The sequence below is a fragment of the Oncorhynchus nerka genome, linkage group LG18, assembly GCF_034236695.1.
Source record: "Oncorhynchus nerka isolate Pitt River linkage group LG18, Oner_Uvic_2.0, whole genome shotgun sequence".
Classification (NCBI taxonomy): Eukaryota; Metazoa; Chordata; class Actinopteri; order Salmoniformes; family Salmonidae; genus Oncorhynchus; species Oncorhynchus nerka.
In genome coordinates, this window is record NC_088413.1 from 16,838,976 (window position 1) to 16,911,064 (window position 72,089).

The 72,089-nt window shown below is 42.7% G+C and overlaps 2 protein-coding genes across 3 annotated transcripts; both read left to right on the forward strand.

The window, feature by feature from the left end:
- Positions 1-7,573: 7,573 nt before the first annotated feature.
- LOC135561770 (CD209 antigen-like) lies at positions 7,574-21,342 on the forward strand. 2 transcript variants are annotated; one of them, XM_065003588.1, is made up of 7 exons: positions 7,574-7,708; positions 7,878-8,078; positions 8,237-8,338; positions 9,942-10,853; positions 15,164-15,288; positions 15,491-15,615; positions 20,610-21,342. In XM_065003588.1, exons 2-7 carry the CDS (start codon positions 8,000-8,002, stop codon positions 20,761-20,763), a joined length of 1,497 nt encoding a protein of 498 aa, XP_064859660.1. In that variant the 5' UTR covers positions 7,574-7,708; positions 7,878-7,999; the 3' UTR covers positions 20,764-21,342. The 2 variants fall into 2 exon arrangements, with proteins under 2 accessions (XP_064859660.1, XP_064859659.1); XM_065003587.1 differs by having other exon boundaries at positions 7,985-8,078.
- Positions 21,343-29,611: 8,269 nt separating this feature from the next.
- LOC135561772 (prostaglandin reductase 1-like) lies at positions 29,612-42,299 on the forward strand. The gene is given in 11 exon segments (XM_065003590.1): positions 29,612-29,858; positions 31,615-31,709; positions 31,712-31,767; positions 35,183-35,286; positions 36,074-36,241; positions 36,359-36,476; positions 37,612-37,767; positions 37,882-37,987; positions 38,416-38,534; positions 41,483-42,102; positions 42,161-42,299. Coding segments are annotated over 9 exon segments (987 nt in total). The 5' UTR covers positions 29,612-29,858; positions 31,615-31,660; the 3' UTR covers positions 41,594-42,102; positions 42,161-42,299.
- Positions 42,300-72,089: the final 29,790 nt, after the last annotated feature.

Here is a 72,089-nt window from a genome sequence, read left to right on the forward strand (position 1 = left end):
TGTTGAACCCTGTTCAGCAGGAGGGTTCTAGAATAGTTTTTGCCCCCAAAAATGTGTTAGCGAACAGTCCATGACAGGCATAGCTAGTAACATCACAATCTATTCTAGTTGCAACATTAAACATCTCCCCTTTTAATGCATTTGACCTCCTGCGGTCAGAGTGTCAGCATCAGGTAACTCATTCATCATTCACAAGATTTTATTTCTTGCAAAAATTCAGCTCTCTCTTTAAACGTAGCTAGCTAACCTATAAATACTGTAGCTAGCTAAATTTAGGGTGGCCATAGCTTATTGTAGGGTTGCTCACTTAATTTAGAGGGGCTATAGGTTTTGGGTCCCTAGCTAGCATATTGTATGTTTGCTAGCTAGCCTATTCTAAGTGTAATAGCTATCCTATTGTAGCGTCGCTAGGTTAAAACCCGCTAAGGTTGATGTCATTCATAACCCCAGTGGAAAATATAATTAGAATAATACAAAAATCCTCATCAAAATCTGTCAGTTTAAGTTAGAGATATGTTTTATTGCATTGGATGCGTCTCAATCCACCTCATCAACCTATGTCATACTTTCACATCCGTGGTGAAAGTTGACAGAGCTAGAGATGTATTTGTTAGACCATTAGACATCCTGAAAATGGGTCTTCTCACAACATCACCTGTAACCTCCAAACGGTTTGACCTACAAACTATTATAACCCCTTGATGGAAAGCTGACACCGATGAGACTCACAAACACGAATGCTTTCTTCGTTTTGCTCTATGACCTCCTTTTGCTCTACAGCCCATCTGCCAACTTCTGTCTGTAGCATCCGAGCAGTTTGGGCTACACACTGATATGACACCTCTGTGGAAAGGTGAGACTCACACGGACATTTCCGTTGTTTTGCTCTAGAATGCTCACAAGACTCGTCTGAAGGTCCCCTCGTACCAGTTGAAAAAATGAATGGAAATATATATGGAGACTGTTTAGTGGCAAAAATAAGGGGTTAAATACATGTTTTTTTTACTGATCATTCTAATATATCTCTCAGATATTGGACAGACACTAGGGGGGGGGGTACTATCTGTTCCATGTAGTGGATCTGTTATTCAATGCATTTGTATGGGCTAATAGCTAAATAAAAATGTTCATCAAATAATTGTAATACAGGGCTTAGACTATTATGGGTTAATGTAGAGTGGCTAGCTAGCCTATTGTAGGTATCCTAGCTAGCCTATTGTAGCTTCCCTAGCTAGCCTATTTTAGGGTAACTAGGTTCATGTAGAGTGGCTAGGTGGCCTATTGTAGAGTGGCTAGGTGGCCTATTGTAGAGTGGCTAGGTGGCCTATTGTAGAGTGGCTAGGTGGCCTATTGTAGAGTGGCTAGGTGGCCTATTGTAGAGTGGCTAGGTGGCCTATTGTAGAGTGGCTAGGTGGCCTATTGTAGAGTGGCTAGGTGGCCTATTGTAGAGTGGCTAGGTGGCCTATTGTAGAGTGGCTAGGTGGCCTATTGTAGAGTGGCTAGTGGTATTGTAGAGTGGCTAGGTGGCCTATTGTAGAGTGGCTAGGTGGCCTATTGTAGAGTGGCTAGGTGGCCTATTGTAGAGTGGCTAGGTGGCCTATTGTAGAGTGGCTAGGTGGCCTATTGTAGAGATCTCCACCTGGCTAGGTGGCCTATTGTAGAGTGGCTAGGTGGCCTATTGTAGAGTGGCTAGGTGGCCTATTGTAGAGTGGCTAGGTGGCCTATTGTAGAGTGGCTAGGTGGCCTATTGTAGAGTGGCTAGGTGGCCTATTGTAGAGTGGCTAGGTGGCCTATTGTAGAGTGGCTAGGTAGCCTATTGTAGAGTGGCTAGGTAACCTTTTTTAAGGCCTTGTAAGGCCTACTGTATGAGAAGCAGAATCATGTGTTTTACAAGAAACCGTATAGGACTTAAAATAAGTAACATAGTGAAGGGTAGGGGGATTCCGCCTTATCACCCTGACACAGCTCCTCCACAACATACTTTCCTGTTTTCGTCTTTCTCATTACTCTCTCTCTTCCTCTAGTTAAAAAAAAAAAAAAATGCAGTCATAGGTAAAATACATATTTTTGTTGCATTAGCAGACTCAAGTCAGGGCCCATATTTATCAAACGTGTCAGTGCAGGAGTGCTGATCCAGGATCTGTTTATTGTTTTTGATCACAATGAATACGGTCATGTGGACAGGAATGACTTGATCCCAGGTCAGTATTCCTGAGATGGTTGATCTCTAGATCTACATTTGCTTTGCATCGAGTCCAGGTTTGGGTTTATTTCACTAAAGAAGATTCCCTGCACTGTCATTCACGCAGACCACATCATTTCACAAAAAAATTATATTTGAAAGTAAGCTATAGACACATGTTTTCTAACTTTAGGGAATTTTGGAGTAGCAGAATAGTAGATCATTCATAACCCCAGGTTATGCTTGAGAGAGGGGGTTTTGGAGTAGCAGAATACTAGATCATTCATAACCCCAGGTTATGCTTGAGAGAGGGGGTTTTGGAGTAGCAGAATACTAGATCATTCATAACCCCAGGTTATGCTTGAGAGAGGGGGTTTTGAAGTAGCAGAATACTAGATCATTCATAACCCCAGGTAGCAGAATATGATCATTCATTTAGAGAGGGGTTTTTTGGAGTAGCAGAATACTAGATCATTCATAACCCCAGGTTATGCTTGAGAGAGGGGTTTTGGAGTAGCAGAATACTAGATCATTCATAACCCCAGGTTATGCTTGAGAGAGGGGTTTTGGAGTAGCAGAATACTAGATCATTCATAACCCCAGGTTATGCTTGAGAGAGGGGTTTTGGAGTAGCAGAATACTAGATCATTCATAACCCCAGGTTATGCTTGAGAGAGGGTGAGCATAAATATTTTTGGAGGTTATGCTTGAGAATTTGAATACTAGATCATTCATAACCCCAGGTTATGCTTGAGAGAGGGGTTTTGGTAGCAGAATACTAGATCATTCATAACCCCATTTACTAGATCACTCATAACCCCAGGTTATGCTTGAGAGAGGGGTTTTGAAGCACTTCTGTGCAGCAGTCTGCAATTAAACTTTCAGTTGGACTTGAGAGTGACTGAACTTTAGTTAGACATACTGCCTGTTTCCAATGTGCAGTTTTGACACACAACACAATGCCTTAGATGTCTTAATTCGCATGCTGACTGCTAGAATGTCCACCAGAGCTGTTGCCAGAGATTTTAATGTTAATTTCTCTACCATAAGCTGCCTCCAAAGTTGTTTTAGAGAAGTTGTCAGTATATCCAACTGGCCTCACAACCGCAGACCACGTGTAACCATGCCAGCCCAGGATCTCCACATCTGGCTTCTTCACCTGCGGGATTGTCTGAGACCAGCCACCCGGACAGCTGATGAAAGTGTGGGTTTGCACAACCTGTCAGAAACCATCTCAGGGAAGCTCATCTGCGTCCTTGTTGTCCTCACCAGGGTCTTGACCTGACTGCAGTTTGGTGTCGTAACCAACTTCAGTGGGCAAATGCTCACCTTTGATGGCCACTGGAAAAGTGTGCTCTTCACAGCAAATGGTGGTCATACCAGATACTGATCCACACCTACTTTTTTTTAAAGGTACCTGTGACCAACAGATGCATATCTGTATTCCAGTCATGTGGAATCCATATATTAGGGCCTAATGAATTTATCATTTTAAAAGGCTAATTGATCATTAGAAAACCCTTTTGCAATTATGCTAGCACAGCTGGAAACAGTTGTTCTGATTAAAGAAGCAATACAACTGTCCTTCTTTAGGATAGTTGAGTTTCTGGAGCATCAGCATTTGTGGGTTTGATTAAGAGCTCAAAATGGCCAGAAACAAAGGCTTTCTTCTGAAACTCGTCAGTCTATTCTTGTTCTGAGAAATGAAGGCTATTCCATGTGAGAAATTTCCAAGAACCTAAATATCTTGTACAACGCTGGTACTACTCCCTTCACAGAACAGCGCAAACTGGCTCTAACCAGAATAGAAAGAGGAGTGGGAGGCCCATGTGCACAACTGAGCAAAGGACATGTACATTAGTGTCTAGTTTGAGAGACAGACTCCTCACAAGTCCTCACCTGGCAGATACATTAAATAGTACCTACAAACCACCAGTCTCAACGTCAACAGTGAAGAGGCGACTCCGGGATGCTGGCCTTCTAGGCACATTCACAACTTTTAATCTTCCCATTTTGATTGGTTTATTTTGCCTGAAAACGTTTAAGCCTACATATAGAAAAAAACTGCATCTCTGCCCAGCCTGGCAAGAGTGGCCAAAGGGTGTTTATCATCCCCAGTGGCTCTGCAAGTGTGGAAGGATGTTCTCCACTGCTGGTCTGCTCTCCAGCATGAGAGTGACACAGACTTTATAACCTGTGTTTCTGAAAATGAATTGAAAGATACTGAGCATAAATCATTTGTATTTAATTCTACATGTAATTCTAATTTGAATTCACAGCCTATATGTGCAATTTATAGACTACAATGATTTGATACAACGAAATGTTGTTTAAATGCTTAGCTCTTAATGTTCCTAGCAGCCAAATATGTCACACTAGCAGATGCGTCACATTGTATTTCTTTGAAGGTTATAGCCTTGAAATAATATAGGCTCCCCGTCTGGTGCCTGACCTATTTAGAGTGTTTATATGCTGTTTTATACTACATGTATCCTATTTAGAGTGTTTATATGCTGTTTTATACTACATGTATCCTATTTGAAATGGTGAGCGCTTCTTACATTCACTTCTATTTAAATCATATGGTTTGGTTTCAATACTTCAAAAACAAAATGTTAGGTCACAGGTCACAGGTTAAATTGTGATTTTAATGAACGGAGCAAACTAAACTGAGTGTTGGTTGAACTCATATTGAAACTCAAATACCCAGATAATGGTAAGAAAGAAAAGTTAGCTAACTAGATCAGTCTGAATACAAACTAACTAGATCAGTCTGAATACAATCTAACTAGATCAGTCTGAATACAATCTAACTAGATCAGTCTGAATACAATCTAACTAGATCAGTCTGAATACAATCTAACTAGATCAGTCTGAATAAAAACTATCCAACTAGATCAGTCTGAATACAACTAACTAGAGTCTGAATACAATCTAAAGATCAGTCTGAATAAAAACTATCCAAAACAGTCTGAATACAAACTAACTAGATGTCTGAATAAACTAGATGTCTGGATGAATACAATCTAACTAGGTCTGCCAACTTCAGTCTGAATACCAACTACTGAGAAGTAAAACAGGAGATGTCTTAAATTGGGATGGGGCCCTTAGTATGGAAGGGATGGCAGATGGAGGAGGAAATGAGAGAGGCACATGTAGGAGGCCTATTTCGGGAGTGAAGAGGTCATTAGGGGACGTTGGAAGAGAGCAGGAGTGCATCACCTTAAGGCTTTCTGACTCAGCTAAAAATGCACACACACACACACACACACACACAGTCTTAGAAACATTGAGTCCAGCATTCATCTTGGTTTAGCCAGGCTTAGGGTTGCAAAGTCCGCTAACTTTACAAAAATTCCTTGGTTTTGAAGAAATCCTGGCTGGTACGAGTGAGTAATGGAGGAAATCTGTTATAAATTTGGTGAATTCTGGCAAATTTAGCAGAATTTCATAACCCTAGACCAGGTTAGCAGCATGTCTAGATAACCCTATCTGGCTAACACATTTGAATGACCAATGGAAAATAACGAATATCGCTTGTGTTGCGACTTTGTATTTTTTAAGAAAAATAAAAAAGTGCCAAATGTTTTGCAGTATTGCTTTAATGCCTTTTTGCAAACAGAACACATGTTTTGGAATATTTTTTATTCTGTACAGGCTTCCTTCTTTTCACTCTGTCAATTAGGTTAGTATTGTGGAGTAACTACAATGTTGTTGATCCATCCTCGGTATTCTCCTATCACAGGAATTAAACTCTGTAACTGTTTTAAAGTCACCATTGGCCTCATGGTGAAATCCCTGAGTGGTTTCCTTCATCTCCGGCAACTGAGTTAGAAAGGACGCCTGTATCTTTGTAGTGACTGGGTTTATTGATACACCATCCAAAGTGCAATTAATAACCATTTTCAAAAGGATATTAAATGTCTGCTTATATATTTTTTAACCCATTTACCAATACGTGCCCTTCTTTGGGAGGCATTGGAAAACATCCATGGTCTTTGTGGTTGAATCTGTGTTTGAAATTCACTGCACGGCTGAGGGTCCTTACATATAATTGTATGTGTGGGGTACAGAGATGAGGTACTTATAGACAAATCTGGTTAAAACACAACAAAAAAGTGGAACAAGTCAAGGGGTGTGATAACTTTCTGAAGGCACTGTAGTTTCACGTGCCAATGCAACCTAGCATGCTAGTAGATACCATAGACTTGCAGTCATTGCGCTAACACTAGTTAGCAATTGCGATAAAGCTATTAAGCAACTTCCTATAAACTTCATGCAGAGACATAAACATGGTGTCCAGTCCATCTGACTCTGGAGAAGGAGATAAAGGGCTTCATTGCCATAATCCTGAAGCATCTAATAATTCATATTCTCATTGGAGTTGCTGTTATTTGTAGCTGTAGGACGAGAAAACACATCCAGCTTTAATTAGCCTAGCTAGCTAGCTTCTCCGGGTTTGATTCAGTCAAGACAGGTACTACCTAATCATATTGGATGATAAATAACCTAGCTATGGCAGCTATTAGTCTGCTATATAGCGAGTCGGCTTTGTCGGTTGCTGTCTCTCGCCTCTCCTTCCCTCCTCCCCACTGGCGGACTTAGCCTTAGGTAGAAGAGGGAATTATCTCAGGCCTCATTTCATCAAGGGGCCTCATGACCTGGGCAGAATTCAAAACAAATAATATTAGTCATATTTAAAAAATATATATAATTTATTCGCTAGCCACTCAAGATAGTTTCAGCCAGTTGCGAATTGAAGGACTGGTTGATTATTTGTTCTCAACTGCACCTGCGTTTGCAGACGTCAAAAACTTGAGGTTAGCATGATTCAGCTTAACCAGTACAAAGGAACCAATGGGATGGTCCCAAAGGTGCTAAATCTGCCCAACTAGCAACACATGCTCCTATTGGGTAAAACGTTCATATTTAAAGCCTAAATTCCATATCTCTCAACCAGTTGTCCTGTATGTATTTTGATCGCCCCAGAGCTTCTAACACATTACATACGAATCAGACAATGCATAAAATATGACATAATCATAACAGATGAAATGATGAAAATAAATCTTATTACGGTCTATATTGGTTCGTTGTTAAGACAAGCATAACACAATGTAGTGACTGAGCATTGTTAAGTGTCCTTATGTTTTTTTAACAGTCCAAATGACCCCACATTTCTGTGCAGCATTCTGTAACTTGAACTTTCAGTTGACTGTGAACTTTAGTTACACATACTGCCTGTTTCCAACCACTCACACACTTTCTGGATAAGCCCAAGTTAACCACATGATACCTTGTATCTGAACCTATTGTCCAGTGGTGTATTAGTTCATAATTGTTTGGCCAAATAAGGTAAAGGATGTGCTGACGTTGACACAAAATGTGCAGTGGTTTGGACAAAAAAAAACACACAACTCCAATCTTACATTTCGTGCTCACTGAGTACATCTGGTTACGTTGGACATATTTACACACCAATGTAATATATTTGGACGCATTTCTTTTCAACTCTCAAAGACCGTGGTAAGATTTTCTTCCTCATTTCACCTGATTAATACATGCTACTGTTATGCACTGTCTGGGGGGGTTAGATATATACAACTTTATGTTTCAAATATTAATATTTGACCTAAGCAGAGTAATCACTAATTGAGTATGTACGTTTGGGACTATCCCATTGTTTCCTCTGTAGTAAATCAACTACGTCAAGCTCACCTCCAGTACTTCAAGTAACGATACATAAGGCACAGATACACATTTTGAGTGTAAAAATGTAAGAGACAATCTATACAAACACAGGTGGAGAATCCAACAATGCAGACCATGGATATTGACAAAGACACATATGCCAACAAGCCCAGAAAAAAGGATTACATCGGTGTTACATTTTCAGGTACCAATGCAAGTACACACACAAACACACACACACACACACACACACACACACACACCACTTTCTCAGACGAGTACCTATTAGTCCCCTCACAATTCTGGATGATATAAAAAAAATGTAACATTACCCGAGAGAGTTTATAATACCTTGAGCTTCAGCTAACTTTCAGTGGTGGAAGAGACCATCCGGAGTTGCTGCAGTGTGTCTGGGGCTGCTGTGTGTTCTCCTATTGGCTGGGATCATAGGCCTGTCTGTCTACTGTAAGTTTATACGTTTATTATGTTTTCACTAATAAACTCAGTAAAAAAAGAAACGTCCCTTTTTCAGGACCCTGTCTTTCAAAGAAAATTAGTAAAAATCCAAATGACTTCACAAATCTTCATTGTAAAGTGTTTAAACACTGTTCCCCATGCTTGTTCAATGAACCATAAACAATTAATGGAACGGTTGTTAAGACACAAACAGCTTACAGACGGTAGGCAATTAAGGTCACATTTATGAAAACTTAGGACACTAAAGAGGCCTTTCTACTGACTCTGAAAAACACCAGAAAGATGCCCAGGGTCCCTGCTCATCTGCGTGAACGTGCCTCAGGCATGCAGCAAGGAGGCATGAGGACTGCAGATGTGGCCAGGGCAATAAATTGCTATGTCTATACTGTGAGACACCTAAGACAGAGCTACAGGGAGACAGGATGGACAGCTGATTGTCCTCGCAGTGGCCGATCACGTGTAACAACACCTGCACAGGATCGGTACATCCGAACATTACACATGCGGGACAGGTACAGGATGGCAACAACAACTGCCCGAGTTGCACCAGGAATGCACAATCCCTCCATCAGTGCTCAGACTGTCCCCGCAATAGGCTGAGAGAGGCTGGACTGAGGGCTTGTAGGCCTGTTGTAATGCAGGTCCTCACCAGACATCACCGTCAACAACGTTGCTTATGGTCACGAACCCACCGTCGCTGGATCAGACAGGACTGGCAAAAAGTCCTCTTCACTGACGAGTTGCGGTTTTGTCTCACCAGGTGTGATGGTCGGATTCGCGTTTATCGTTGAAGGAATGAGCGTTACACCGAGGCCTGTACTCTGGAGCAGGAGAGATTTGGAGGTGGAGGGTTCGTCATGATCTGGGGCGGTGTGTCACAGCATCATCGGACTGAGCTTGTTGTCATTGCAGGCAATCTCAACGCTGTGCGTTACAGGGAAGACATCCTCCTCCCTCATGTGGTACCCTTCCTGCAGGCTCATCCTGACATGACCCTCCAGCATGACAATGACACCAGCCATACTGCTCGTTCTGTGCGTGATTTCCTGCAAGACAGGAATGTCAGTGTTCTGCCATGGCCAGTGAAGAGCCCGGATCGCAATCCCATTGAGCAAATCTGGGACCTGTTGGATCGGAGGGTGAGGGCTATCTGGAAAATCTGGTGCAGTCCATGAGGAGATGCACTGCAGTACTTAATGCAGCTGGTGGCCACACCAGATACAGACTGTTAATTTTGACCCCCCTTTGTTCAGGGACACATTATTAAATTTCTGTTTATCACATGTCTGTGGAACTTGTTCAGTTTATGTCTCAGTTGTTGAATATTTTTATTTTCATACAAATATTTACAGATATTTTAAGTTTGCTGAAAATAAACGCAGTTGACAGTGAGAGGACGTTTCTTTTTTTGCTGAGTATACATTCTTCATCATCAGTAGTTTAATACTTAGATGTTCAAAGGACCACAACGGGGAAATTACTGTGTTAACCTCAGTGATGTAAGCACATGTGTATACTATATCCACTTGTGTGGCTGAATTTTGTTTTATAATATTGTAAAAAAAAAATCTATATGTTTTTATTTCGACAGATACCCGAGTCATTGGTCATTACTACTCTGCAGAGAGATTCCAGACGTCCAGTTTGAACAACCTGACTAAAGAGAGAGACCAGCTAAAGACCAGTTACACCACCCCAACTAAAGAGAGAAACCAGTTAAAGACCAGTTACAACACCCTGACTAAAGAGAGAAACCAGTTACAGACCAGTTACAACACACTGACTAAACAGAGAGACCAGCTACAGATCAGTTACAACACCCTGACTAAAGAGAGAGACCAGCTACAGAGCAGATACAACAACCTGACTAAAGAGAGAGACCCGCTACAGAACAGTTACAACACCCTGACTAAAGAGAGAGACCAGTTACAGACTAGATACAACACCCTGACTAAAGAGAGAGACCAGTTACAGACCAGTTACCACACCCGGACTAAAGAGAGAGACCAGTTACAGACCAGTAGTAACAACCTGACTAAAGAGACAGACCAGCTACAGACCAGATACAACACCCTGACTAAAGAGAAAAACCAGTTACAGACAAGTTCTAACACCCTGACTAAAGAGAAAGACCTGCTACAGACCAGTTATAACACCCTGACTAAAGAGAGAGACCAGTTACAGACCAGATACAACACCCTGACTAAAGAGAGAGACCAGTTACAGACCAGATACAACACCCTGACTAAAGAGAGAGACCAGTTACAGACCAGTAGTAACACCCTGACTAAAGAGAGAGACCAGTTACAGACCAGTAGTAACACCCTGACTAAAGAGAAAGACCAGCTACAGACAAGTTATAACACCCTGACTAAAGAGAGAGACCAGTTACAGACCAGTTACAACACCCTGACTAAAGAGAGAGACCAGTTACAGACCAGTTACAACACCCTGACTAAAGAGAAAGACCACTTGAAGGAAGAGCTAAACAAACAGAGCTGTGGTAAGAAATTGGAATATGACTTGACTGTTTTGTGGTACTCCAGATCTGCTAGATTAGGTATTCCCAAACTGGGGAACGCGCAATGCCGTCGGAGGTACGCCAAATAAAAATGTGATTCACATTTTTTTTTTTATGATTCACATTTTCAAACAGTACATTTACAGTTGAAGTCAGAAGTTTACGTGCACTTATGTTCGAGTCATTAAAACTCCACAAATGTCTTGTTAACAAACTGTAGTTTTGGCAAGTCGGTTAGGACATCTACTTTGTGCATGACACAAGTAATTTTTCCAACAATTGTTTACAGACAGATTAGTTCACCTATAATTCACCGTGTCACAATTCCAGTGGGCCAGAAGTTTACATACACTAAGTTGACTGTGCCTTTAAACAGTTTGGAAAATTCCAGAAAATGATTGACATCATTTGAGTCAATTGGAGGTGTACCTGTGGATGTATTTCAAGGCCTACCTTCAAACTCAGTGCCTCTTTGCTTGACATCATGGGAAAATCAAAAGAAATCAGCCAAGACCTCAGAAAAAAATTGTAATTTTCAAACAACTGAAGGTACCATGTTCATGCAAGCCATGATGATGAGTTTCTCACACGACTGGCCTATCTGGGTGATGTTTTTTCTCGCCTGAATGATCTAAATCTAGAATTACAGGAACTCTCCGCAACTATATTTAATGTGCGGGACAAAATTGAGGCTATGATTAAAAAGCTGGGGCTATTTTCTGTCTGCATTAACAAGGAAAACACACAGGTCTTTCCATCATTGTATGATTTTTTTGTGTGCAAATGAACTAAAGCTTATGGACAATGTCAAATGTGATATAGCGACGCACCTGAGTGAGCTGGGTGTGCAATTACGGAGGTACTTTCCCGAAAAGGACGACACAAACAACTGAATTCGTTATCCCTTTCATGCCCTGCTTCCAGTCCACTTACCGATATCTGAACAAGAGAGCCTCATTGAAATTGCAACAAGCAGTTCTGTGAAAATAGAATTGAATTAAAAGCCACTGCCAGATGTTTTGGATAGGGCTGCGCTCAGAGTATCCTGCCTTGGCAAACAGTGCTGTTAAGACAGGAATGCCCTTTGCAACCATGTACCTATGTGAGTGTGGATTCTTGGCCCTCACTAGCATGAAAACTAAATACAGACTGTGTGTGGAAAAGTATTTAAGACTGAGACTCTCTCTAATACAACCCAACATTGCAGAGTTAAGTGCATCCTTTCAAGCACACCCTTCTCATTAACCTGTGGTGAGTTATTCACCATTTTTGATGAACAAATAAGGTTTTATATGTAAGATGGTTAAATAAAGAGCAAAACTATTGATTATTATTATTATATTATTATTTGTGCCCTGGTCCTGTAAGAGCTCTTTGTCACTTCCCACGAGCCGGGTTGTGATAAAAACTCACACTCATTCTTATGTTTAATAAATGTATCGTATAGTGTGTGTGGCAGGCTTACAATGATGGTCAAATACAACATTTGAGAGTGTGCTGACCTTGGTGCTAGAGGGGGTACAGCTGGAGGTTGAATGTTTGAAGGGGTACGGGGACTATACAAGGTTTGGGAACCACTGTGCTAGATCAATTGACTGTACGCCAGATCTGCTAGATCCATAGACATTAAGACCAGTACATAGTGATAACGCTGACGTCGTCCACTTATTTCTTATGGATAAGTTCCGATGGCGAATGAATCCGGAAGTATTTTAATTTGAAGCGTGCCATATTGCTGAATGGGACTGAATGTTACCCAGAAAATCGCTAAGGATCATGTTGAAAGCAGCCGTCACTAGCAAAGCATCATGGTCGATGTAGTCCTTTTCATCCTGCCTGAGAGCATGTGCATGAGGGCGTGAGCCTCCTCTAAGCCTGCCGGCCCGTGATTGGTCTGTGTCAGGCGTGGTCCTGTGTGACGACAATATAGTGATCAGAATTTATCACTATTTAATTAAATATCCCGATTTGTAGAGAATTTTATCAAACTTGATCTTAGTAAACAAATTGTTGATCCCAAAACAGTATCTTTAAAAAATGGGTCCGTTCTAGCGATCGTAATGGATTTAGGCTTTTTTTGGGCACCGCTAGTTTGCTATGCAGTGGGTGACCAACAGAGCACTTGACTTCATGCTCCAAACCGAACACTGCGGGCCTGGCTTGATCCAAATAGTAGCCTAATTGTTTTCTAAAAAATATATATATATTTTAGGTGCGCTTGATTTACTGTATTTTTACAGATCGGGGTTGGACGGATTACAATACAAGTAATTTAATGTAATCCATTGGATTACCTCGAAATAAGTGTTATTTTATTTTTAACATATGCTGTTCCCATCCAACACGATGGATTTTTAACCTAAACGGACATGTAACGGATACAAGATAAATCTGATCATCTCATTAGTTATGATTAGATGATCAATTGTGCGATACTCTGCTTGTTGACAAGAGTTTCTTAAACTATGGGTCGGGACCGAAAGTGGGCCCTGAGCATGTGGGAGGTGGGTTGCAAGTTATGAGTACAGCTACACACTGTTTCTTCATAATTTGGGTCATTGGAGTACAATTTAGGTCACGGGAGTAAGGCCAATTTCTAATTTGGATCTTGAGCTGAAAAAGTTAAAGAACCCTTGATGTAGATTATTCAAAGAGTTGGCAAAAACAAGTAGATCTGTCAGCAAAGACAGATTTTTGCGTACTTACAAGGCTCTGGTCACTTATCAGTTGATACCAGGCTTCTGAGAAGGAAGCTGTCTGTGGACGCTTATCAGTTGATACCAGGCAGCTGAGTAGGCATTTGGTTTGGCATGTGTGTCTTCCCAGTGTTTGGAAAGTAAACAGGATGGAGCTGTGTTGATTAATTAAAAATGACCTTTTGATGTGATGGTTCATTTCTCAGTAAGTAGGGGTCAGACTTTTTTTGTTAAAAATAAAAGTTTTGTGGAAAGCAACCAAGGAAAGCAACCAATGAAAGCAACCAAGGAAAGCAACCAAGGAAAGCAACCAAGGAAAGCAACCAATGAAAGCAACCAATGAAAGCAACCAATGAAAGCAACCAATGAAAGCATATTTTTGGAGTTTGGGATATTTCAAATAGACTAGAGCAGATCAGTTCATGTTCAGTAAGGGGTATATTTAATCAGATCCGGTTTAGCCGACATCCACATAGCAGTTGTTTTGATGGTGTCAGAGGTGGAACTGCGTTAGAGCTGTCAAATCCACAAGCAGCTCCTGGCATTGTACACTGAGTGTACTAAATATTAGGAACACCTCCTTATTGACTTGCATCCCCTTTAACCCAGAGAACAGCCTCAATTCCTCGGGGCATGGACTCTACAAGGTGTCAAAAGCATTCCACATGGATGCTGGCCCATGCTGACTACAATGCACAGTTGTGTCAAGTTGGCTGGATGTCCTTTGGGTGGTGGACCATTCTTGATACACACAGGAAACTGTTGAGTGCGAAAAACCCAGCAGCTTTGCGGTTCTTGACACACTCAAAACGGTGCGCCTGGCACCTACTACCATACCCTGTGCAAAGGCACTTAAATCTTTTGTCTTGCCCATTCACCCTCTGAATGGCACACATACACAATCCATGTCTCAAGCCTTAAACATCTTTAACCTGTCTCCTCCCCTTCATCCACACGGATTGATGTAGATTTAACAGGTGACATCAATAAGAGATCATAGCTTTCACCTGGATTCACTTGGTCAGTCTATGTCATGGAAAGAGCAAGTGCTCCTAATGTTTTGTACACTCAGTGTGCCTAATGCAGACATTGCCATTGGCTACACAGATTTGCATTAAGAGATACCATGCAGCCTTGTTTACACTTTCGAACCCAAGAATGATTAGGATGATAGGATCCACATGATTTATTTGAATGATTTTTCCATTTGAGCGTCATTTCTATATAGTCTAGACTTTCTCGTTCTGAACTTATAACACAAGTGTGTGGCTTCGTGACATTGATGGCAAGAGCAGCCACTCACGGATCTAACACAGTTCCAACACCACCATCCGCTATGCAGCTGTCTGCTGTCGCCTTAACACTTGATCTGATTGAATCTAGGTCAAAACATTTTGGGGAACTGAAAGGACAATCTTCCATTCCCACTGAAAGTCACCAAGGACGCTGTTGTTTCTAAACCACCATGCCATTTGGGTCCTGGTGGAAAGTAGTGCACTACGTAGGGAATAAGGTGCTATTTTGTCCCTGATGTAGACAAATGTGATCGCTATCATGGGTTTGTCATGAAATAACCTCTACGCTCCTGTCCCCAAGGATGGAAGAAGTTTAAGTCCAGTTTGTATTACCTCTCTACTGAGAAGAAATCCTGGACAGAGAGCAGGCAGGACTGTCTGGGACGAGGAGCACACCTGGTGATCATTAACAGCAAAGAGGAACAGGTGAGAGGGAGTTAGTCAATTATATTTTTGATAGTTTCAACATTTTGTTTCTATTTCAACTCCTGTTTGTTTTCCACTTTATCATGTCGCTGTCTTTAACCAATGTTTGCAAGCCCCCCCTCCACAATAAAACGTGAATAATCCTGACAGAAAAGCATGTTTGTATGTGATTCAAGACCTTTTCTTTGTGACAAAACAATAGGAATTTATCCATGAATGGAGTGGATGCCTGGAAATCTATCTTGGTTTCCATGACACCAATACAGAGGGGGTTTGGGAGTGGATTAACGATGGCGCATTAGACCAATCATCAGCTCCTGTCACTACGTGAGTGGATCTGTTCTGGATGATATTTTACAGTCTAATTCCTAACAAATTCCTTTTTACCGTCTGATTATCTGTGTTGGTATTGGATGACTTTTTACTGTCTGTTTCTATGTGCTTCTATAGTTAGGGCCATCTACTTTAAGTGCTGCCTGTCTTCCCAGTAGCCTACTTGGTGCGTGAACTGCTGACTGCTCATAACTTCCAGATGATTGTTGACACATCAACCAGGATTAAGGGGCAGGGCAATTTGGGACTGTTGTTGTTTTGGTAATCAGTGGCTGTATTGGAGGGGAAGTGGTTTCTCCTCTCCTAGGCAATCAGAAATGAGCACCGGGAGGTGTGTTCTTCACCTTTGAAAGGCAATTAACATTTAGTGTTAGTACTTCAGTCTCCCCTGTTTCCTCAGCGGCAGCTGTCATGTCAGTGGTGGTCTTGTTGCCAAAACTAAGATGGTCGTCGAAACAAAGGCGGTTCTGCCGAGTTGTTCTGCAGAGTTGTTCAAGGAAGGTTCCACACCACTCTCTCACTTGAGTGTCTTACCCAGCTCCTTTCTGATGATCTCATTTTGCTCTTTTGTAGATTTGGCCACGATTAGTGTGTTCTATACCTGTTCGCTCCTCTCCCTGTAGGCTTTACAGACACTCCCCACCCTTCCACTACAGCCCTTCTAATGTAGTGTACCCTACACGCACAACCCATGTGGAATTCCTGGTTTTCCGATCTGCGGTCAAGTACGCAGAGTTCATCTCAGCCTATGCTGCTTTTCAGTCCCTTGACCTTTTGGCCCTGACAGAGACAAGGATCACCCCAGAGAACACTAATACTCCAGCTGCTCTCTTCATCTGACTACGTTTTCTCTCATAGTTCGAGAGCATCTGGTCATCGTGGTGATGGCACAGGACTACTTAGTTCTCCTAAGTGGAGATGTTCTCTTGTCTCCCTCTCTCACCTGTCCATCTCCTCATTTCAATTTCATGTTGTCACTGTCAATTGTCCACTTGAGTTTAACATTGTTGTTATCTATCGCCCACCAGGTGCCCTTAGAGAGTTACTCAATGAGCTTGACACTTTAAAGCTAATTCACTGACAATGGGTCACCGCTCTTCGTATTTGGTGATTTACACCTCCTGATGTTGGCCTTTGATTAATTTCTTTCCTTCATTTCCGATTAATTTTCCCTCCTTGCCTCTTTTGACCTCACCTTTCCCCAGTCCCCTCCCACTCACAAGGCAGGCAATACGCTTGACCTCATCTTTACTAGAGGCTGTTCGCCTCCTAATCTCACTGCAACCCTCCAGGTCTCTGTTCGCCTCCTAATCTCACTGCAACCCTCCAGGTCTCTGTTCTCCTCCTAATCTCACTGCAACCCTCCAGGTCTCTGTTCTCCTAATAATCTCACTGCAACCCCTCCAGGTCTCTGTTCTCCTCATAATCTCACTGCAACCCTCCAGGTCTCTGTTCACCTCCTAATCTCACTGCAACCCTCCAGGTCTCTGTTCTCCTCCTAATCTCACTGCAACCCTCCAGGTCTCTGTTCTCCTACTAATCTCACTGCAACCCTCCAGGTCTCTGTTCACCTCCTAATCTCACTGCAACCCTCCAGGTCTCTGTTCGCCTCCTAATCTCACTGCAACCCTCCAGGTCTCTGTTCGCTCCAATTCTCACTGCAACCCTCCAGGTCTCTGTTCACCTCCTAATCTCACTGCAACCCTCCAGGTCTCTGTTCTCCTCCTAATCTCACTGCAACCCTCCAGGTCTCTGTTCGCTTCCTAATCTCACTGCAACCCTCCAGGTCTCTGTTCACCTCCTAATCTCACTGCAACCCTCCAGGTCTCTGTTCTCCTCCTAATCTCACTGCAACCCTCCAGGTCTCTGTTCACCTCCTAATCTCACTGCAACCCTCCAGGTCTCTGTTCTCCTACTAATCTCACTGTAACCCTCCAGGTGTCTGTTCACCTCCTAATCTCACTGCAACCCTCCAGGTCTCTGTTCTCCTCCTAATCTCACTGCAACCCTCCAGGTCTCTGTTCTCCTACTAATCTCACTGCAACCCTCCAGGTCTCTGTTCACCTCCTAATCTCACTGCAACCCTCCAGGTGTCTGTTCACCTCCTAATCTCACTGCAACCCTCCAGGTCTCTGTTCGCTTCCTAATCTCACTGCAACCCTCCAGGTCTCTGTTCAACCTCCTAATCTCACTGCAACCCTCCAGGTCTCTGTTCTCCTCCTAATCTCACTGCAACCCTCCAGGTCTCTGTTCACCTCCTAATCTCACTGCAACCCTCCAGGTCTCTGTTCTCCTACTAATCTCAGTGAAACCCCCTCCAGGTCTCTGTTCGCCTCCTAATCTCACTGCAACCCTCCAGGTCTCTGTTCTCCTCCTAATCTCACTGCAACCCTCCAGGTCTCTGTTCTCCTACTAATCTCACTGCAACCCTCCAGGTCTCTGTTCGCTTCCTAATCTCACTGCAACCCTCCAGGTCTCTGTTCGCTTCCTAATCTCACTGCAACCCTCCAGGTCTCTGTTCACCTCCTAATCTCACTGCAACCCTCCAGGTCTCTGTTCACCTCCTAATCTCACTGCAACCCTCCAGGTCTCTGTTCACCTCCTAATCTCACTGCAACCCTCCAGGTCTCTGTTCTCCTCATAATCTCACTGCAACCCTCCAGGTCTCTGTTCACCTCCTAATCTCACTGCAACCCTCCAGGTCTCTGTTCTCCTCATAATCTCACTGCAACCCTCCAGGTCTCTGTTCGCTTCCTAATCTCACTGCAACCCTCCAGGTCTCTGTTCTCCTACTAATCTCAGTGCAACCCCCTCCAGGTCTCTGTTCGCCTCCTAATCTCACTGCAACCCTCCAGGTCTCTGTTCTCCTACTAATCTCACTGCAACCCTCCAGGTCTCTGTTCTCCTCCTAATCTCACTGCAACCCTCCAGGTCTCTGTTCTCCTAATAATCTCACTGCAACCTCCAACTAATAATCTCACTGCAACCCTCCAGGTCTCTGTTCTCCTCATAATCTCACTGCAACCCTCCAGGTCTCTGTTCACCTCCTAATCTCACTGCAACCCTCCAGGTCTCTGTTCTCCTCCTAATCTCACTGCAACCCTCCAGGTCTCTGTTCTCCTCATAATCTCACTGCAACCCTCCAGGTCTCTGTTCGCTTCCTAATCTCACTTCAACCCTGCAGGTCTCTGTTCGCCTCCTAATCTCACTGCAACCCTCCAGGTCTCTGTTCTCCTCCTAATCTCACTGCAACCCTCCAGGTCTCTGTTCTCCTCCTAATCTCACTGCAACCCTCCAGGTCTCTGTTCACCTCCTAATCTCACTGCATCCCTCCAGGTCTCTGTTCTCCTACTAATCTCAGTGCAACCCCCTCCAGGTCTCTGTTCTCCTACTAATCTCAGTGCAACCCCCTCCAGGTCTCTGTTCGCCTCCTAATCTCACTGCAACCCTCCAGGTCTCTGTTCTCCTACTAATCTCAGTGCAACCCCCTCCAGGTCTCTGTTCGCCTCCTAATCTCACTGCAACCCCCTCCAGGTCTCTGTTCACAACTTTGTTTCCTTTTCTGTCTCCCTTTCCTCCAACCCTAACCACTCAGCACCTATCTAGATGGCCATGCGCCGTCACAATCTTCTCTCTCTCTCTCTCTCTCTCTCCCACTACTCTCTCCTCTTCTATCCTATCATCTCTCCCTTCTGCTAAATCCTTCTCCCTCCTGTCTCCCGATTCTGCCTTTTTGACCCTACTCTCCTCCCTTTCCACATCATATGACTCACACTGTCCCCTTTCCTCCCTGGCCGGCTCGGCCCTCCACTCCCCTCCTGCCCCGTGGCTGTGACTCATTTCGAGCTTACAGAACAGGGCTGTGGGCAGCTGAGTGAAAAGGGAGGAAAATGTAACTTTCCACCCGACAACCTGACCCCATCCCCTCCTCCAGACCATCTCTGGAGACCTTCTCTCTTTCCTCATCAACTCATCCCTGACCACTGGCTGCGTCCCCTCTTGACTTCAAAATGTCCCGATCCGCTCCTCTCCTCAAGAAACCAACACTCGACTCCTCTGACATCAAAAACTACAGACCGGTTTCCTTTTTTAAATTTTCTGTCCAAAACACTTGAGCGTGCGGTCTCTGACCAACTCTCTCCCAACCCGGGCACTCAGTTCTCCCACCTCTGGTCTCTTGGCCCTCCCACCTTTACGGAAGCCCAGTCCAATCTCTTCCCCCTGACGCTAGGACAACAATCTTCCATAAAACATCTGAAAGCCGACATCTTCAGAAAGTAGCTTAAATCATCCCACATAACCCCCCCCCCCACCACCACACCACACCCACCCAGAAGCCTTTCATGAACTAACACTCACACTAGACTTTTTCCACCCTTACTAGCTCTTACCTAACCTTACTAGCTCTTACCTAACCTTACTAGCTCTTACCTTACTAGCTCTTACCTTACCTTACCAGCTCTTACCTTACTAGCTCTTACCTTACCTTACTAGCTCTGACTTTGCTGATTGATAGCTACTTTACCGAGGACAAATGTACTTACTATGACTGTGATGTGGTTGTCCCAGCTAGCTATCTGAAGATGAATTCACTAACTGTAAGTCTCTCTGGGTAAGAGCGTCTGCTAAATGACTCAAATGTAAATGTCATATGTGTTGGATGTCTTTTTACCTTCTGTTTCCCTGTGTTGTTCCAGGTGACTTTTTACCGTCTGACTATCTGTGGTGTTCCATGTGACTTTGTACCGTCTGACTATCTGTGGTGTTCCATGTGACTTTGTACCGTCTGACTATCTGTGGTGTTCCATGTGACTTTTACCAGGTCTGACTATCTGTGGTGTTCCATGTGACTTTACCGTCTGATATCTATCTGTATCTGTGGTGTTCCATGTGATCTGTGGTGTTTTGACTTTTTACCGTCTGACTATCTGTGCTGTAGCCTGTTTGATTGCTTTTTTGACTACTTTTCACCATCTGTTTTGCTATAGGTATTGGAGGGATGGGGAACCAAACGATGCAAATCAGGGTGAAGACTGCGCTCATCTCTCAAAGATGGCATCAGACCCACTAAAGAGTTGGAACGACGTACCATGCACAATGAATAAGCACTGGATGTGTGAGAAGACAACGTCCACATTGTAATTATGTGTTTAGAGTTTTGAAACATGAGACATTTTGATGATCTGTTTTAGATGTTTGTGTTAAACTCATTCTTGTGAAAATTTGGCAAAGTGATTGGGGGAAAAAACATAGGTAAATTGACCCTTATCTGAGCATGGTGGGCTAACACACTCTGTGGTGGGCTAACACACTCTGTGGTGGGCTAACACACTCTGTGGTGGGCTAACACAGTCTGTTCTTGCACATATGACCCTGGTTCAAAACCCAGCCGGCTACATAAACAGCCTAAAATTCTCATTTGGATATCCAATGTGACTAGATTATGTTTTATTTTGTAATGAAATCCCAACATTATATTATCAGAAACTGTTATGGATTTAAGTGGACTGGCGAAGCAGCTTAAGTAATAGAAATCCTGATGTATTAGCAAAGAAACGTAACAGCTTATTATTTAACAGTACAAAGTTAGTATAAACCATGTATGCTGTATTGGTAATATAATGGCTCAGTATAGACCATGTATGCTGTCCTGGTAATATAATGGCTCAGTATAGACCATGTATGCTGTATTGGTAATATAATGGGGCACTATAGACCATGTATGCTGTACTGGTAATATAATGGGGCACTATAGACCATGTATGCTGTACTGGTAATATAATGGGGCACTATAGACCATGTATGCTGTATTGGTAATATAATGGGGCACTATACACCATGTATGCTGTCCTGGTAATATAATGGGGCACTATAGACCATGTATGCTCATGTATAGACCATGTATGCTGTACTGGTAATATAATGGGGCACTATAGACCATGTATGCTGTATTGGTAATATAATGGCTCAGTATAGACCATGTATGCTGTACTGGTAATATAATGGGGCACTATAGACCATGTATGCTGTACTGGTAATATAATGGGGCACTATAGACCATGTATGCTGTCCTGGTAATATAATGGGGCACTATAGACCATGTATGCTGTACTGGTAATATAATGGCTCAGTATAGACCATGTATGCTGTACTGGTAATATAATGGCTCAGTATAGACCATGTATGCTGTATTGGTAATATAATGGCTCAGTATAGACCATGTATGCTGTACTGGTAATATAATGGCTCAGTATAGACCATGTATGCTGTATTGGTAATATAATGGGGCACTATAGACCATGTATGCTGTCCTGGTAATATAATGGCTCATATAGACCATGTATGCTGTACTGGTAATATAATGGCTCAGTATAGACCATGTATGCTGTACTGGTAATATAATGGCTCAGTATAGACCATGTATGCTGTATTGGTAATATATATATTTTATTTCACCTTTATTTAACCAGGTAGGCTAGTTGAGAACAAGTTCTCATTTGCAACTGCGACCTGGCCAAGATAAAGCATAGCAGTGTGAACAGGCAACACAGAGTTACACATGGAGTAAACAATTAACAAGTCAATAATACAGTAGAAAAAAGGAGAGTCTATATACAATGTGTGCAAAAGGCATGAGGACGTAGGCGAATAATTACAATTTTGCAGATTAACACTGGAGTGATAAATGATCAGATGGTCATGTACAGGTAGAGGGGTCAGTATAGACCATGTATGCTGTATTGGTAATATAATGGCTCAGTATAGACCATGTATGCTGTACTGGTAATATAATGGCTCAGTATAGACCATGTATGCTGTATTGGTAATATAATGGCTCAGTATAGACCATGTATGCTGTACTGGTAATATAATGGCTCAGTATAGACCATGTATGCTGTACTGGTAATATAATGGCTCAGTATAGACCATGTATGCTGTACTGGTAATATAATGGCTCAGTATAGACCATGTATGCTGTACTGGTAATATAATGGCTCAGTATAGACCATGTATGCTGTACTGGTAATATAATGGCTCAGTATAGACCATGTATGCTGTATTGGTAATATAATGGCTCAGTATAGACCATGTATGCTGTACTGGTAATATAATGGCTCAGTATAGACCATGTATGCTGTACTGGTAATATAATGGCTCAGTATAGACCATGTATGCTGTATTGGTAATATAATGGCTCAGTATAGACCATGTATGCTGTACTGGTAATATAATGGCTCAGTATAGACCATGTATGCTGTATTGGTAATATAATGGCTCAGTATAGACCATGTATGCTGTATTGGTAATATAATGGCTCAGTATAGACCATGTATGCTGTACTGGTAATATAATGGCTCAGTATAGACCATGTATGCTGTACTGGTAATATAATGGCTCAGTATAGACCATGTATGCTGTACTGGTAATATAATGGCTCAGTATAGACCATGTATGCTGTATTGGTAATATAATGGCTCAGTATAGACCATGTATGCTGTACTGGTAATATAATGGCTCAGTATAGACCATGTATGCTGTACTGGTAATATAATGGCTCAGTATAGACCATGTATGCTGTACTGGTAATATAATGGCTCAGTATAGACCATGTATGCTGTACTGGTAATATAATGGCTCAGTATAGACCATGTATGCTGTATTGGTAATATAATGGCTCAGTATAGACCATGTATGCTGTACTGGTAATATAATGGCTCAGTATAGACCATGTATGCTGTATTGGTAATATAATGGCTCAGTATAGACCATGTATGCTGTACTGGTAATATAATGGCTCAGTATAGACCATGTATGCTGTATTGGTAATATAATGGCTCAGTATAGACCATGTATGCTGTATTGGTAATATAATGGCTCAGTATAGACCATGTATGCTGTACTGGTAATATAATGGCTCAGTATAGACCATGTATGCTGTACTGGTAATATAATGGCTCAGTATAGACCATGTATGCTGTATTGGTAATATAATGGCTCAGTATAGACCATGTATGCTGTACTGGTAATATAATTAATGGCTCAGTATAGACCATGTATGCTGTATTGGTAATATAATGGCTCAGTATAGACCATGTATGCTGTACTGGTAATATAATGGCTCAGTATAGACCATGTATGCTGTACTGGTAATATAATGGCTCAGTATAGACCATGTATGCTGTACTGGTAATATATAATGCTGGCTCAGTATAGACCATGTATGCTGTACTGGTAATATAATGGCTCAGTATAGACCATGTATGCTGTATTGGTAATATAATGGCTCAGTATAGACCATGTATGCTGTACTGGTAATATAATGGCTCAGTATAGACCATGTATGCTGTACTGGTAATATAATGGCTCAGTATAGACCATGTATGCTGTATTGGTAATATAATATAATGGCTATTGGTAATATAAGCTATAGACCATGTATGCTGTATTGGTAATATAATGGCTCAGTATAGACCATGTATGCTGTATTGGTAATATAATGGCTCAGTATAGACCATGTATGCTGTACTGGTAATATAATGGCTCAGTATAGACCATGTATGCTGTACTGGTAATATAATGGCTCAGTATAGACCATGTATGCTGTACTGGTAATATAATGGCTCAGTATAGACCATGTATGCTGTACTGGTAATATAATGGCTCAGTATAGACCATGTATGCTGTATTGGTAATATAATGGCTCAGTATAGACCATGTATGCTGTACTGGTAATATAATGGCTCAGTATAGACCATGTATGCTGTACTGGTAATATAATGGCTCAGTATAGACCATGTATGCTGTACTGGTAATATAATGGCTCAGTATAGACCATGTATGCTGTACTGGTAATATTTTAGCTCAGTAGACCATGTATGCTGTACTGGTAATATAATGGCTCAGTATAGACCATGTATGCTGTACTGGTAATATAATGGCTCAGTATAGACCATGTATGCTGTAGACATGGTAATATAATGGCTCAGTATAGACCATGTATGCTGTACTGGTAATATAATGGCTCAGTATAGACCATGTATGCTGTACTGGTAATATAATGGCTCAGTATAGACCATGTATGCTGTACTGGTAATATAATGGCTCAGTATAGACCATGTATGCTGTACTGGTAATATAATGGCTCAGTATAGACCATGTATGCTGTACTGGTAATATAATGGCTCAGTATAGACCATGTATGCTGTACTGGTAATATAATGGCTCAGTATAGACCATGTATGCTGTATTGGTAATATAATGGCTCAGTATAGACCATGTATGCTGTATTGGTAATATAATGGCTCAGTATAGACCATGTATAGCATGTATTGGTAATATAATGGCTCAGTATAGACCATGTATGCTGTATTGGTAATATAATGGCTCAGTATAGACCATGTATGCTGTATTGGTAATATAATGTATAGACCATGTATGCTGTATTGGTAATATAATGGCTCAGTATAGACCATGTATGCTGTACTGGTAATATAATGGCTCAGTATAGACCATGTATGCTGTACTGGTAATATAATGGCTCAGTATAGACCATGTATGCTGTACTGGTAATATAATGGCTCAGTATAGACCATGTATGCTGTACTGGTAATATAATGGCTCAGTATAGACCATGTATGCTGTACTGGTAATATAATGGCTCAGTATAGACCATGTATGCTGTACTGGTAATATAATGGCTCAGTATAGACCATGTATGCTGTACTGGTAATATAATAGACCATGTATGCTGTATTGGTATAGACCATGTATGCTGTATTGGTAATATAATGGCTCAGTATAGACCATGTATGCTGTACTGGTAATATAATGGCTCAGTATAGCTCAGTATAAGACCATGTATGCTGTACTGGTAATATAATGGCTCAGTATAGACCATGTATGCTGTACTGGTAATATAATGGCTCAGTATAGACCATGTATGCTGTATTGGTAATATAATGGCTCAGTATAGACCATGTATGCTGTACTGGTAATATAATGGCTCAGTATAGACCATGTATGCTGTATGCTTGGTAATATAATGGCTCAGTATAGACCATGTATGCTGTACTGGTAATATAATGGCTCAGTATAGACCATGTATGCTGTACTGGTAATATTTTAGCTCAGTAGACCATGTATGCTGTATTGGTAATATAATGGCTCAGTATAGACCATGTATGCTGTATTGGTAATATAATGGCTCAGTATAGACCATGTATGCTGTATTGGTAATAAGCTCAGTGATAGACCATAATGGCTGTACTGGTAATATAATGGCTCAGATAGACCATGTATGCTGTATTGGTAATATAATGGCTCAGTATAGACCATGTATGCTGTACTGGTAATATAATGGCTCAGTATAGACCATGTATGCTGTATTGGTAATATAATGGCTCAGTATAGACCATGTATGCTGTACTGGTAATATAATGGCTCAGTATAGACCATGTATGCTGTATTGGTAATATAATGGCTCAGTATAGACCATGTATGCTGTATTGGTAATATTTTAGCTCAGTAGACCATGTATGCTGTACTGGTAATATAATGGCTCAGTATAGACCATGTATGCTGTATTGGTAATATAATGGCTCAGTATAGACCATGTATGCTGTACTGGTAATATAATGGCTCAGTATAGACCATGTATGCTGTACTGGTAATATAATGGCTCAGTATAGACCATGTATGCTGTACTGGTAATATAATGGCTCAGTATAGACCATGTATGCTGTACTGGTAATATAATGGCTCAGTATAGACCATGTATGCTGTACTGGTAATATAATGGCTCAGTATAGACCATGTATGCTGTACTGGTAATATAATGGCTCAGTATAGACCATGTATGCTGTACTGGTAATATAATGGCTCAGTATAGACCATGTATGCTGTACTGGTAATATAATGGCTCAGTATAGACCATGTATGCTGTACTGGTAATAATGGCTATAATGGCTCAGTATAGACCATGTATGCTGTACTGGTAATATAATGGCTCAGTATAGACCATGTATGCTGTACTGGTAATATAATGGCTCAGTATAGACCATGTATGCTGTACTGGTAATATAATGGCTCAGTATAGACCATGTATGCTGTACTGGTAATATAATGGCTCAGTATAGACCATGTATGCTGTACTGGTAATATAATGGCTCAGTATAGACCATGTATGCTGTACTGGTAATATAATGGCTCAGTATAGACCATGTATGCTGTACTGGTAATATAATGGCTCAGTATAGACCATGTATGCTGTACTGGTAATATAATGGCTCAGTATAGACCATGTATGCTGTACTGGTAATATAATGGCTCAGTATAGACCATGTATGCTGTACTGGTAATATAATGGCTCAGTATAGACCATGTATGCTGTACTGGTAATATAATGGCTCAGTATAGACCATGTATGACCATGTATGCTGTACTGGTAATATAATGGCTCAGTATAGACCATGTATGCTGTACTGGTAATATAATGGCTCAGTATAGACCATGTATGTATAGACCATATATGCTGTACTGGTAATATAATGGCTCAGTATAGACCATGTATGCTGTACTGGTAATATAATGGCTCAGTATAGACCATGTATGCTGTACTGGTAATATTTTAGCTCAGTATAGACCATGTATGCTGTACTGGTATATTTTGCTGTACTGCTGTAATAATAGATATATGCTGTACTGGTAATAATAGTGCAAAAGCCTTGGTGTACGGGTGTGTAGAAAATCATTGATACTTTGTCTGGACTATTGTCGCCACCTGGCGAAATAGATTGGAGCTTGCACTTCAGTTCCTCCTTCCATAGCTCTGGTCCAGAGCGTTAGTGCGCATCTCTTATATCTTAAGCGTTGAACACACTGACTGAGATTTGCGTTTTGGAACACCAGAGGTACATTCATTTCCAATGGAACGCTGCGTTGCCTTTCACAATTGCGTTGCAGAGGCTGTTTCAGTACGTTTTGTGTGGTTTATACGTTGGATTTATCGAACGTATACGTCAAACTGTATACGTAAACGGGTTGACAGAAATGGTAACATAAGGTGAATGTTGAACTTTTGTTGCACACATATCTAGATGACGCAGCCTACTATTTTGCGCAAGTACAGTCGGAGTGTTCAAAGCGTTATCTTTGAAGTGAAACGCGCACTAACGCCCTGGACCAGAGCTAGGCCTATGACTATCAGCTACTAAGAAAAAAAAGTGATTAATCGATTCATGTTGAGGTGGAAGAATAAAATGAAACATTTCCTACAATATGCTGCCAATATCCCTATAAATAGTATGCCTTAATGTGTGATATTAATAAACATTTAAATAAAAAAGACAATATCCAAATGTAAGGCAATATCATGAATATCATAAATACCACCTTCCCACCACTTAAATGCCCCATCGACTCGTAATTACTAGTGGGAAATCCCTGAGCTCCAACTTCTCCCACATGTTGACCTCTGATGTCACCTACTATGGAAATGATCTCGATAAGTGCATTTTAGGCAGTTAAATTTAATACAACATTATTTATAAAAACAATCTACAAATATGTTTTTTGAATACTAATTGGCTTACTCTTGGCCTTCAAAGTTGGCGCATCGGTCTAAGGCACTGCATCTCAGTGCTAGAGGCCTCACTACAGGCACCCTGGTTCGAATCCAGACAGTATCACAACCGGCTGTGATTGGGAGTCCCATAGGGCGGCGCACAATTGGCCTAGCGTCGTTTGAGTTTGGCCTTAAATAATAATTTGTTCTTAACTGACTTGCCTAGTTAAATATTACCTAGCAGCTTGTTGGCCATTATCTTATCGGCATTTCTCAATGAGGTCAAAGCATGCGAATGTATCCAACTGGTATTTACGACTTGACAACTGTTAATTACACGGCCCTCCTCATATTCGTAATCATATCTGTACATTGACAGTTGATAGTTGGTTCGGATGAGTAGATGTTGGCAAATACCTTTCTCCCTGCACGTTTATAGACCAAACAACCTGCAGAGTAGGAGCCGCGGAGGGGTGTGTGTTCCACCTGTGTCTCCTCAACTTGCAGTGGGCGGACAATTTTGCTATCAGTCAGAATGCGAGTTGGCGTTTCATCTTTTTTTCTTACCCTCACCCGTTTGTTAGATATTAGGCACATTGATAGCTTGATAGCAAACGTCCTTGCCATGTGATTTATCATAGAAGCATGCTAACGTGAATGACCACACCGAAACAGAAATGAAGGTGATCGGGTGAAATTATGAAGCGAGTGGACGGAGACATACAGCTTTACTCTATCCAATCAGAACAGCAGGATCAATATACAGCCCACCCTTCTCTTTACAGACAGGCAAACTAGCCAGTTGAGCTATTTAGATGATATAGCAGCACCTCGCTTGACTGACTGACAAGAAAAAGATGCGTTTCCAATCACGGATAATAAAGAAAGACTCGGATCATAATCGTATCAAGAGAATTGCTCATTTCCTTCACCATATTTGCTTGTTCGACTACTCGGCACACCTCTAGTAATTAACCACCTCCCACTTGGTTATGAATGCAGCATAAATTGACGGAGTAATGCTGCATTCATGGAAAAGTGGTAAGTACCAGTTGTGAAGTCATAATACCAGTTGATGCATTCACATGCTTTGAACTATTTGAGAAACTGCAACTGGCTAAAAGCCAACAAGCTGCATCAACCATGGACATCATGCTTGTAAACAAATTATAATGTGACAAAACCATATTAATAGATTACTTTTTATAAATAAGGTTTTGTTGCACTTAACTGCAGAAAATGCTGTTCTGGAAGTAATTTTCTTAGTAGATGACGACAAAGGTCAGCATGTGGGAGAAATCTGCGCTCAGGGATGATAAACGTGTTTTCCTCTAGTAATTACCAGTTGGAGGGGACGTTCAAGAGGATGTTTTTTCCCAGTCGTACATGGCAAATACAACCTTTCCACTTGGTTATGAACGTAGCATTAGGCTACAACTTCTGTCATCGCACTGTTCAATGATTCTGCTTTTTCGGTCGGTGATGAAATATTAGGGTGAAAGGTTAGGCAACGTTATAACTCCAATGCCAGTAACAAAGCCCACAGTTCCCTTCCGGACACTGCGACAGATCGGTTACTATACCCAATCCTGAGATCCACCGACAAGCCAACTTTCTCCAGCAGACTTGTACGAGCCTGAACTGAAACAGCAGACGCGCAAGCACGGACCAAACGGTAAAGTACACAGACATATCCACACTTTCTACCCTAATATTCAGTGTTTGTCCAGTACAAATGTTTATATTCAGTGTTTGTCTAGTACAAATGTTTATCGAATTTACAAGTTCCGCGTTTATGAGACGTTGGCCTACACTCATTCAGTCGATTTCGCGGTGGCGTAATTACGCGTTTACTAACGGATGTCGTACGAATGAGGATTCGCTTTAGCTAAAAGTAGGACTAGTCCCATTCCGTTATCTGGCTGCTTGGATGAGATGCTTACCAGCACGCATGTAGTTTACGGGCGGGTTCTTCCGCTCCTCGCCTTTTGTTGTTGCTGCTGAAGTAGATCTATTCCGCACGTTGACGCCTGAGAAACGTTGAATTAACAACACATATTGATCAGTTTTACATTAAGCATAACGGCTAGCATAGAATATCTTGGTCGTCTGTTTTAAACCAAGAATTCAACTTCAACCACAAACAAACGACTACAGGAATAGGAGTTGGTTGCATGTTGGCTACAGTTGGCATACAAACAGATTTGGGACCAGCCTTGGGTTGAGTTGTCTTGTCTGAACACGTGCATATATTGCATTCCATAAAAGCCCATTCATCACAACTATATTTAATTCTGAACGGCTGCTTTAGTTCATTGCTGAGGTGTCATTTCTCTGTATGAGGTGGACATTCGAGATCAAAGTCGTTACAGCCACCTATAAAGTAACCCATAGCAACACTGTTGCAAAGTAGCTGAAATGAAGCTGTCTGAAATCTACAGTGGCAATGCTTAGATCTATTCCATTCAATTACCAAATACTTTAATGGAAAACATAGATGACAATATTTAATCAGCTTTACACAGTGAAATATAGCTAGGTAAGGAAGGTACTCGATGTACATGGGCTGTGGTGCAGCGGTCTAAGGCACTGCATATCTGTGCAGTCTCTGGTTCAAATCCTGGCTGTATCACATCAGGCCGTGATTGGGAGCCCCATAGGGCGCTGCACAATTGGCCCAGTGTTGTCCGGGGTAGGAACATCATTGTAAATAAGAATTTGTTCTTAACTGACTTGCCTAGTTAAATAAAGGTTCAGCCAGAAAATCAAATGTAGAGTGTGAAGACTAGGATAGCTGGACATACTTCTGTTTTATCAGGGGCGCAACTTTCACTGGGGGGGGGCATGCATGCAGATATTTCATTTTTTCCCACCCCAGTTTTATAATTGGAAATGTGATACAAAACGAGGCAAAAGTGTGCTTTAGGACCATGCGGACGTCTCCGAGCGGTCGGGTAGGCTGTTAATAATATATGTATTGTTATGCCCCCCCACTTCTAAAACCAAAATCGCGCCCTTGAGTTTTATGCTGCAGTAATCAGCATATTCAGGTAGATTCAAGTAGAATCATTGGAATTACAATAATAATACTTTATTGTCCATTATGTTGCAGTAGTGAATGAAAATGTATTTTGCTCCCAACCCAAAGTAGCTTAATCTGTTTTTATGTCATAACAATAGTTTTCATGGCCTGCCCTGAGTAAACATGGCTAAACAATAGTTTCCATGACTTGCCCTGAGAAAACATTGGGACAAAGTCGTTTTCATGACCTGCCCTGAGTAAACATAGCTGTGATAGGGTTTATTAGCATATGCACAAAGGAATGCAAATATTTACGCTGTGATTTCAACCCAAAACACCTAACAAAGTTCAATATCTCCCTCTGTCTCTCTCATACACTCAGACCTCTGTCTCCTCCTCTTCCCTCCAGCCAGTCTCTACAGATCTAGTATTTTAGACCAGAGGAGCAGAGCACCATGGTTGTGTCCAAGGCCTGGACGTTACGGCAGCACTTCCAGGGTTTCCCAAGGCTAGTGACTTCCATCTGAGGGAGGAGACGCTGCCGCAGCCCAAGAATGGACAGGTGAGGATAGGATAGGATAGACTTTGAAGGGCAATTCCACCATTTTCCAACCGTATCTTCATCATATGCAGCACAATAACAGTGTCTACTACATATGTGGAAATTTAGCATTTCTATGTTTTGTAGAAAAAAATATAACTTTAAAAAGTTATACTCGATGACATCATCAAAAGTTAATCTAGAAGAAAAAGAAATGCACACCTATTTAGGCGAGGTGCTGGCTAGAGGTGCTGGCTAGAGGTGCTGGCTAGCGGAGTAGAAAACTTGAAAATAAAAGAGAGCCGCACACTCTTGGAGCTCAGATGCAAAAATGTAATTACCAATGTTTCGATAGCCAAGCTGTCTTCATCAGGGTATAATCACAAACACTGGGATGACTTGTTTATATAGTGTCAAAAGACACAGGTGTCTGTAATCATGGCCAAGAGAGGCCTAATATCATTGGTTAATTTTCAAATATTAAAATGGCACACAAACAACAACATACAAACAACAAATGGATAGCATACGATCATAGATTCATTTTAGACTACACAAGCTTACAAACAATTACAATGGCAAAGTCACAATAATCACAAGAATGGCTTCAGATCAAAGTCTACGTCTTTAAATTAAAGATCCAGGCAGCCTCTCGTTTTAACAATAAATGATCAAGGTCACCCCCTCTTCTAGGGAGGGTGACATGTTCAATGCCAATATAACGCAGAGACGAAATCGGGTGGCCTGCCTCCATGAAGTGGGCCACAACTGGATAAGTAAAGTTTTTACACCTAATGGTGCTACGATGCTCTGAGATACGTACTTTTAATTCACGCTTTGTTTTACCCACAATTTTTACCACAAGGACAAGTTATAAGATAAATAACTGCCTTAGTGAAGCACGTAATAACACCTTTGATTGGGATCGATTTCCCTGTTTGGGGGTGTTTGAAGGATCTACATTTATAAGTGCCATTGCATTGAGCACAGCCATTACACTTGTAGTTTCCATCCAGTAGGGGCGCAAATAGACGTTGTTCAGGAATATCTTGGGGTGGTAAATCAGAGTTTACCAATTGGTCTCTGAGATTTCTGCCCCGCGAGAATACGACCAAGGGAAGGTCTGAAAACACATTCCTGAGACTATCATCGGATTTTAGGATGTGCCAATGTTTGTGAACGATTCCCTTAATTTGTTCAGAACGTTTTGAATAGCGAGTAGTTAGAACACAAGAATGTGTCTTTTTGCGAGACTGACCTTGAAAAAGGTCATGTCTCATTTTGTTTTGAATTTTCTCAATGGCAATATTAATCTGATCATTCTTGTAGCCCCTCTCCTTGAACTTTCTTTGCGTCTCAGCCATATTTCTGTTGAAATCGGACTGTTTTTTGCAAATTCATTTGATTCGACAGAATTGGCTGTAGGGCAAACTGTTTTCAAGGGAAGCGGGTGACAACTATCAGCCCTCAACAAACTGTTACGATCAGTAGGTTTCCTGTAAAGATCAGTGTATAAAACATTATCTTCACACAAGATCAGAAGATCAAGAAAACTGATTTGACGTGTATCAGATTGCATAGTAAATCTCAGATGCTCAGAACAGGAGTTAAGAAAAGCATGGAATGCCTGGAGCTGTTTTGCATCACCCCTCTATAGAACACAAATATCATCAATATACCGTTTCCAAATAATGATGTTAGTCAAGAAAACATTTTTGAGAGGATTGAAAATAGACTGTTTCTCCATGTAACCCACATACAAATTAGCATAGTTAGGAGCCATGGGGGATCCCATAGCAGTCCCTTTAGTCTGAATAAAGAAATCATTTAGAAACATGAAATAGTTATGCGTGAGTACTATTTCAGCCAATGTTACAATGCAGCACTGGAAGGTAGTTCATTAGGGTCACGTTGCAGAAGAACATTTTCCAGAGCTTCAATACCGCCCTCGTGTGGAATATTAGTGTATAACGACTCAACATCAAAAGTAACTAACAAGGTATTCTCAGGGAGAGGATCAAGAGATTCAATGATAGAGATCATACTGCTGGTGTCCTTTACAAAGGAGGGGAGCTGTTCTGAGATCATACTGCTGGTGTCCTTTACAAAGGAGGGGAGCTGTTCTGAGATCATACTGCTGGTGTCCTTTACAAAGGAGGGGAGCTGTTCTGAGTTCTGTCCTTTACAAAGGAGGGAGCTGTTCTGAGATCATACTTTACAAAGGAGGGGAGCTGTTCTGAGATCATACTGCTGGTGTCCTTTTTGAGATCAAAGGAGGGGAGCTGTTCTGAGATCATACTGCTGGTGTCCTTTACAAAGGAGGGGGGAGATCATACTGGTGTCTACAAAGGAGGGGAGCTGTTCTGAGATCATACTGCTGGTGTCCTTTACAAAGGAGGGGAGCTGTTCTGAGATCATACTGCTGGTGTCCTTTACAAAGGAGGGGAGCTGTTCTGAGATCATACTGCTGGTGTCCTTTACAAAGGAGGGGAGCTGTTCTGAGATCATACTGCTGGTGTCCTTTACAAGGGGAGGAGCTGGTGTCCTTTACAAAGGAGGGGAGCTGTTCTGAGATCATACTGCTGGTGTCCTTTACAAAGGAGGGGAGCTGTTCTGCAAGTGGTCTAATAAAAAAGTTAACAAAAGTAGATAGAGGGGCTGTTACTGCATCAATGCCCTCTACAATAGGGGCTGTTACTGCATCAATGCCCGCTACAATAGGGCGCCCTGGAGGTTTTGTAACATTCTTGTGTAATTTTGGCAAAGTATAGAAAGTGACTAGAATTAACCAATGATATTAGGCCTCTCTTGGCCATGATTACAGACACCTGTGTCTTTTGACACTATATAAACGAGTCATCCTGCAGTGTTTGTGATTATACCCTGATGAAGACAGCTTTGCTGTCGAAATGTTGGTAATTATATTTTTGCATCTGAGCTCCTAGAGTGTGGCTCTCTTTCATTTTCAATTCATCAAAAGTTAAAACATTTTTAAAAACAGTGTTTTCCTAACTCCGAGATTTGCAGTGACGTGGGGAGCAAGAAATTACTGTTTTAATTCTACCCTGTGATGTCACAGAGAATACTTTTTGAGGACCTTCTTCTCTTTTTAACCAGGGATCACAGAAACACACTGTTTTCACATGTAGACACTGGATTGTTAATGGAGATAAAGAATATGAAGTTGAAAGTGGCGGAATTGCCCCTTAATGTCCCAGAGGGGAAAATTGTCTTGGCGCCCTACCGGAAACTGCATCATTGTTCCATGGCATGTGAAATGACTTGATATCTGTGTTTTAAAAAACACGTGTTTTCTTTGCAAAACGGTGTCCACTAATGAATATACCCCTTAACAAATTATACATTTTTTAGCAAAATATTTTCAGTTGCAAAATGTTTCGCTACGGTGTGTACTAATGAATAGACCACTGTTCAGGTGCTGTTGGAGGCTGTGTTCCTCAGTGTGGACCCTTACATGAGACCCTACAGCCAGACAATGATGAAGGAGGGAGACGTTATGATTGGATCACAAGTTGCCAAGTAAGGGTACATTATGGGGGAGGGAGGCGGGCATGTGAATGCAAACACATACTAGACTGACTGACAGTCATGTTGACACACTATAGACTGACTGACACTCATGTTGACACACTATAGACCGACTGACACTCATGTTGACACACTACAGACTGACAGACTCATGTTGACACACTATAGACCGACTGACACTCATGTTGACACACTATAGACTGACAGACTCATGTTGACACACTATAGACTGACTGACACTCATGTTGACACTATAGACTGACTGACACTCATGTTGACACACTATAGACTGACTGACAGTCATTTTGACACTATAGACTGACTGACACTCATGTTGACACACTATAGACTGACTGACACTCATGTTGACACTATAGACTGACTGACACTCATGTTGACACTATAGACTGACTGACACTCATGTTGACACACTATAGACTGACTGACACTCATGTTGACACACTATAGACCTACTGACACTCATATTGACACACTATAGACTGACTGACACTCATGTTGACACACTATAGACTGACTGACACTCATGTTGACACACTATAGACTGACTGACACTCATCTTGACACACTATAGACTGACTGACACTCATGTTGACACACTACAGACTGACTGACACTCATGTTGACACACTATAGACCGACTGACACTCATCTTGACACACTATAGACTGACTGACACTCATGTTGACACACTACAGACTGACTGATGCTCATGTTGACACACACACACTCACCTCTCTCTGTCTCCCCCCCTCTCCAGGGTGATCCAGAGCTATAACCCCAGCTTCCCGGTGGGCTGCCATGTGGTCAGTGATTGTGGATGGAGGAGTCACTGGGTGTGTGATGGGGCAGAGCTGACCCCTGTGCTTCCCGACTGGCCCCAGGACATCCCCCTCTCCCTGGCCCTGGGGGCCATCGGCATGCCTGGGTAGGATGGATGGATCTTTCTCGATAGATAGATATGCAGACTGCCCTGTGTGGTTGAGGTGTGTGATATACAGTAGTGGTTATAATAGTGCTGATGGTGATGATGATATCTCTCTAGTCTGACAGCTCTGTATGGACTAGAGGAGGTGTGTGAGATAAAGAAGGGGGAGACTCTTCTGGTGAACGCTGCAGCAGGAGCCGTGGGGTCAGTGGTGGGACAGATCGCCAAGATCAAGGTACAACATTCCCCCAACGTTCCCAGAGCGTTCCCAACAACGTCTCAACAGTGTTAGTTACTTCCTGAAGATGAGGATAAGTTGTATTCTACATTCCATGTGTCTCTGTGTGTTACCAGTGACTTTCATAATGTATACCAATTTGTAAGTCGCTCTGGATAAGAGCGTCTGCTAAATGACTTAAATGTAATGTAATGTAAATAGTGAGTCTGTGTGTAATAAGGTCTGTGTGTAGCTGGTGTAGAGAGTCAGGCGCATTGAGTAAAACACATATTTACTCATAATATTCACAACATACAACATAATAAACCGAGCCCACAGTAACGGATCGTAATACAATAAACAACAACTCACAAACAAACATTTTTATTTCATTTCGTTTTTCACCTTTATTTAACCAGGTAGGCAAGTTGAGAACAAGTTCTCATTTACAATTGCGACCTGGCCAAGATAAAGCAAAGCAGTTCGACACATCCAACAACACCGACTTACACATGGAGTAAAACAAACATACAGTCAATAATACAGTAGGAAAATAAGTCTATATACAATGTGAGCAAATTAGGTGAGATAAGGGAGGTAAAGGCAAAAAAAGGCCATGGTGGCAAAGTAAATACAATATAGCAAGTAAAACACTGGAATGGTAGATTTGCAATGGAAGAATGTGCAAAGTAGAAATAGAAATAATGGGATGCAAAGGAGCAAAATAAATAAATATAGTAGGGGATGAGGTAGTTGTTTGGGCTAAATTATAGATGGGCTATGTACAGGTGCAGTAATCTGTGAGCTGATCTGACAGCTGGTGCTTAAAGCTAGTGAGGGAGATAAGTGTTTCCAGTTTCAGAGATTTTTGTAGTTCGTTCCAGTCATTGGCAGCAGAGAACTTGAAGGAGTAATTGGCTTTGGGGGTGACCAGAGAGATAAATCTGCTGGAGCAGAGGTTAAATAATGAACATGTAATTGGGGAATAGAAACCAGGTGTGTAGAAAACAAAGACAAAATAAATGGAAAATGAAAAGTGGATCGGCAGTGGCTAGAAGACCGGTGACGTTGACCGCCGAACGCCACCCGAACAAGGAGAGGGACCGACTTTGGCAGAAGTCGTGACACTGTGTGTGTGTGTGTCTGTCCTCAGGGCTGCAGAGTGGTGGGCTGTGCGGGGACAGATACCAAGGTGTCCTATCTAAAGGAGCTGGGTTTTGACCAGGTCTTCAACTACAAGACTGCCACCTCTCTGGAGGAATCACTCAGGGAGGCCGCGCCACACGGATACGACTGCTACTTTGAGAACGTGAGGTCGCTGCACCACTCGCACACACGCACTCTTTGTGTGTGTGGACATGCGTGTGTGTGGACATGCGTGTGTGTGTGTGTGTATCAAAGCTCAATGTCTCTCTCCGTCCAGGTTGGTGGGAAGTTCTCCAGTGTAGTGATGCCTCAGATGAGAGAGTATGGCAGAATAGCTGTGTGTGGAAGCATCTCCATGTACAACGACACCACACCACAGACAGGTATACTGTCCACACTACAGACAGGTATACTGTCCACACCACAGACAGGTCTTCTGTCCACACCACAGACAGGTCTACTGTCCATACCACAGACAGGTCAACTGTCCACACCACAGACAGGTCTACTGTCCACACCACAGACAGGTATACTGTCCACGCCACAGACAGGTCTACTGTCCACGCCACAGACAGGTCTACTGTCCACACCACAGACAGGTCTACTGTCCACACCACAGACAGGTCTACTGTCCACACCACAGACAGGTCTACTGTCCACACCACAGACAGGTCTACTGTCCACACCACATATATTTATTTATATTTCAGGGCCGTATGTACACACCCATATGATCTTACTGTATCTGTGTAACTGGATCCGTATATCTGTACATGTTAATATGTGGCTACTGTATGTGTTTATATTTCAGGGCCGTATGTACACACCCATATGATCTTCAAGCAGCTGAGGATGGAGGGCTTCCTGTGTGCTCGCTGGAAAAACAAACACCAGCAGTCACTGAGGAGGCTGATGGCCTGGATGACTGAGGTACAGAGAGAGGGTTCTACTAGCAGGGTTCTATTACTATTGTTCTATTACCAGGTTTCTATTACCAGTGTTCTATTACCAGGATTCTATTACCAGTGTTCTACTACTAGTGTTCTACTACTAGTGTTCTATTACCAGTGTTCTACTACCTGGGTTCTACTACCAGTGTTCTAATAAGTGTTCTATTACTAGTGTTCTATTACCAGGGTTCTACTACTAGTGTTCTATTACCAGGATTCTGTTACCAGGGTTCTACTACTTGTTTTATATTACTAGTGTTCTATTATTAGTGTTCTATTACCAGTGTTCTATTATTAGTGTTCTATTACCAGTGTTCTAATAAGTGTTCTATTACTAGTGTTATATTACCAGGGTTCTACTACTAGTGTTCTATTACCAGGATTCTGTTACCAGGGTTCTACTACTAGTTTTCTATTACTAGTGTTCTATTACCAGTGTTCTATTACCAGTTTTCTATTACTAGTGTTCTATTACCAGTGTTCTATTATTAGTGTTCTATTACCAGTTTTCTATTACTAGTGTTCTATTACCAGTGTTCTATTATTAGTGTTCTATTATTAGTGTTCTATTACCAGTGTTCTATTATTAGTGTTCTATTACCAGTGTTCTATTACCAGTGTTCTATTACCAGTGTTCTACTACTAGTGTTCTATTACCAATGTTCTATTACCAGTGTTGTATTACCAGTGTTCCATTACCAGTGTTGTATTACCAATGTTCTATTACCAGTGATGTATTACCAGTGTTCCATTACCAGTGTTGTATTACCAATGTTCTATTACCAGTGTTGTATTACCAATGTTCTATTACCAGTGTTCTATTACCAGTGTTCTACTACTAGTGTTCTATTACCAATGTTCTATTACCAGTGTTGTATTACCAGTGTTCCATTACCAGTGTTCCATTACCAGTGTTGTATTACCAATGTTGTATTACCAGTGTTGTATTACCAGTGTTCCATTACCAGTGTTGTATTACCAATGTTGTATTACTAATGTTCTATTACCAGTGTTGTATTACCAGTGTTGTATTACCAGTGTTGTATTACCAGTGTTGTATTACCAGTGTTCCATTACCAGTGTTTTATTACCAGTGTTGTATTTCCAGTGTTGTATTACCAGTGTTGTATTACCAGTGTTCCATTACCAGTGTTGTATTACCAGTGTTGTATTACCAGTGTTCCATTACCAGTGTTTTATTACCAGTGTTGTATTACCAGTGTTGTATTACCAGTGTTGTATTACCAGTGTTCCATTACCAGTGTTGTATTACCAGTGTTGTATTACCAGTGTTGTATTACCAGTGTTCCATTACCAGTGTTTTATTACCAGTGTTGTATTACCAGTGTTTTATTACCAGTGTTTTATTACCAGTGTTTTATTACCAGTGTTCCATTACCAGTGTTTTATTACCAGTGTCCTGCTACTTGTGACAATATTGGACTGGATGACTGATGTACAGGGGCAGGGTTCCATTACCAGTGTTCCATTACCAGTGTTTTATTACCAGTGTTGTATTACCAGTGTTTTATTACCAGTGTTTTATTACCAGTGTCCTGCTACTTGTGACAATATTGGACTGGATGACTGATGTACAGGGGCAGGGTTCCATTACCAGTGTTCCATTACCAGTGTTTTATTACCAGTGTTGTATTACCAGTGTTCCATTACCAGTGTTGTATTACCAGTGTTCCATTACCAGTGTTGTATTACCAGTGTTCCATTACCAGTGTTGTATTACCAGTGTTTTATTACCAGTGTTGTATTACCAGTGTTGTATTACCAGTGTTTTATTACCAGTGTTGTATTACCAGTGTTTTATTACCAGTGTTGTTTTACCAGTGTTGTTTTACCAGTGTTGTATTACCAGTGTTCCATTACCAGTGTTTATTACCAGTGTTCCATTACCAGTGTTGTATTACCAGTGTTCTATTACCAGTGTTCTACTACTAGTGTTTTATTACCAGTGTTGTATTACCAGTGTTGTATTACCAGTGTTTTATTACCAGTGTTGTATTACCAGTGTTCTACTACTAGTGTTTTATTACCAGTGTTCTATTACCAGTGTTCTACTACTAGTGTTTTATTACCAGTGTTGTATTACCAGTGTTGTATTACCAGTGTTGTATTACCAGTGTTGTATTACCAGTGTTGTTTTACCAGTGTTCCATTACCAGTGTTTTATTACCAGTGTTCCATTACCAGTGTTTTATTACCAGTGTTGTATTACCAGTGTTGTATTACCAGTGTTGTATTACCAGTGTTTTATTACCAGTGTTGTATTACCAGTGTTTTATTACCAGTGTTGTATTACCAGTGTTTTATTACCAGTGTTCCATTACCAGTGTTTTATTACCAGTGTTGTATTACCAGTGTTTTATTACCAGTGTTCCATTACCAGTGTTTTATTACCAGTGTCCTGCTACTTGTGACAATATTGGACTGGATGACTGATGTACAGGGGCAGGGTTCCATTACCAGTGTTTTATTACCAGTGTTGTATTACCAGTGTTCCATTACCAGTGTTGTATTACCAGTGTTGTATTACCAGTGTTTTATTACCAGTGTTCCATTACCAGTGTTTTATTACCAGTGTCCTGCTACTTGTGACAATATTGGACTGGATGACTGATGTACAGGGGCAGGGTTCCATTACCAGTGTTTTAATACCAGTGTTCCATTACCAGTGTTCCAATACCAGTGTTCCATTACCAGTGTTCAGGATACAATCAAAACCAATCCAGTTAAGATTCCTTGTGAAGGTAGTTTTATAGAGTCATGTGAATCCATGAAAATAGTTGTCAAACATTGTGTAAGCATGATGATGATGAGGAATATGACAGAGGTGATGATGGTGATGACGGTAATGATGATGCTGACGACGAGGAAGAGGAGGAGGAGAATAAAATGTTTGTGTTGATCTTTCAGGGCAAGCTGAGATGCAATGAACACATCACCATTGGTTTCAACAACATGCCTGCTGCCTTCATGGGCATGCTACAGGGAGACAACACCGGCAAGGCTGTGGTCAAGGTGTGATGACGTCACAATCAACATTACACTCCTCCAGAACATCTGGCTAAAGCATTCCAGAACACTCAACTTCATACACTCCAGGTTCTAGAACCAGAATCTGCTTCTTCTTAACATTCCAGAACACTCAACTTCATACACTCCAGGTTCTAGAACCAGAATCTGTTTCACCTTAACATTCCAGTGTCCTTCCTAAAAATCACACTCTAGTGTTCTGTTCCATGTTTATTCATAGACACGTTCAACAGAGAGCTAGACAGGTTTTGGTCCAGTGTAATTCAACAGACAGCCAGACAGGTTTTGGTCCAGTGTAATTCAACAGACAGCCAGACAGGTTTTGGTCCAGTGTAATTCAACAGACAGCCAGACATGTTTGGTCCAGTGTAATTCAACAGACAGCCAGACAGGTTTGGTCCAGTGTAATTCAACAGACAGCCAGAGATGTTTGGTCCAGTGTAATTCAACAGACAGCCAGACAGGTTTGGTCCAGTGTAATTCAACAGACAGCCAGACAGGTTTGGTCCAGTGTAATTCAGACAGCCAGACAGTGTAATTCAACAGACAGCCAGACAGGTTTGGTCCAGTGTAATTCAACAGACAGCCAGACAGGTTTGGTCCAGTGTAATTCAACAGACAGCCAGACAGGTTTGGTCCAGTGTAATTCAACAGACAGCCAGACAGGTTTGGTCCAGTGTAATTCAACAGACAGCCAGACAGGTTTTGGTCAACAGACAGCCAGACAGTTTGTAATTCAACAGACAGCCAGACAGGTTTGGTCCAGTGTAATTCAACAGACAGCCAGACAGGTTTGGTCCAGTGTAATTCAACAGACAGCCAGAGGTTTGGTCCAGTGCCAGACAGGTTTGGTCCAGTGTAATTCAACAGACAGCCAGACAGGTTTGGTCCAGTGTAATTCAACAGACAGCCAGACAGGTTTGGTCCAGTGTAATGCTATTAACTAAATAAACATGTCTTCACAATATAATGTTTATAATAAATCCAGCCTACTGATCATTTACTGTTTCTACACCAATAACATAATATTTGACTAATTACCAGACAGTCCCCACTACCTGGTTAATACTGACCTTAACCCAACACCTATCAACCTCATAACCTGGTCTATACTGAGTTTATACTGTAGTGTCCTTAACCCAACACCTAGCAACCTCATAACCTGGTCTATTATGAGTTTATACTGTAGTGACCTTAACCCAACACCTAGCAACCTCATAACCTGGTCACCTAGCAACCTGGTCTATTATGAGTTTATACTGTAGTGACCTTAACCCAACACCTAGCAACCTCATAACCTGGTCTATAATGAGTTTATACTGTAGTGACCTTAACCCAACACCTAGCAACCTCATAACCTGGTCTATTATGAGTTTATACTGTAGTGACCTTAACCCAACACCTAGCAACCTCATAACCTGGTCTATACTGAGTTTATACTGTAGTGACCTTAACCCAACACCTAGCAACCTCATAACCTGGTCTATACTGTAGTGACCTTAACCCAACACCTAGCAACCTCATAACCTGGTCTATACTGAGTTTATACTGTAGTGACCTTAACCCAACACCTAGCAACCTCATAACCTGGTCTATACTGAGTTTATACTGTAGTGACCTTAACCCAACACCTAGCAACCTCATAACCTGGTCTATACTGAGTTTATACTGTAGTGACCTTAACCCAACACCTAACCTGGTCTATACTGAGTTTATACTGTAGTGACCAACACCTAGCAACCTCATAACCTGGTCTATACTGAGTTTATACTGTAGTGACCTTAACCCAACACCTAGCAACCTCATAACCTGGTCTATATTGAGTTTATACTATACTAGCAACCTCATAACCTGGTCTATAGTGAGTTTATACTGTAGTTTATACTGAGTTTATACTGTAGTGACCTTAACCCAACACCTAGCAACCTCAAAATAATTGCTGATATAATGTTGTCAGTTTATTACTTAAAACCCCACATGTATATCCAACACAACTCCATCAGATAGACTTAATAAAGGGTCAGTCTGGGAATCAAACAACAAAGCGACCAGACACCCTGTCAGTTAGACAATCCCAGACTGACCCTTCTTTAACCATGGACCCATAACCATTACAACTAGTGTTCAACATGGATGTGTGTCTGGTTCTTACAGACCCTTCTTTAACCATGGACCCATAACCATTACAACTAGTGGTCAACATGGATGGATGTACAACTAGTGTCTGGTTCTTACAAACCCTTCTTTAACCATGGACCCATAACCATTACAACTAGTGGTCAACATGGACCCATAACCATTACAACTAGTGGTCAACATGGATGTGTGTCTGGTTCTAGTGGTCAACATGGATGTGTGTCTGGTTCTTACAAACCCTTCTTTAACCATGGACCCATAACCATTACAACTAGTGGTCAACATGGATGTGTGTCTGGTTCTTACAAACCCTTCTTTAACCATGGACCCATAACCATTACAACTAGTGGTCAACATGGATGTGTGTCTGGTTCTTACAAACCCTTCTTTAACCATGGACCCATAACCATTACAACTAGTGTTCAACATGGATGTGTGTCTGGTTCTTACAAACCCTTCTTTAACCATGGACCCATAACCATTACAACTAGTGGTCAACATGGATGTGTGTCTGGTTCTCACAGACCCTTCTTTAACCATGGACCCATAACCATTACAACTAGTGGTCAACATGGATGTGTGTCTGGTTCTTACAAACCCTTCTTTAACCATGGACCCATAACCATTACAACTAGTGGTCAACATGGATGTGTGTCTGGTTCTTACAAACCCTTCTTTAACCATGGACCCATAACCATTACAACTAGTGGTCAACATGGATGTGTGTCTGGTTCTTACAGACCCTTCTTTAACCATGGACCCATAACCATTACAACTAGTGTTCAACATGGATGTGTGTCTGGTTCTTACAAACCCTTCTTTAACCATGGACCCATAACCATTACAACTAGTGTTCAACATGGATGTGTGTCTGGTTCTTACAAACCCTTCTTTAACCATGGACCCATAACCATTACAACTAGTGGTCAACATGGATGTGTGTCTGGTTCTCACAGACCCTTCTTTAACCATGGACCCATAACCATTACAACTAGTGGTCAACATGGATGTGTGTCTGGTTCTCACAGACCCTTCTTTAACCATGGACCCATAACCATTACAACTAGTGGTCAACATGGATGTGTGTCTGGTTCTTACAAACCCTTCTTTAACCATGGACCCATAACCATTACAACTAGTGGTCAACATGGATGTGTGTCTGGTTCTTACAAACCCTTCTTTAACCATGGACCCATAACCATTACAACTAGTGTTCAACATGGATGTGTGTCTGGTTCTTACAAACCCTTCTTTAACCATGGACCCATAACCATTACAACTAGTGTTCAACATGGATGTCTGTGTCTGGTTCTTACAAACCCTTCTTTAACCATGGACCCATAACCATTACAACTAGTGGTCAACATGGATGTGTGTCTGGTTCTTACAAGACCCTTCTTTAACCATGGACCCATAACCATTACAACTAGTGGTCAACATGGATGTGTGTCTGGTTCTTACAAACCCTTCTTTAACCATGGACCCATAACCATTACAACTAGTGGTCAACATGGATGTGTGTCTGGTTCTTACAAACCCTTCTTTAACCATGGACCCATAACCATTACAACTAGTGTTCAACATGGATGTGTGTCTGGTTCTTACAAACCCTTCTTTAACCATGGACCCATAACCATTACAACTAGTGGTCAACATGGATGTGTGTCTGGTTCTTACAACCCTTCTTTAACCATGGACCCATAACCATTACAACTAGTGGTCAACATGGATGTGTGTCTGGTTCTTACAAACCCTTCTTTAACCATGGACCCATAACCATTACAACTAGACCCATAACCATTACAACTAGTGGTCAACATGGATGTGTGTCTGGTTCTTACAAACCCTTCTTTAACCATGGACCCATAACCATTACAACTAGTTCAACATGGATGTGTGTCTAGTGGTCTTTAACCATGGACCCATAACCATTACAACTAGTGTTCAACATGGATGTGTGTCTGGTTCTTACAAACCCTTCTTTAACCATGGACCCATAACCATTACAACTAGTGTTCAACATGGATGTGTGTCTGGTTCTTACAGACCCTTCTTTAACCATGGACCCATAACCATTACAACTAGTGGTCAACATGGATGTGTGTCTGGTTCTTACAAACCCTTCTTTAACCATGGACCCATAACCATTACAACTAGTGGTCAACATGGATGTGTGTCTGGTTCTTACAAACCCTTCTTTAACCATGGACCCATAACCATTACAACTAGTGGTCAACATGGATGTGTGTCTGGTTCTTACAGACCCTTCTTTAACCATGGACCCATAACCATTAGTGTTCAACTAGTGTTCAACCATGGATGTTCAACATGGTGTCTGGTTCTTACAAACCCTTCTTTAACCATGGACCCATAACCATTACAACTAGTGGTCAACATGGATGTGTGTCTGGTTCTTACAAACCCTTCTTTAACCATGGACCCATAACCATTACAACTAGTGTTCAACATGGATGTGTGTCTGGTTCTTACAGACCCTTCTTTAACCATGGACCCATAACCATTACAACTAGTGTTCAACATGGATGTGTGTCTGGTTTCTTTAACCATGGACAAACCCTTCTTTAACCATGGACCCTTTAATAACCATTACAACTAGTGGTCAACATGGATGTGTGTCTGGTTCTCACAGACCCTTCTTTAACCATGGACCCATAACCATTACAACTAGTGGTCAACATGGATGTGTGTCTGGTTCTTACAGACCCTTCTTTAACCATGGACCCATAACCATTACAACTAGTGGTCAACATGGATGTGTGTCTGGTTCTTACAAACCCTTCTTTAACCATGGACCCATAACCATTACAACTAGTGGTCAACATGGATGTGTGTCTGGTTCTCACAGACCCTTCTTTAACCATGGACCCATAACCATTACAACTAGTGGTCAACATGGATGTGTGTCTGGTTCTTACAAACCCTTCTTTAACCATGGACCCATTACCATTACAACTAGTGGTCAACATGGATGTTTGTCTGGTTCTTACAAACCCTTCTTTAACCATGGACCCATAACCATTACAACTAGTGTTCAACATGGATGTGTGTCTGGTTCTTACAGACCCTTCTTTAACCATGGACCCATAACCATTACAACTAGTGGTCAACATGGATGTGTGTCTGGTTCTTACACACTCTTCTTTAACCATGGACCCATAACAACTATTACATGGACTAGTGGTCAACATGGATGTGTGTCTGGTTCTTACAAACCCTTCTTTAACCATGGACCCATAACCATTACAACTAGTGGTCAACATGGATGTGTGTCTGGTTCTTACAGACCCTTCTTTAACCATGGACCCATAACCATTACAACTAGTGTTCAACATGGATGTGTGTCTGGTTCTTACAGACCCTTCTTTAACCATGGACCCATAACCATTACAACTAGTGTTCAACATGGATGTGTGTCTGGTTCTTACAAACCCTTCTTTAACCATGGACCCATAACCATTACAACTAGTGGTCAACATGGATGTGTGTCTGGTTCTCACAGACCCTTCTTTAACCATGGACCCATAACCATTACAACTAGTGGTCAACATGGATGTGCGTCTGGTTCTCACAGACCCTTCTTTAACCATGGACCCATAACCATTACAACTAGTGTTCAACATGGATGTGTGTCTGGTTCTATACTGAGTGTGTGTCTGGTTCTCACAGACCCAGTTGATTGTGTGTCTGGTTCTCACAGACCCAGCTGATTGTGTGTCTGGTTCTCACAGACCCAGTTGATTGTGTGTCTGGTTCTCACAGACCCAGTTGATTGTGTGTTTGGTTCTCACAGACCCAGTTGATTGTGTGTCTGGTTCTCACAGACCCAGCTGATTGTGTGTCTGGTTCTCACAGACCCAGTTGATTGTGTGTTTGGTTCTCACAGACCCAGTTGATTGTGTGTTTGGTTCTCACAGACCCAGTAGATTGACTCCTTTAATTTGTTGATTGCCCCTCCTATATCTGTCTGTTTCTTTGATTAGATCCCTATATCAGCATTAATGTTGTTGTGTGTTCCTGTCCAGACGCTGTCCTGTCCCATGTCTGTTGTTAATTACATGTTCACTCCCTGTACCTGCTTCTCATCTCCAGCATCATCCTTACAGTGGGTTGGGCGGAAAATCCCGGTAACCCGGTTCCCGCCATTAACCCAACTAGCACCACCAGGCAAAACGCTGATAGGTGCAGTATCTGTATCGGCTGTGAATTACAGTAAAAGATGAAAGACAAGTGTAATATTTGCACATTGTTACAGTGCCTTAAAGTATTCACACCCCTTTGATTTGAACCACATTTGATCTGTCAGGGCCCTCAGTCAAGCAGTGAATTTCAAACATAGATTCAACCTCAAAGACCAGAATACAAATATTTGAAAACATGCAGCCTTTTTGCAACTTTGGCACTAAAGTAATACTTCAAAAAATGTGGCAATACAATTAACATTTTGTTCTGAATACAAAGTGTTATGTTTGGGGCAAATCCTATACAACACATTACTGAGTACCACTCAATATGTCCAAGCAGTGGTGTCTCCATCATGTTATGGGTGTGTTTAGACAGACAGAACCTCACCTAGAAAGATGTACATGTCAGTGGTGTCTCCATCATGTTATGGGTGTGTTTAGACAGACAGAACCTCACCTAGAGAGATGTACATGTCAGTGGTGTCTCCATCATGTTATGGGTGTGTTTAGACAGACAGAACCTCACCTAGAGAGATGTACATGTCAGTGGTGTCTCCATCATGTTATGGGTGTGTTTAGACAGACAGAACCTCACCTAGAGAGCTGTACATGTCAGTGTGTTAGACATAACCTCACCCAGAGAGCAGTACATGTCAGTGTGTTTAGACAGACAGAACCTCACCCAGAGAGCTGTACATGTCTGTGTCTGAGAGTCATGATCAAGGACTAGCTTTAGCCTACACATAAAACTGAGAGTCATGATCAAGGACTAGCTTTAGCCTACACATAAAACTGAGAGTCATGATCAAGGACTAGCTTTAGCCTACACATAGAACTGAGAGTCATAGAACTGAGAGTCATGATCAAGGACTAGCTTTAGCCTACACATAAAACTGAGAGTCATGATCAAGGACTAGCTTTAGCCTACACATAGAACTGAGAGTCATGATCAAGGACTAGCTTTAGCCTACACATAGAACTGAGAGTCATGATCAAGGACTAGCTTTAGCCTACACATAAAACTGAGAGTCATGATCAAGGACTAGCTTTAGCCTACACATAAAACTGAGAGTCATGATCAAGGACATGATCAAGGAGCTTTAGCCTACACATAGAACTGAGAGTCATGATCAAGGACTAGCTTTAGCCTACACATAGAACTGAGAGTCATGATCAAGGACTAGCTTTAGCCTACATATAAATTTACCTCACTGTACTCACTACTGCACTTTTCTGTTGTGATTGAATGGCAGACACACCCACGTCTAACCACACCTCTGACACAACTCTCATTTACCGTCAGTTATGGCCGCTAGTAGTACTTATTAAACATTGATGAAAAACAGAGCCAAATCAGCAAAGTGCAATTGCCCTTTAAAAAGGTCAGATTGAATAGATAGAAACTAGTTGTTATAGCAGTATGAGAATTTACCACCAGATGGTGATCTTGGTATGCCATCTGTGGACATGTAACCAGACCAAAGGGGCGTTCAGCAGGATGCAATGTTTAGGAGCGTTCAGATAGAAATGTGCTATGAGGAACAAACATGCCTCTCTGACATGTAGAAAATAAGGAATCATGTCCACTTTATTCATAGCATTTCTATCTGCAACTTTCAACCACGTTTCACTACTGAATGTAACTAGAGGCTCTTTTTCAATTGTCTTAAAATCCACCTTCTCCTTGTCTCCTCCCCTCCATCTGCACTTATTGGAGTGAAAAAAATACACAGGTGAAAACAGTCTTGTGGAAGGAAGCTCATCATTAGACTGGCTTAACATTCAGCTGGTCAGTTCTTTCAGATCAGTGAAGGAGAGGGACAAGTTTTAGACACCTGAGAAACAGCCCAAGTGTAAGAAGTTAGTGTTGTGTTGAATTAAGAAGGTAGTCCTTGATTCTATAGTTTAAAGTGCATCTTAATCTGCCCTACCTCGCCACCACCACCAATTATTTTTCAGTCAGCTCATACTTTTCTTTTATACTGTATATTTTCACTTCCTTGTTTTTTTTCTCCAAGCTCTATTGCCACATTCAGGTCCTATCAGAGTTTAGAGTTATCAGAGGAACGACTTGTCAACTTGGAGTAAGAACTTGGGAACCTTTAGCAAACCATTTATAGTGTTAAAAAAAAGTTTATTTTGATAACTGCAGAAAATACTGCCATCAAAGTCATTTCTGTGGTAGCTGATGTCAGAGTTCAGCATGTGGGGAAAGTCAAGGTCCAAAGATGATAACTGAGTTTCCAACATATGTTTAGGACCTGGAAGTTGTTATGAAAGTTTTTTCTATGTCAGGATCTCGTATTTCAAATACATTTTTTTTTGTCACATGCACCGAATACAAATTAAATACTTACTTACAAGCCCTTAACCAACAATGCAGTTCAAGAAATAGAGTTAAGAAAATATTTACCAAAATAAAGTAAAAAATCAAATATAAAGTAACACAGTAAAATACCAATCAAATAAAATAAAATGTATTTATAAAGCCCTTCGTACATCAGCTGATATCTCAAAGTGCTGTACAGAAACACAGTCTAAAGCCCCAAACAGCAAGCAATGCAGGTGTAGAAGCACGGTGGCTAGGATAAACTCTCTAGAAAGGCCAAAACCTAGGAAGAAACCTAGAGAGGAACCAGGCTATGAGGGGTGGCCAGTCCTTTTCTGGCTGTGCCGGGTGGAGATAATAATAAACTGAAGCAGCAGCACAGCCATGTGGACTGGGGACAGCAAGGACTCCTCAGACCACGTAATCCTGAGGCAAGGTTCTAGGACTCAGGTCATCCGAGAGAGAGAAAGAAAAAAAGAAAGAGAGAATTAGAGAGAGCATACTTAAATTCACACAGGACACCGGATAGAAGAAATACTCCAGATATAACAGACTGACCCTAGCCCCCAGACACATAAACTACTGCAGCATAAATACTGGAGGCTGAGATAGGAGGGGTCAGGAGACACTGTGCCCCCATCCGACGATACCCCCGGACAGGGTCAAACAGGCAGGATGTAACCCCACCCACTTTGCCAATAACAAGGCTACAGTGCCTTGTAAAAGTATTCATCCTCCTTAGCGTTTTTCCTATTTTGGTGCATTACAACCTGTCATTTAAATAGATTTTTATTTGGATTTCATGTAATAGATATACACAAAATAGTCCAATCTGGTGAAGTGAAAAGAAAAAAAAATTACTTGTTTCAAAAAATTCTAAAAAATAAAAAACTGAAAAGTGGTGCATGAACATGAATTCACCCCCTTTACTATGAAGCCCCTAACTAAGATCTGGTACAACCAATTACCTTCAGAAGTCACATAATAAGTTAAATAAAGTCCAGCTGTGTGCAATCTAAGTGTCACATGTCTCAGTATATATACACTTGTTCTGAATGGCCCCAGAGTCTGCAACACCACCAATCAAGGGGAACCATCAAGCAAGTGGCACTATGAAGACCAAGGAGCTCCCCAAACAGGTCAGGGACAAAGTTGTGGAGAAGTACAGATCAGGGTTGGGTACTAAAAAAATATCTGAAACTTTGAACATCCCACAGAGCACCACTAAATCCATTATTTAAAAATGGAAAGAATATGGCACCACAACAAACCTGCCAAGCGAGAGCTGCCCACCAAACCCATGGACCAGGCAAGGAGGGCATTAATCAGAGAGGCAACAAAGACACCAAAGATTACCCTGAAGGAGCTGCAAAGCTCCACAGCGGAGATTGGAGTATCTGTCCATAGGACCACTTTAAGCCGTACATTCCACAGAGCTGGGCTTTACAAAAGAGTGTCCAGAAAAAAGCCCTTGCCTAAAGAAAGAAATAAGCAAACATGTTTGGTGTTCGCCAAAAGGCATGTGGGAGACTCCCCAAACATATGGAAGAAGGTACTCTGGTTAGATGAGGCTAAAATTGAACTTTTTGGCCATCAAGGAAAAAGCTATATCTGGCACAAACCCAACACCTCTCATCACCCGAGAACACATCCCCACAGTGAAGCATGGTGGTGGCAGCATCGTACTGTGGGAATGTTTTTCATCGGCAGGGACTGGGAAACTGGTCAGAATTGAAGGAATGATGGATGGCATTAACTACAGGGACATTATTGAGGGAAACCTGTTTAAGTCTTCCAGAGATTTGAGACTGCGACGGCGGTTCACCTTCCAACAAGACAATGACCCTAAGCATACTGCTAAAGCAACACTCGAGTGGCGGGGAAACATTTAAATGTCTTGGAATGGCCTAGTCAAAGCCCAGACCTCAATCCAATTGAGAATCTGTGGTATGGCTTAAAGATTGCTGTGCACCAGCGGAACCCATCCAACTTGAAGGAGCTTGAGCAGTTTTGCCTTGAAGAATGGGCAAAAATCCCAGTGGCTAGATGTGCCAAACGTATAGAGCCATACCCCAAGAGACTTGCATCTGTAATTACTGCAAAAAGGTGACTCTACAAAGTATTGACTTTTTGGGGGGGTGTTAATAGTTGTGCACGCTCAATTTCTGTTTTCATTTCTTGTTTTTTTTTCACAATAGAAACTATTTTGCATCTTAGTCAAGGTGATTTGTACATGTAGGTGGGGGGAGGGATCAAAGTATGATTACCCAACAAGCTAATGTCCAGTCCCTGGACAATAAAGTAGATGAGCTCAGGGCGGGGATCTCCTTCCAGAGAGACATCAGGGACTGTAACATACTCTGTTTCACAGAACCATGACTCTCTCCGGATATACTGTCCCCATCCGTACAACCAGCTGGGTTCTCAGTTCATCACGCAGACAGGAATAAAGGGAAGAAACAAGGCGGTGGTGTATGTTTCATGATTAACTACTTATGGTGTGATTGTGATAACTCACAGGATCTCAAGTCCTCTTGTTCACCCGACATAGAATACCTTAAATTCAAAGCAGTTCGTATTACCTCCCAAGATAATTATCTTTGGTTATAGTCACAGCCGTGTATATTCCCAACGGCCCTCAAAGAACTTCACTGGAATTTATTGGAGCTGGGGATAGTAACAAAGCAAATTTGCGGAAAATGTTACAGAGGTTTTATCAACACATTGCCTGTAGTACTCGCGCATCAAAAACTCTCGACCATTGTTACTTCCCCTTCCAGGATGGCTACATTGCCTTCCCCCGCTCTACCTTCTGCAAATCAGATCACGACTCCATCTTGCTCCTCCCTTCCTATAGGCAGAAACTCAAACAGGAAGTACCTGTGCTAAGCGTCTATTTAACGCTGGTCTGACAAATCGGAATCTATGCTTCAAGATTGTTTTGATCACACGGACTAGGATATGTTCTGGGTTTTCTCTGAAAATAACTTTGACGTATACACAGAGACTGAGTTCATCAGGAAGTGTATAGTTGATGTTGTTCCCACTGTGACTATTAAAACCTACCCAAACCAAAAACTGTGGATAGATGGCAGCAATCGCGCAACACTGAAAGTGCGAACACGGCAATGTGACTGGGAATATGGTTGAATACAAACAGTGTAGTTATTCCCTCCGTGAGGCAATCACACAGGCAAAACGTCAGTACAGAGACAGAGTGGAGTCGCAATTCAATGGCTCAGACACAAGGCGATGTGGCAGGAACTCCAGGAAATCACGGATTATAAAGGGAAAACCAGCCACGTCGCTTAGTACTGACGTCATGTACCCGGACAAGCTAAATACCTTTTTCGCCCGCTTTGAGGATAACAAAGTGCAACTGACACGACCCACTCCCAAGGACTGCGGGCTCTCGGTCTCCATGGCCGATGTGAGTAAGACATTTCAGCGTGTTAACCCTCGCAAGGCTGCCAGCCCAGACGGCATCCCTAGCCGCGTCCTCAGAGCATGTGCAAACCAGCCTGCTGCAGTGTTTACGGACATTTTCAGTCTCTCCCCATCCCAGTCTGCTGTCCCCACTTGCTTCAAGATGTTCACCATTGTTCCTGTACCCAAGAAATCAATGGTAACTGAATTAATTAGCACTCCCTTATGTCATAATGATATGCTTTGCGAGGCTAGTTAAGGATTATATCACCTCCACCTTACCTGACACCCTAGACCGAAATCAATTTGCATACCCTCACGACGCCAGGACAGCGGAGTCAATCACCACCTTCCGGAGACACCTGAAACCCCACCTCTTTAAGGAATACCTAGGATAGGATAAAGTAATCCCTCTCACCCCCCTTAAAATATTTAGATGCACTACTGTTCCACTGGATGTCATAAGGTGAATGCACCAATTTGTAAGTCGCTCTGGATAAGAGCGTCTGCTAAATGACTTAAATGTAAATGTAATACCGCCCCAATATATCCACTGAAGTTGCAATCGCCATCGTACTGCACACTGCGCTATCCCATCTGGACCAGAGGAATACCTATGTAAGAATGTTGTTCATTGACTATAGTTCAGCCTTCAACACCATAGTACCCTCCAAGCTCATCATCAAACTCGGGGCCCTGGGCCTGAACCCCGCCCTGCACAACTGGGTCCTGGACTTCCTGGCGGGCCGCCCCCAGGTGGTGACGGTAGGAAACAACACCTCCACTACACTGATCTTCAACACAGGGGCCCCACATGGGTGCATGCTCAGCCCTCTTCTGCACTCCCTGTTCAGCTATGACTGCGTGGCCACGCACGCCTCCAACTCAATCTTCAACTTTACAGACGACACAACAGTAATAGGCCTGATTACCAACAATGACGAGACAGCCTACAGGGAGGAGGTGAGGGCCCTGGAAAATAACCTCTCCCTCAACGTCAACAAAACGAAGGAGCTGAGCTTGGACTTCAGGAGACAGCAGAGGTATCATGCCCCTTTCCACATCAACGGCACCGCAGTGGAGAAGGTGGAAAGCTTCAAGTTCCTCAGAGTACAGATCACTGACAATCTGAAATGGTCCACTCACACACAGTGTGGTGAAGAAGGCCGAAGAAGGCTCAGGAGGCTGAAGAAATTTGTCTTGACCCCAAAGATGCTCACAAACTTTTACAGATACACAATTGAAAGCATCCTGTCGGGTTGTTTCACCACCTGGTACGGCAACTGCACCACTCGCAACCACAGGGCTCTCCAGACGGCGATCAATCAATTAATCAAATGTATTAATATAGGCCTTCTTACGTCAGCTGATGTCACAAAGTGTTGTACAGAAACCCAGCCTAAAACCCCAAACAGCAATCAATGCATGTGTAGAAGTACGGTGGCTAGGAAAAACTCCCTAGAATGGCCAGAACCTAGGAAGAAACCTAGAGTAACCTAGCTATGAGGGGTGGCCAGTCCTCTTCTGTCTGTGCCGGGTGAAGATTATAACAGAACATGGACAAGATGTTCAAATGTTCATATATGACCAGCAGGGCTAAATAATAATAATCACAGTGGTTGTAGAGGGTGCAACAGGTCAGCACCTCAGAAGTAAATGTCATTTGGCTTTTCATAGCCGATCATTCAGAGCATCTCTACCGCTCCTGCTGTCTCTAGAGTGTTGAAAACAGCAGGTTCCAGACGTCCGGTGAACAGGTCAGGTTTCCATAGCCGCAAGCAGAACAGTTGAACCTGGAGCAGCAGCATGACCAGGTAGACTGGGGACAGCAAGGAGTCATCAGGCCAGGTAGTCCTGAGGCATGGTCCTAGGGCTCAGGTCCTCTGAGAGAGAGAGAGAAAGAAAGAAAGACAGAGAGAAAGAAAGAAAGAAAGAGAAAGGTAGAGAAAAAGAGAGAGAGAGAATTAGAGGGAGCATACTTAAATTCAAACAGGACACCGGATAAGACAGGAGAAATACTCCAGATATAACAGACTGACCCTAGCCCCCCGACACATAAACTATTGCAGCATAAATACTGGAGGCTGAGACAGGAGGTGTCGGGAGACACTGTGACCGACAGGGCCAATGTCGTGGTCATTTCCTGTATTACTAAATGATGAGAGTTACAAACCACACACCAGTCAAAATCACCCTTTGACTCTCAGATCAATTCAGTGTCTATAATGAATTCTGAGAGCGCCTATAAGAGAATAGCAAGATCGTTTATAGCCAAGATACACCTTCTCAACTTACATGACAAACCACAGATCTTAGGAACAGTTCACAAAGAAATACTTTTACTTGAGAGAGGAGTATCCCATAGCCAGATAGCATTAGCTATAAATTATCGTTCAGTTTGGTCTCTAAGACGAGGTTCTAATCTCGTTCTTGGTACTTCATAGTACCAAAACATCACCTCATTCAATGGCATATATCAATTGTCAACTCTAGATACCCCCATCTCAAATACACCCCCTCTTCTCCCCACTCCTGGACAAGGTCACTGAGTGACTTGTGCACAGACATTGTGGAGCCAAGAGATAATTGGTTCCCCCTTAATCATCCCGTCACATGGTTTAACAATTACATTCACATATGAAGACAAGCGTGACCTCTCCCCTCTCTGGGCCCCAAGTGACTTTTCCCTAGCTGAGAAGGGAAAAGTGCAACTGCCAAAAGTATAGTCCAAAATGAGACCAAAATAGTCCAAAACAAGTATCTCACATAAGCATACTATGAAAGTAAATAAAACATCTTATTTATCTATGTTACCCAACTAATTCTGATTCATCCCCAACACCATACAGGCAGGATATAACCCCACCCACTTTGCCAGAGCACAGCCCCCACAGCCCCCTGAGACAAGGCCGAGTATAGCCCACAAAGATCTTCCCCACGGCACAACCCAAGGGGGGTGGCGCCAACCAGGACAGGAAGATCACGTCAGTGACTCACCCCTCCTAGGGACGGCATGGAAGAGCACCAGTAAGCCAGTGACTCAGCCCCCGTAATAGGGTTTGAGGCAGAGAATCCCAGTGGAGAGAGGGGAACCGGCAGAGGCAGAGACAGCAAGGACGATTCGTTGCTCAAGGGCCTTTCCGTTTACCCTCACACTCTTGGGCCAGACTACACTCAATCATAGGACCTACTGAAGAGATGAGTCTTCTAAAAAGTGGTGCGGTTGTCCCAACGCATCACCGGGGGCACACAGCCTGCTCTCCAGGACACCTATAGCACCCAATGTCACAGGAAGGCCTTAAAGACCATGAAGGACAACAACCACCCGAGACACGGCCTATTCACCCCACTATCATCCAGAAGGCGAGGTAAGTACAGGTGCATCAAAGCTGGGAACGAGAGACTGAAAAACAGCTTCTATCTCAAGGCCATCAGACTGTTAAATAGCCATCACTAGCCGGCTCCCACCCAGTAACTCAATCCTGCAAGTTAGCGGCTGCTCCTCTATGTACATAGACATGGAATCAATGGTCTCTTTAATAATGGAACACTAGTCACTTTAATAATGTTTACATATTGCTTTATTCATTTCATATGTATATACTGTATTCTAAGGTATTTTAGTAAACATAATATTTCTATGTTTCTTAATTCCCTTCTTTTACTTTTAGATGTGTGTGTATTGTTGAGACTTGTTAGATATTACTGCACTGTTGGAGCTAGGAACACAAGCATTTTGCTACACCCACAATAACATATAATACATATTTGATTTGATTATTATACATTTTTGTTTTTATGAAAGTAAAAGTTCTTATAAGGTATGAACTTTGTCTTTCTCTGTTTGCATCTGTTCTCTCCCTGCAGTCAGGTTGGTGTAACTCTCTTTCTCCTACAAGTCACCCATCACTCCTTTCAGAAATAGCACAACACACAAACCGTATGTAACCACATGTACTGTAAACATGTCATTGAATCACACACATCCAATATGTTACGTCATTGAGTTTTCTTTAATAGTTTTTCTACGTTAGTTTAAGTTTCAAATGACTTTGGCCAAACAACCCATTTAATCAGTAGCTAAAGTATCAGACCCCCTCATATCAATGACTCTTTATCACTGTCTCATTGTGACATATGGCATATATTATTTGATATATATTGTTAGACATTATACAATATGAGACAGTAGAAGCTCTCATAAGATATGAACTTTGTATTTCTCTCTTTGCATCTGATCTCTCTCTGCAGTCAGGCTGGTGTTACTGCTCTTGATCTGTTAGTTTTAGTTTCAGTTTGTGTCACCTGAAATCCCCTGACAGACTAAACGGTGGGAGGGGTGTGAGGGAGTCTGTTTCTAGTCAGTCAGGGGATTTCTTGTAAATCATGCTCTCTGCTGCAGTTAAATAGTGACACCTTACTGATTACATTTAATTTATATAATTATATATTTTTTTTAAGGTGTAGATCAGGTTTCATATTGCAGATAGATTTTTACTTCCATTAAGGTAATTTTCTGCATCATTTCCAATCCCCCATATATTTTAAAGAAATAAAACAACAGTAAAAAGACAGTGAAAAATAACAGCAGCGAAGCTAAATACAGTAGCGAGGCTATATACAGTAGCGAGGTTATATTAAGTAGTGAGGCTATAACAGTAGCGAGGCTATATACAGTAGCGAGGTTATATACAGTAGTGAGGCTATAACAGTAGCGAGGCTATAACAGTAGCGAGGTTATATACAGTAGCGAGGCTATATACAGTAGCGAAGCTCTATACAGTAGCGAGGCTCTATACAGTAGCGAGGTTATATACAGTAGTGAGGCTATAACAGTAGCGAGGCTATATACAGTAGCGAGGTTATATACAGTAGTGAGGCTATAACAGTAGCGAGGCTATAACAGTAGCGAGGCTATATTCAGTAGCGAGGCTCTATACAGTAGCGAGGCTCTATACAGTAGCGAGGCTATATACAGTAGTGAGGCTATAACAGTAGCGAGGCTATACAGTAGCGAGGCTATATACAGTAGCGAAGCTCTATACAGTAGCAAGGCTCTATACAGTAGCGAGGCTATATACAGTAGTGAGGCTATAACAGTAGCGAGGCTATACAGTAGCGAGGCTATATACAGTAGCGAAGCTATATACAGTAGCGAGGCTATATACAGTAGAGAGGCTATATACAGTAGCGAGGCTATATACAGTAGCGAGGCTATATACAGTAGCGAGGCTATATACAATAGCGAGGCTATATACAGTAGCGAGTCTATATACAGTAGCGAGGCTATGCTATATACAGTAGCGAGGCTATATACAGTAGCGAAGCTATATACAGTAGCAAAGCTATATACAGTAGCGAGGCTATAACAGTAGCGAGGCTATATACAGTAGCGAAGCTATAAACAGTAACGAGGCTATATACAGTAGCGAGGCTATATACAGTAGCGAAGCTATAACAGTAGTGAGGCTATATACAGTAGCGAAGCTATATACAGTAGCGAGGCCATATACAGTAGCGAGGCCATGTACAGTAGCGAAGCTATATACAGTAGCGAAGCTATATACAGTAGCGAGGCTATACAGTAGCGAGGCTATATACAGTAGCGAGGCTATATACAGTAGCGAAGCTATATACAGTAGCGACGCTATATACAGTAGCGAGGCTATATACAGTAGCGAAGCTATATACAGTAGCGAGGCTATATACAGTAGCGAGGCCATATACAGTAGCGAGGCCATGTACAGTAGCGAAGCTATATACAGTAGCGAAGCTATATACAGTAGCAAGGCTATACAGTAGCGAGGCTATATACAGTAGCGAGGCTATATACAGTAGCGAGGCTATATACAGTAGCGAGGCTATATACAGTAGCGAAGCTATATACAGTAGCGACGCTATATACAGTAGCGAGGCTATATACAGTAGCGAAGCTATATACATTAGCGAGGCTATATACAGTAGCGAGGCTATATACAGTAGCGAAGCTATATACAGTAGCGAGACTATATACAGTAGCGAAGCTATATACAGTAGCGAAGCTATAACAGTAGCGAGTCTATATACAGTAGCGAGGCTATAAACACTAGCGAGGCTATATACAGTAGAGAGGCTATATACAGTAGAGAGGCTATATACAGTAGCGAGGCTATACAGTAGCGAGGCTATATACAGTAGCGAGGCTATATACAGTAGCGAGGCTATAACAGTAGCGAGGCTATATACAGTAGCGAGGCTATATACAGTAGCGAAGCTATATACAGTAGCGACGCTATATACAGTAGCGAGGCTATATACAGTAGCGAGGCTATATACAGTAGCGAGGCTATATACAGTAGCGAAGCTATATACAGTAGCGAGACTATATACAGTAGCGAAGCTATATACAGTAGCGAAGCTATAACAGTAGCGAGTCTATATACAGTAGCGAGGCTATAAACAGTAGCGAGGCTATATACAGTAGAGAGGCTATATACAGTAGAGAGGCTATATACAGTAGCGAAGCTATATACAGTAGCGAGGCTATACAGTAGCGAGGCTATATACAGTAGTGAGGCTATATACAGTAGCGAAGCTATAAACAGTAGCGAAGCTATAACAGTAGCGAGGATATAAACAGTAGCGAAGCTATATACAGTAGCGAAGCTATAACAGTAGCGAGACTATAACAGTAGCGAGGCTATATACAGTAGCGAAGCTATAACAGTAGCGAGGCTATATACCGTGGCGAGACTATATACAGTAGCGAGGCTATAACAGTAGCGAGAGCTATATACAGTAGCGAGGCTATATACAGTAGCGAGGCTATATACAGTAGCGAGGCTATATACAGTAGCGAAGCTATATACAGTAGCGAAGCTATAACAGTAGCGAGGTTACATATAGGCATCGGTTAGTCGGGCTGATTGAGGTAGTATGTACATGAATTTATAGTTAAATTGAATATGCATATATGATAAACAGAGAGTAGCAGCAGCGTAAAAGAGGGGTTGGTGGGGCACACTGCAAATAGTCCAGGTAGCCATTTGATTAACTGTTCAGGAGTCTTATGGTTTTGGGGTAAAAACTGTTGAGAAGACTTTTTGTCCTAGACTTGGCACTCCGGTACCTCTTGCCATGCGTTAGTAGAAAGAACAGTTTATGACTGGGGTGGCTGGGGTCTTTGACAACTTTTAGGGCTTTCCTCTGACACCGCCTGGTGTAGAGGTCCTGGATGCAGGCAGCTTAGCCCCAGTGATGTACTGGGCTGTACGCACTACCCTCTGTAGTGCCTTGCGGTTGGAGGCAGAGCAATTGCCGTACCAGGCACTGATGCAACCCGTCAGGATGCTCTCGATGTTGCAGCTGTAGAACCTTTTGAGGATCTGAGGACCCATGCCAAATCTTTTTAGTTTCCTGAGGTGGAATAGGTTTTGTCGTGCCCTCTTCACGACTGTCTTGGTGTGTTTGGACCATTCTAGTTTGTTGGTGATGTGGAACTTGACACTCTCTTCAAGGAACTTGAAGCTCTCAACCTGCTCCACTACAGCCCCGTCGATGAGAATGGGGGCTCGGTCCTCCTTTACCTGTAGTCCACAATCATCTCCTTAGTCTTGGTTACGTTGAGGGATAGGTTGTTATTCTGGCACCACCCGGCCAGGTCTCTGACCTCCTCCCTGTAGGCTGTCTAGTCGTTGTCGGTGATCAGGCCTACCACTGTTGTGTCGTCTGTAAACTTAATGATGGTGTAGAAGTCGTGCCTGGCCATGCAGCCGTGGGTGAATTAGGGAGTACAGGAGGGGACTGAGCATGCACCCCTGGGGGGCTCCAGTGTTGAGGATCAGCATGGCAGATGTGTTGCTACCTTCCCTCACCACCTGGGGGCGGCCTGTCAGGAAGTCCAGGATCCAGTTGAAGAGGGAGGTGTTTAGTCCCAGGAGACTTAGCTTAGTAATGAGCTTTGGGGGTACTATGGTGTTGAACGCTGAGCTGTAGTCAATGAATAGCATTCTCACATAGGTGTTCCTTTTGTCCAGGTGGGAAAGGGTAGTGTGGAGTGCAATAGAGATGGCATCATTTGTGGATCTGTTTGGGCGGTATGCAAATTGGAGTGGGTTTAGGGTTTCTGGGATAATGGTGTTGATGTGAGCCCTTACTAGCCTTTCAAAACACTTCATGGCTACGGACGTGAGTGCTGTGGGTCTGTAGTCATTTAGGCAGGTTGCCTTCGTGTTCTTGGGCTCAGGGACTATGGTGGTCTGCTTGAAACATGTCGGTATTACAGACTCAATCAGGGACATTTTGAAAATGTCAGTGAAGAACATGCCAGTTGGTCAGCACATGCCCGGAGCACACATCCTGGTAATCCGTCTGGCCCCGCAGCCTTGTGAATGTTAACCTGTTTAAATGTCTTTCTCATCTCATCTATGGAGAGCGTGATCACACAATCGTCCAGAACAGCTGATGCTCTCATGCATGCCTCAGTGTTGCTTGCCTCGAAGCGAGCATAGAAGTGATTTAGCTCGTCTGGTAGGCTCGTGTCACTGGGCAGCTTGCGGCTGTGCTTCCCTTTGTAGTCTGTAATGGTTTGCAAGCCCTGCCACATCAGACGAATGTCGGAGCCGGTGTAGTACGATTCAATCATAGCCCTGTATTGACGCTTTTCCTGTTTGATGATTCGTCGGAGGGCATAGCAGGATTTCTTATAAGCTTCAGGGTTAGAGTCCTCAGTGCGAATGTTGCCTGTAATCCATGGCTTCTGTTTGGGGTATGTACGTACAGTCATTGTGGTGTACTCCTCAATGCCATCAGAAGAATCCCGGAACATTTTCCAGTCTGTGATAGCAAAACAGTCCTGTAGTTTAGCATCTGCTTCATCTGACCACTTTTTTATCGACTGAGTCACTGGTGCTTCCTGCTTTAATTTTTGCTTGTAAGCAGGAATCAGGAGGATAGAATTGTTGTGGTCAGATTTACCAAATGGAGGGTGAGGGAGAGCTTTGTACGTGTCTCTGTGTGTGGAGTACAGGTGATCTAGAATATTTTTTTTCTCTGGTTGCACATTTAACATGTTGATAGAAATGAGGTAGAACTGATTTAAGTTTCCCTGCATTATTGTCTCCAGCCACTAGGAGAGCCGCCTCTGGGTGAGCGGTTTCCTGTTTGCTTATTTCCTTATACAGCTGACTAGGTGCGGTCTCTTCTTGTCTGGTATCCATAGCGCTTGGGGAAACTTCCTCTTCTCGTCCTACTCTTGCCCCAGATAACATATTGGGCGTCACAGGTCACAGGAAGTACAAAGACACTTCTTCAAACCGACACACTAATATTCAGCTTAACCCTTTTTTCTACTTCCCAGAGACTTAAGGCCTCATTCTACTCCTCCTTAATCACGCAAAAGCCATTATTCACACAAACAGCAATTATCTACAATCTATCAACACATTATATATTATTATCTTCATGACAGTAGAAGCTCTCATAAGATATGAACTTTGTCTTTCTGTCTGAGTCTGTTCTCTCTCTGCAGTCAGGTTGGTGTAACTGGTCTTCAGCTGACCCTCTTTCTCCCTCAAGTCACCCATCACTCCTTTATCTGAAGATCAGAAATAGCACAACGCACAACACTTATGTAAACACAAATATATGTATTGAATCATACACATCCAATCTATGTTACTTTATTGAGTTGAAATAATATTTTTGCTATGTTAGTTTTAGTTTCAGTTTGAGTCACCTGAAATCCCCTGACTGACTAAACGGGGGCAGGGGTCTGAGGGAGTCTGTTTCTAGTCAGTCAGGGGATTTCTTGTAAATCATGCTCTCTGCTGCAGTTACATAACAATACGTCCCTGATGAAATGGGTTGTTTAGACAAGGGAATGTTAGTCATATCACTGGTCTATGTATAAATCAATTCATTTTCATCAGCTTTTTGTCAATAACACTCATGAATGCAGCAGGGTAGCCTAGTGGTTAGAGCATTGGACTAGTAACCGGAAGGTTGCAAGTTCAAACCCCTGAGCTGACAAGGTACAAATCTGTCGTTCTGCCCCTGAACAGGCAGTTAACCCACTGTTCCTAGGCTGTCATTGAAAATAAGAATTTGTTCTTAACTGACTTGCCTGGTTAAATAAAAATAAATAAATGCAACTGTTTATGTCAAACACTTTTGTGTTCTTGTTGTCCTGAACATAACATGGTAAAATTCTTCATTGTGAGGCTAAATATAGGGTCTGGACATGCAGATAAATGAAAGTCAGATAATTGAAAAGCCATTTTTTGCTGTGATCTCGGGACTGCTATGGTTAACCATTACATTTACATTTACATTTAAGTCATTTAGCAGACGCTCTTATCCAGAGCGACTTACAAATTGGTGCATTCACCTTATGACATCCAGTGGAACAACCACTTTACAATAGTGCATCTAAATATTTTAAGGGGGGTGAGAATGATTACTTTATCCTATCCTAGGTATTCCTTAAAGAGGTGGGGTTTCAGGTGTCTCCGGAAGGTGTTGATTGACTCCGCTGTCCTGGCGTCGTGAGGAGTTTGTTCCACCATTGGGGGGCCAGAGCAGCGAACAGTTTTGACTGGGCTGAGGCGGGAACTGTACTTCCTCAGTGGTAGGGAGGCGAGCAGGCCAGAGGTGGATGAACGCAGTGCCCTTGTTTGGGTGTAGGGCCTGATCAGAGCCTGGAGGTAGTGAGGTGCCGTTCCCTCACAGCTCCGTAGGCAAGCACCATGGTCTTGTAGCGGATGCGAGCTTCAACTGGAAGCCAGTGGAGAGAGCGGAGGAGCGGGGTGACGTGAGAGAACTTGGGAAGGTTGAACACCAGACGGGCTGCGGCGTTCTGGATGAGTTGTAGGGGTTTAATGGCACAGGCAGGAGCCCACCCAACAGCGAGTTGCAGTAATCCAGATGGGAGATGACAAGTGCCTGGATTAGGACCTGCGCCGCTTCCTGTGTGAGGCAGGGTCGTACTCTGCGGATGTTGTAGAGCATGAACCTACAGGAACGGGCCACCGCCTTGATGTTAGTTGAGAACGACAGGGTGTTGTCCAGGATCACGCCAAGGTTCTTAGCGCTCTGGGAGGAGGACACAATGGAGTTGTCAACCGTGATGGCGAGATCATGGAACGGGCAGTCCTTCCCCGGGAGGAAGAGCAGCTCCGTCTTGCCGAGGTTCAGCTTGAGGTGGTGATCCGTCATCCACACTGTTATGTCTGCCAGACATGCAGAGATACGATTCGCCACCCGATCATCAGAAGGGGGAAAGGAGAAGATTAATTGTGTGTCGTCTGCATAGCAATGATAGGAGAGACCATGTGAGGTTATGACAGAGCCAAGTGACTTGGTGTATAGCGAGAATAGGAGAGGGCCTAGAACAGAGCCCTGGGGGACACCAGTGGTGAGAGCACGTGGTGAGGAGACAGATTCTCGCCACGCCACCTGGTAGGAGCGACCTGTCAGGTAGGACGCAATCCAAGCGTGGGCCGCGCCGGAGATGCCCAACTCGGAGAGGGTGGAGAGGAGGATCTGATGGTTCACAATATCGAAGGCAGCCGATAGGTCTAGAAGGATGAGAGCAGAGGGAGAGAGTTAGCTTTAGCAGTGCGGAGCGCCTCCGTGATACAGAGAAGAGCAGTCTCAGTTGAATGACTAGTCTTGAAACCTGACTGATTTGGATCAAGAAGGTCATTCTGAGTGAGATAGCGGGAGAGCTGGCCAAGGACGGCACGTTCAAGAGTTTTGGAGAGAAAAGAAAGAAGGGATACTGGTCTGTAGTTGTTGACATCGGAGGGATCGAGTGTAGGTTTTTTCAGAAGGGGTGCAACTCTCGCTCTCTTGAAGACGGAAGGGACGTAGCCAGCGGTCAGGGATGAGTTGATGAGCGAGGTGAGGTAAGGGAGAAGGTCTCCGGAAATGGTCTGGAGAAGAGAGGAGGGGATAGGATCAAGCGGGCAGGTTGTTGGGCGGCCGGCCGTCACAAGACGCGAGATTTCATCTGGAGAGAGAGGGAGAAAGAGGTCAGAGCACAGGGTAGGGCAGTGTTAGCAGAACCAGCGGTGTCGTTTGACTTAGCAAACGAGGATCGGATGTCGTCGACCTTCTTTTCAAAATGGTTGACGAAGTCATCTGCAGAGAGGAGGAGGGGGGAGGAGGATTCAGGAGGGAGGAGAAGGTGGCAAAGAGCTTCCTAGGGTTAGAGGCAGATGCTTGGAATTTAGAGTGGTAGAAAGTGGATTTAGCAGCAGAGACAGAAGAGGAAAATGTAGAGAGGAGGGAGTGAAAGGATGCCAGGTCCGCAGGGGAGGCGGAGTTTTCCTCCATTTCCGCTCGGCTGCCCGGAGCCCTGTTCTGTGAGCTCGCAATGAGTCGTCGAGCCACGGAGCGGGAGGGGAGGACCGAGCCGGCCTGGAGGATAGGGGACATAGAGAGTCAAAGGATGCAGAAAGGGAGGAGAGGAGGGTTGAGGAGGCAGAATCAGGAGATAGGTTGGAGAAGGTTTGAGCAGAGGGAAGAGATGATAGGATGGAAGAGGAGAGAGTAGCGGGGGAGAGAGAGCGAAGGTTGGGACGGCGCGATACCATCCAGTAGGGGCAGTGTGGGAAGTGTTGGATGAGAGCGAGAGGGAAAAGGATACAAGGTAGTGGTCGGAGACTTGGAGGGGAGTTGCAATGAGGTTAGTGGAAGAACAGCATCTAGTAAAGATGAGGTCGGCGTATTGCCTGCCTTGTGAGTAGGGGAAGGTGAGAGGGTGAGGTCAAAAGAGGAGAGGAGTGGAAAGAAGGAGGCAGAGAGGAATGAGTCAAAGGTAGGCGTGGGGAGGTTAAAGTCGCCCAGAACTGTGAGAGGTGAGCCGTCCTCAGGAAAGGAGCTTATCAAGGCATCAAGCTCATTGATGAACTCTCCGAGGGAACCTGGAGGGCGATAAATGATAAGGATGTTAAGCTTGAAAGGGCTGGTAACTGTGACAGCATGGAATTCAAAGGAGGCGATAGACAGATGGGTAAGGGGAGGAAGAAGAGAATGACCACTTGGGAGAGATGAGGATCCGGTGCCACCACCCCGCTGACCAGAAGCTCTCGGGGTGTGCGAGAACACGTGGGCGGACGAAGAGAGAGCAGTAGGAGTAGCAGTGTTATCTGTGGTGATCCATGTTTCCGTCAGTGCCAAGAAGTCGAGGGACTGGAGGAGGCATAGGCTGAGATGAACTCTGCCTTGTTGGCCGCAGATCGGCAGTTCCAGAGGCTACCGGAGACCTGGAACTCCACGTGGGTCGTGCGCGCTGGGACCACCAGATTAGGGTGGCCGCGACCCACGCGGTGTGGAGCGTTTGTATGGTCTGTGCAGAGAGGAGAGAACAGGGATAGACAGACACATAGTTGACAGGCTACAGAAGAGGCTACGCTAATGCAAAGGAGATTGGAATGACAAGTGGACTATACGTCTCGAATGTTTAGAAAGTTAAGCTTACGTAGCAAGAATCTTATTGACTAAAATGATTAAAATGATACAGTACTGCTGGAGTAGGCTAGCTGGCAGTGGCTGCGTTGTTGACTTTGTAGGCTAGCTGGCAGTGGCTGCGTTGATGACACTACACTAATCAGTCGTTCCGTTGAGTGTAATAGTTTCTACAGTGCTGCTATTCGGGGCTAGCTGGCTAGCTAGCAGTGTTGAACCATGTTCTGATGCTGTTGCTCTTGGTCTTAGATTGCACCCCACATCTCTATAAAACATCAGCTGCATCTCCACTTGTAGACATATGACTGTAGGTCCCCAATTCAGCAGGCAGGCAAAGGTAAAGACATATAACTGAACTATTTCAACACCAAACACATTGTGCAAATACAAAATTTTTGTTTTTTCCAAATTGACATTAAAAAAGTTACATGTGGAACTTTAAGTTTATTAGGACTATATATACTGTATGTCACTTTATTTTATAAAACACCTTTTATAATAAGTTGTATGAGTGATGAGATGTTTGTATGTTCTTTGTAACGAGTAACCAATGCAAACGTGTAATATATAGATGACTCAAATAATATAGGCAACACATGCAATATGATGTAGGCATTTCGTCCATTCCTGAAATTGAATATATCAGGGACTAACATGGACTTAAAATATAATACAGATGAAGTACTTCTGATGCTTATCTTAGTGTTAGATCACAATGTGTACAGGTTGACGACATGACTTCTGACAAGCTTTCTGGAAATACTGGAGTACCACAGTGTTCCATTCTTGGGTATTTCTCAAACTGCAGGAAGCATTTTCAGCTCAAATTGGTTTTATGGCAGCAATCAGTAGTTGAAACAACAACATAATCCCTGTTTTTTTAAACTGTTTATATTTGTGGTTTTGAAGGGGTGTGACAGTTGAACTAAGCTCATGAGACATTTATAAATTATATTCTTCAAGAATCAATGGGTACATATCATTAATGTATAAATCCAAAAATGAATGTAGCAACTGCTGATTGCCCCTTTAAATGTAGAGAAAAACCCCGAAATAGTATTCTCAAGAACAAGAAAGCAAACTCCTACTGCCTCAGATGGTCACTTTGCAAAACAAGCCCATTTCTTGCTCTTGAGAATACCTTTTTTTTTTTTACCTGCACACACTAGACACCATACCGTTTTAAGATATATGTATGTTTTTACCAACACAAGATATCTTAACACTCTACCTTATATCAATTAGCAGGAAGGCCATCCTTAACTGTAATACAATAGACTCACTGGTACATGTTTGTCTATAAGACCATTTTAGGTCAGCTGACAATATACACTGCTCAAAAAAATTAAGGGAACACAAAAATAACACATCCTAGATCTGAATGAATGAAATATTCTTATTAAATAGTTTGTCTTTACATAGTTGAATGTGCTGACAACAAAATCACACAAAAATTATCAATGGAAATCAAATGTATCAACCCATGGAGGTCTGGATTTGGAGTCACACTCTAAATTAAAGTGGAAAACCACACTACAGGCTGATCCAACTTTGATGTAATGTCCTTTAAAACAAGTCAAAATGAGGCTCAGTAGTGTGTGTGGCCTCCATGTGCCTGTATGACCTCCCTACAACGCCTGGGCATGCTCCTGATGAGGTGGCGGATGATCTCCTGAGGGATCTCCTCCCAGACCTGGACTAAAGCATCCGCCAACTCCTGTACAGTCTGTGGTGCAACGTGGCGTTGGTGGATGGAGCGAGACATGATGTCCCAGATGTGCTCAATTGGATTCAGGTCTGGGGAACGGGCGGGCCAGTCCATAGCATCAATGCCTTCGTCTTGCAGGAACTGCTGACACACTCCAGCCACATGAGGTCTAGCATTGTCTTGCATTAGGAGGAACCCAGGGCCAACCGCACCAGCATATGGTCTCACAAGGGGTCTGAGGATCTCATCTCGGTACCTAATGGCAGTCAGGATACCTCTGGCGAGCACATGGAGGGCTGTGCGGCCCCCCAAAAATGCCACCCCACACCATGACTGACCCACCGCCAAACCAGTCATGCTGGAGGATGTTGCAGGCAGCAGAACGTTCTCCACGGGGTCTCCAGACTCTGTCATATGTGCTCAGTGTGAACCTGCTTTCATCTGTGAAGAGCACAGGGTGCCAGTGGCGAATTTGCCAATCTTGGTGTTCTCTGGCAAATGCCAAACGTCCTGCACGGTGTTGGGCTGTAAGCACAACCCCCACCTGTGGACGTCGGGCCCTCATACCACCCTCATGGAGTCTGTTTCTGACCATTTGAGCAGACACATGCACATTTGTGGCCTGCTGGAGGTCATTTTGCAGGGCTCTGGCAGTGCTCCTCCTGCTCCTCCTTGCACAAAGGCGGAGGTAGCGGTCCTGCTGCTGAGTTGTTGCCCTCCTACAGCCTCCTCCACGTCTCCTGATGTACTGGCCTGTCTCCTGGTAGCGCCTCCATGCTCTGGACACCACACTGACAGACACAGCAAACCTTCTTGCCACAGCTCGCATTGATGTTCCATCCTGGATGAGCTGCACTACCTGGGCCACTTGTGTGGGTTGTAGACTCCGTCTCATGCTACCACTAGAGTGAAAGCACCGCCAGCATTCAAAAGTGACCAAAACATCAGCCAAGAAGCATAGGAACTGAGAAGTGGTCTGTGGTCACCACCTGCAGAACCACTCCTTTATTGGGGGTGTCTATAATATCCACCTGTTGTCTATTCCATTTGCACAACAGCATGGGAAATGTATTGTCAATCAGTGTTGCTTCCTACGTGGACAGTTTGATTTCACAGAAGTGTGATTGACATTGTGTTGTTTAAGTGTTCCCTTTATTTTTTGAGCAGTGTATTTAAGCTCTTTACTCACTACAGAGTCATGGGGAGATTCTCAATAGCGTACTCTTCGAAACCTATTATTTTTCTACAATGTTGAAAATAGTGAAAATAAAGAAAAACCCTTGACTGAGTAGGTATGTCCAAACTTTTGACTGGTACTATATTTACAGTATACACAGTTGAAGTCGGAAGTTTACATACACTTGGGTTGGAGTCTTTAAAACTAGTTTTTCAACCACTCCACAAATTTATTTTAACAAACTATAGTTTTGGCAAGTCGGTTAGGACATCTACTTTGTATATGACAATGTCACGACTTCTGCCTCTCCTTGTTCGGGCGGTGCTCGGCGGTCGACGTCACCGGTCTTCTAGCCATCATTGATCCATTTTTCATTTTCCATTGGTTTTGTCTTGTCTTCCCACACACCTGGTTTAAATCCCATTCATTACCTGTTGTGTATTTAACCCTCTGTTTCCCCTCATGTCTTTGTCAGAGATTGTTTTATGTCAGTGTTGTTTATGGTTGTATAGGTGCGCGCCGGGTCCTCGTACCCATGTTTATTTTATGTATGTACATATTAGTGTTTGGAGCATGTTAAGTGGACATATATTAAAAGACTCCATTTACACTCCGTTTGACTCTCCTGCGCCTGACTTCCCTGCCACCTATACACACGACTCTGACACACAAGTTAGTTTTCCAACAATTGTTTACAGACAGATTATTTCACTTATAATTCACTGTATCACAATTCCAGTGGGTCAGAAGTTTCCATACAATAAGTTCACTGTGCCTTTAAAAAGCTTGGAAAATTCCAGAAAATGATGTCATGGCTTTAGAAGCTTCTGATAGGCTAATTGACATCATTTGAGTCAATTGGAGGTGTACCTGTGGATGTATTTCAAGGCTTACCTTCAAACTCAGTGCCTCTTTGCTTGACATCATGGGAAAATCAAAAGAAAATCAGCCAGGACCTCAGAAAATAAATTGTAGAGCTCCACAAGTTTGGTTCATCCTTGGGAGCAATTTCCAAACGCCTGAAGGTACCACGTTCATCTGTACAAACAATAGTACGCAAGTATAAACACCATGGGACCAAGTAGCCGTCATACCTCACAGGAAGGAGACGCGTTCGGTCTCCTAGAAATGAACGTACTTTGGTGTGAAAAGTGCAAATCAATCCCAGAACAACAGCAAAGGACCTTGTGAAAATGCTGGAGGAAACGGGTACAAAAGTATCTATATCCACAGTAAAACAAGTCCTATATCAACATATCTTGAAAGGCAGTTCAGCAAGGAAGAAGCCACCGCTCCAAAACCGCCATAAAAAAGCCAGACTACGGTTTGCAACTGCACATGGGGACAAAGAATGTACTTTTTGTAGAAATGTCCTCTGGTCTGATGAATCAAAAATAGAACTGTTTGGCCATAATGACCATTGTTATCTTTGGAGGAAAAAGGGGGAGGCTTGCAAGCTGAAGAATACCATCCCAACCGTGAAGCACGGGAGTGGCAGCATAATGTTGTGGGGGTGCTTTGCTGCAGGAGGGTCTGGTGCACTTGACAAAATAGATGGCATCATGAGGGGGGAATATTATGTGGATATATTGAAGCAACTTTTCAAGACATCAGTCAGGAAGTTAAATCTTCGTCGCAAATGGGTCTTCCAAATGGACAACGACCCCAAGCATACTTCCAAAATTGTGTCAAAATGGCTTAAGGACAACAAAGTCAAGGTATTGGAGTGGCCATCATAAAGCCCTGACCTCAGTTCTATATGAAATTTGTGGGCAGAACTGAAAAAGCGTGTGTGAGAAAGGAGGTCTACAAACCTGACTCAGTTACACCTGCTCTGTCAGGAGAATTTATTGTGGGAAGCTAGGATAAAATTTCAGGAATCGTGAAAAACGGAGTTTAAATGTAGTTGGCTAAGGTGTATTTAAACTTCCGACTTCAACTGTATATACAGTTGGCAGCATCATGCTGTGGGGACTGGGAAACTGGTCAGAATTGAAGGAATGAAGGATGGCGCTAAATACAGGGAAATTCTTGAGGAAAACCTGTTTCAGTCTTCCAGA

Bases quoted from the DNA above. Each gene is read 5' to 3' on its own strand.
- LOC135561770 (XM_065003588.1), top strand. From the start codon at position 8,000: ATGCAGACCATGGATATTGACAAAGACACATATGCCAACAAGCCCAGA. The intron at 8,079-8,236 runs GTACCAATGCAA...CTTGAGCTTCAG, and splicing joins CATCGGTGTTACATTTTCAG to CTAACTTTCAGTGGTGGAAG. The intron at 8,339-9,941 runs GTAAGTTTATAC...TTATTTCGACAG, and splicing joins CATAGGCCTGTCTGTCTACT to ATACCCGAGTCATTGGTCAT.